A 68,164-nucleotide genomic window follows, 5' to 3' on the forward strand; every position below is an offset into this window, starting at 1 on the left:
ACGTACATTATATCTCTCGTAAACATTTTCACGGTTCTCTGACCACCAGGATTCTGCCTGATGCTCACCAAATCTTCTTCGACTGCAAAATATGTCCACTCTTCAGACAACAATACACAATAAAAATTCCAATAATTAAAGGTAAATAGACAATCATAACCATCTAACATAAATCTGTGCTGAGACACAAATTTCAAAATAACAGAAGCTTATAAAGGGCCATCAAAGAATATGTCATGGATAAGTTAATCATGATAAACCAGGGTTCAATTATAGTCAAGAAAATCAAGCATAATGTAGCACAAAATAATGGTGAACAAAGAGAAGTATAGGAACAATTACCTGAACCGCACTCTCTTCAAATCTCGAGTTCCATCACGATGGGCTACTAGAGTTATATAGACACCAGGTTCATACTGTTCGATCCATTCCGCATCTACTTGATTACTTGTTGAAATGGGACTTCGAGACTTATAAACCTTCTCACCATTTTGAGGACGTTCAGTTTCCTTGTCAATATCAGCTTTACTGCTGGATGATGACCTCTCTGCATTGCTGTCACGCTTTCCTGTACTGAAGTCCTCTTCCATTTCACTGGAATTCAGTGACTGACAGTCTTGTGAATTTGCGTTCATCTTGTGAGATTCATGGACATTCATTAGTGCATGATTCTGTCCTGAATTTCCATTCGTAAGAGTAGACTCAGAAGCCATAGGAGACACTGCTGTCATAGCATTGTTTATACTAAATCTATGCTGGTGATCCCCATTAAGAATTGAGTAAGGACCAGAATGTAAGTCCAATCCATTTGATAAGCCTGCTGATCTTAACGCACCATTTTTGTGAACCCCTTGAGGTAATAACTCAGCCATATCCTTAAGCTGCCCAATGCACATTACATGTTAGAAAAAATGGGGTGTTTGCAAGATTTTCGATCAACTTAACAGTCTGTATCCTCTGTATAAAATTTATAAGAATAACAGGTTATAGGGCTAATATGAAGCAATCACAAGGTTATACATCAGATAAGATGTCAAACAAAGTTATACACTTTTGGGGAAATATCTCGAAGCTATTGATCAACTATGCTCTTAAATGTGCATAACTAATAGCAATTTTATTTCACCAAAAAAACAACTAGCATGCTTTAAATGTAAAATGTTTTATATATACATCTATGAGCAAATGTGCAAAGAGAGAAAAAAAGAAGAGCTCTGGTCTCCTGCAAAGGATTAAGATTTATCCTTCCATATAAAAGATGAATATAGGAAATTAAATTGATAAGCATCTAACGAACACATGTTCAAAAGCTTTCTAAGTTATATATCGACTAGATGCAAATTACCAACTGCTATAGTAGCAACGAATATCTCTTGAACTGAACAGTAATTGGGAAGCATCAAAATACATTGGATATTGGTATGCATGATTCCCATAATGTTTAAATCGATATCAATTTTTTGAATCCTCACCTCAATTTCTATGTACATAGATGCATTTTTGCATAGTTTACGTTTGCTTGATGATTTATAAAAGGTCATCAAATCAAGTGATTTTTATTTTTCTAAACTCCTAATATTTCGTATCAGGTACAACAGATTTTATAGCTTTAAGTTCCATGCTTCATTTTTCAATCAGGAAGTCATAGCCTCCATCTTTTTGGGAAGATGTTAGTTCAACTATGTATGTCTGACAAACATTTTTGACAAGGACAGCAAAGATTCCAATTTGCTGGATCGTAATACCAAAGAATCATAGTTCTATTTTATCATTTTCATTATATCAATTACCATAAGTGCCTTCTAGAAGTGTTTGATGGCAAAGTCCGAGTGTCATGCAAGAGACAGTGACCGCTGAAAATAATTTGTGGTCATTGTAACATTGAATAATAATAAAACATTTCTCCAGTTTTATCTGAAAAAATGGTTGATCAACAGAGACAGTATAGAGAAAAAGATTCAGACTTAATCTTAAGTCATGACGAGTCTCACAAGTTCTCCTGCAGGCAGGCAGCTAAGTTTAAAATATATGTAATGGCAATATCAGAGAGCTCACATTACATTACTTCCAATCACCATTGAAGTCCTAGTATCTGAATTTAGAAGGGTTCGAAAAAAAATTCAAGAGTCAAACAAGAGATAGTGGCTGCTGAGTGTAGAATGATATAGTCATACTAGTAAACAATTATAGTTCTTCTGAAACCAACAGTACTTTCTGTTCTGTAAAGCCAACCTTCCAACTATAGTAGAAAGAATAGAAAAGCTACTATAAGACAGCACTTCAAGTATATAATATTTGGGAAGAAAGTCTGCAATTTGTGAAAACTCAACTCAGTTAAGCTCTGGCCCCAAGTCTAATGAAAAACAAAAAAAATAACCAAGTTAAAAGAACCAGAATTATCAAGACAATCATATAAATATAACAGCACTCCAACTATTCTCGTTTACAGGCAACCTAATATTGAATTTAAATCATAGTGTTATATTGAAAAGGCACATGATAGGAACAGGTAAAAGAATCAACCTGTGACGTTAGAGATTTAATAACTTCTTTTGCAGCTTTTGATTTAGCAGATTCCTCAGCAGCCAGCGCCGTGGCTTCTTGAGCTTTCTTTCCTAATTTTTGCAACTCAACTTCTTGAAGTTCACAGCGCTCTGTCAAATTATCAACCTAACACAAATCCAGGTCAATACAGAAAGTAGGCTGCCAATGACACATAAGGTATCCAGAAAAGGAAGGAAAAGTTTAGCATACTTGAGCACGTAACTTCTGAACTTCTTGATTCAAGAGTTCATTTGTTTTCTTCAGAGTGTCGGTAGGACTTTTGGAGAAAGAAAGTCCAGAAGTTGTGGGAATTGGTGTAGCAGAACGTGGAGGACTAGATTTTCTAGAAAAGGGTGAAACAGCTCTCGAAGGATTTACAGACTGAACCATGGACGTGCGAAGTGGTCTAGGAGCTGCTCCCTGCAGATCAATCCCGCCAGCCAAAGCAAGATCTTTCAGCTGTACAAGTGAACTGGCATGAGCAGCTCGAACAAAGGACAAGGAGTCAGTTTTCTTCCCATGCCTTGCTGCCTTAATGTCCAGATCTTTCATGAGATCCAAATTGCTAGGTAACACTAGCCTTGTTGATTTCATCTCTGCTTTCTCAAACTTGTCTCTGATTTCTCCTGTCAAGCGAGGTAAGCCATTTCTCTTATTAATTCCACCAAATTCCAACACATTGTTCAATTTCACATAGCAGGAGTCACAAACTCGATAAGGTTTTGAAGGATTGGGAGACAAGGCTGCTCTTAAGGCCTTCCTGGAACTGCATGAATGGCAATGAACAAGACCACAATGATAACAATTATGTCGCTTGCGGGTGAATCCAAATGCTTGCCTGCATGCTGAGCACTGTGATTGCTCTGCACCTGATACCCATTTGTGCTGGCATATGACAGCTGTAAAGTTTGCACCACAAGCAATATATTTAACAGCTCGGTCTTTCAAAGCTTCAACAAGGGTAGGCGTTTTCCTGTCTTCAATATCTCCATGACCTAATCTTCCATTAGCACCTTTTCCCCATGTGAAAACCTCACCTCTAATTGTTAAAACTGCAACGTGGTATGAACCACAAGCAACTTCACCAACAGATTCACCTACAAGCTTATCTTCCACTAAGCACGGAAGTTTCCCATCAGATTGTGGATTGCCAAGCTGACCACAAACTGTACTTCCCATTGTAAAGACTTGTCCAGAGGTTGTCAAGCCAACTGTGAGACTATGACCACAAGCTAGCTTGTGAAAATTGTAATCAATCAATGAAGCCACACAAGTAGGCTTGAGTCGTGGCTCCTTATCACCGTGGCCAAGTCGGTACTTGTCTCCATCACCCCAAGTGAACAACTTTCCCGATGATGCATTTGCACCAGGCTGAGCTACTATAACCTCTACTACAGCAGCAGTGTGCCATACACCACATGCAACTGCAATGGTTTTCAAGCCCATCAATGATTCTACCTCCCTTGGTTGCATAACACTTTCTCTGCTACCATGACCTAAAGCACCAAATGTTCCATCACCAAATGTTAACAACTTCCCAGTTGATGTTATTAAGGCTGTATGCCAGGTGCCACAATTAACATATGCAACTTGAAGACCTTCCAGTGGTCCTGAAACTCTTTTCGGTATCCAGTGGCTAACATCGTTACCATGTCCAAGAAGGCCTGCATTGTGAGTGCCATCACCCCAAGTATAAAGATCACCAGCTGTAGTGACAGCACAAGTATGGAATTCCCCACAAGCGACCAAATCTGCATGACAAATTGCTAAAGACTCGAGAAGGCGAGGTTGAACAACATCAGCTCCAACTCCATGGCCAAGGCGTCCTCCAGATTCTTCACCCCATGTAAAGACTTCTCCTTGCTTAGTAACAAGAACAGCATGCCTGACTCCGCAAGCCACATGGTGAACATCCAAAACTAAATTAGATTCTAAGGGCTTAGGTAAAAGTGCATCGGCTCCTCCACTAGAAAAACTTATACCTCTATCAGTGCTAGTTCTTGAAGAAATTTCACATATGACCTCACCCCACACGTAAACATCACCTAAAGCATCACAGTCATCTTGCACAGAACCATGACTTGATGTGCTGGGTGCACTAGAAACACTTACTCTGATAATATCTGAAGAGGCACCTTTTGCTAGCATATTTGATACATCTGATCTTTCCAAGCGTACAAAATTTTCAGAAGAGACCACTGATGAAGTTTTAATACTATAACTGATGTCAGGAGAACTACTATCCAGAATGGAGCCACTCGACCTCTCACTTGGACTCTTAGATATCAAATCCTTGGAATCCTGAAACAATTGTCCAAATTACCACACACATAAAGGAAGTTCACTGAAAAGAATATGCCACATAAACACAAGTTCTTTCAAATCAATTTCATCAAAATTAAAAAAATTAACTACCCACTCAAATACATTACTGTGAGGTGCAAAATACTAAGACACATAAGATAGGGAATTATTACCAAGATACTTTCCTTTTGTTCTCTTTCAAAAATTTTACTAACTTAGGCAAGCAGGAAAAATAACAGAGGCATATTATCAGCATTTCAGTAATCTTATGGTTCAGATAAGACCAACAGAAAATGACTATCGATTATAGTATCCATTAGTTACTATCTTTTTCATGCCTATTATGCATTAGAAGGAATATCAAAATATCAAACCATTCTTCTTAAAATGATGAGAAAGCCATGAACCATAGAAACTAGCAAACACTGCATCAATTCTGAATGCAGTAACTAAACTACAAGATCTAATAAAACAGGGGCACATACATAATGTCTTAAATCAACTCCCCGTGCAATGTGTTCCAAACAAGTCACTATAGGTTTATGAACATTGATAAAAACAATGTCCTCAGTGGAAAGAATGAAGTCTCCAACTAAGAATGGAACCCCTAGATTAAATGAATAGGAAGTAGTTAAATCAAGAACATTTTTCAAACCAATAAATATGATGCAATGTTGACTTCCTACAAGCTAGAACCATATCTCAGCTCAATATATAAAAAATATGAAGTGCACAAAGTAAACCCATCTGTTGTAGAATTAGATCAACTTAAAATGATTGCAAAATAATGCAAGTAGCACTCGATGAAGAACAATGTTATCCTCGTTATAAGCATATGCATCTTTAAAGGCTGAAGTTGGTCAAGAAACTCTATTTGGAAACACTCCATTAGTTAATATTAGTAGTTTATTAGTAGTGGTTATGGTGCATAAAATTTACATCAAAATATAGTCCACCATCACTCCATCCATCAATTTTTGGTCGTCCAACATGACCAGAAGAAACCAGCGCCTTGAGGCCTGCAAACCACACCTCCGTCTCGAATCTATCCTTGCAGATCTAAACAGCAAAGACAAATAGCATATAGAATCATGGAAATATCAACAAATATATAGTATTAAAAACTTAGATATACTAACCAAATCAAGAGACCTTGTCCCATTGTCATATATGAGCGAAAAGGATAAGTGGTCCTTCTCTGAGCACGGATACCGTTTAAAAACAGGCTGAAATGAATAGATTATTATATTGAAAATTAGCTAACAAAGAAATATGTAAAAAAAGAATCATTGTTTTCTAAAGTAGCAATATAGTGTCATACAGAAGCCCAATTAATTTAATTGTAATTATTTTTAATTATAAAATTTCCTCCAAATTTGTTGTATTATGAAGATTGACTTACAGTTCTTTGACCTGGGATAATTTTTGAAACAGAAACTAGTTTCAAACTTTTTTCTCCACCACTTGATAACCAAATCAATGACGATGCATCCTGCAAAACATTCGTAGAATCAACTTATTAAACTAGTTCTGCTCTTGTTCAAGCATACAACATATAATCTAGATATATGATGAGACAATCATATGATTTTATGTTGCAGATAACTTGTATATATTGTGGTGTAACTTCATTATAGAATAAGATGCATAGATGAAAGACAATTATCAGACAAAGGACAGTTAGATTATAGAAATCTATTAACTCTTAAGGTTTTCCTATGATAAGAGGCAAGAAAGCATACGTACATCAGACAGTCTAAATGGATAGAATTTTGGCTTCCCTTTTCGACCATACTTAAGCAAATGACTGCCTCTCTTCAATGCAAGGAGTGCCTTCAAAAACACATGGAGTGTTAAAGAAAAATACAGACTCTTTATGAAAATGCATAATAAATCAAGAAGAAGATTCATGCTCCTAATGTATATATTCTCAAGTACAAGCAGTACAATGATGGTTTGCATTATATAACTGAAAATGATGTGGGGAAACTGTAAACTAATAACATAGAGAAGCGAAGAGAATCTAACGGCACTACTAAAAAAAGAACCAGACGATGAGGATGAATCCGAATTCTACATTTTAAGATATGTTGCATGGTTTTGGTGTCAGACAAAAGTAGGCAGAAGCTAAGATAGTGCATGACCAAGACTATAGTCTGTCTTGCATCAAATTTAAGGATCCAGGAACCTGGCTAGGAAGGATCAAAAAGAAAAAGCACATAAGTGATGGAACTTCAACCACAATTTAACATTTATACCACATTCTGTATATTATAGAAGGAAATTTTTTTATGTACAATTAACGGTTGATCCCATCAGAAAACATAACATAAAAAGAGCTCGAAGAAGAGATATCAAGCAAAGAAGGGTTCCACCAGTTAGCCATGGTGGGACCTGCCATCATCTTAAACTTCCAATACATTCCAAATATCGCCGGTCTTTAAGATAAGGGAAACAAAAGCAGAATTCAACCTCTTCTCCATCCAATATGTTCAATATTTTTCTTGGTCCTCATGTGGTGGTTAAGAGACCAAATTATCTGCTTACTTCCAGGAACATATGTAGGAAGTGCAGACAGGGAACTAGATCTAGACATTTGACCAAAGGCATTTTAGGACCAACAGTAGTTACGCATAGTGACCATCACAGTCGAAGAAGCACTTGTGATTTGTATTCCCGCTGCAGCCATCCATCTGTGTGGATTATTCCTTGCCGCTATATTATGTTGGGAGTTAGTATTAACTTGAAATCTAAAGAGAAAAGGAAAGGGGATTTTTGATGTTAAAGAAGGTTCATGCAAATAATTTTGATCACTAATATGGAATGCAAAGACCAAAAACAATGCCTGACAGGTACCAAACTTGGACTTGATCCATTGTCAGTACATGGAATTCAATATTTCCTAGGAATATAACAAAATCAATAGCTCCCAAAGCACAATCATGAATCCAACATCAAAATTGGTCTTATATCAAGTTTTCTATACCCTAATTTTCCTTGAACTACGATATATGATGCAGTCTTTTCATTCTTGGTGTAACAGTGAGAAGCATCACAAGGACCACTGTTAAACCAACCAACAGCTTGACTTTATAGGGAGGAAAAACAAGCAAGGCAGAACAACACGCAAGACCTGCCACCAACCCACAAGTAGGGTCCTACCTCCTTTTCTATATAGATTAGAGACAAGGAGAAGCCCACTTAAAAAACTTGATCTACTACATCCATTTCTTCCTTATCACTGATGATGCTTGCTTCAAATAGGATGAATTGCTGCTGTCGTGATAATATACTTCGATAGATTCTTTCATATCTTCTCACTATGTCTCTGACAGAGCATCATTGTATTATTGGCAGAACTTTGTGAAAGATGTGTATCGGAGCAAGCTTGATTAAAAAAAACCCATGCAGCAGAAGGTGCTTCAGATTTTTGATGTTTCTCTGATATATAGCATGTTTTGATTTGAGTTTAATTGCTGCAATGCAGGTGTAATTGATTCCGTATAGAAGACCGTTTGATTTACTCCAGCCAAATTAATAACAAAATACTAAGCAATATGAATCTCCCTCAGGTGGACATCGGGCATCATTATTAATTGCCACCGTGATGTCATTCAATAAGCAAGAAGATAACTTTTATGCGGCTATTGGAAGTGGGACTCCTGGTGATGTGAGAAATTTCATGAAAGAGGAAGCAATGTCTAGCTTATGGGTCAGAAAATTTAGATTACAAGAATCTTGAGATAGATCATGATCATGGAGCACAGATAAGTGTTTATCACACAGTGTCAAGGTAAAAAAAAAACCAGTTAACAACAAAAAGGCACTAGCACATTCCGCAGACAATGGACCTTAATGTGAGAGAAGATTGAAGGAAAGTGTGCGCAGACATTTGTGCCAATCATTACCTGCCTTATATTTTTGCACACACCAGAAAGTTCTTCGTATGGTTAAGACGCATGGATCCTCGTCGTCACCTTCTTCCCAAGGGGTATCAGTTTGCGTTATATCTATATTTGGTTTATTTTTCACCAATGCTCATTGAGGGACCAAGTAATGACAGACCATATCCATATCTAATATATTGATATAATTGGGTACCGATAAAATTGGTGCATTTTTTGCCAATGCTCATCGAGGGTCTATTGGTGCATTTTTCGCCAATGCTCATCGAGGGTCCCAGTAAAAGATAGGCCTGATCCATATCTAATATACTCAAAAAACCCCAAGTCTCAAGAGCAAGCCGATAAACTATCTCCACCGTCCATTTGCACAAACCATGCAATCATGAAGAAATGTGGTTCATCCTCTATCTCAAACGATTCAGAAGTTCCATCCATTGTGTCGACACATACCAGATTTGTTTCCCGAGACCTCCAAAGAAACAAATTCTAATCATTTACAGCTACCAGCACTGATGCTTAAAATAACAAGAAATTTCCCTACCTCAGCATCCAAGCCCCAAATCAAAGAAAAAGAAAGGCTCTGTTTAGTAAGCATATCCCGAAGAAACAGGAAAAGAACAAAAGATGGAAGATTTTATGTGATCATCAACTACGCCTGCCATAAAACCCCAAAAAAAGCAACTTATAAGCATAGCAAGTAGAAAGAAATCGAATCCCCCTCACCTTCTCAACATCCCCGGAGCCGACGAGATCTGCCATTCCATCTGAGTACCACTCCGCTGCGCCGCCAGCACCGATCAGGCGTCGTCATAGATGCCAGATCTTCCCTCCGACTCTCATCAATCTCCACCAATCCGACGAGAAAACCCTAACAAATCCTCCCCCGCACTTGGGAAAAGGAGACGCCGACGGTAACTTCCAAGTGGGAAACTTCGACGAGGACCACCGACCTAAGGCGGGAGCAAGGGCGGTTTCCCGTCGGCGGTGCGTCTGTTCCTCGAGCGGCCCTCGGGTGGTCGGAGAACCGTGACGGGAGAGGGGGAGCGGCGGAGCAACACTGGAGGCGGAGCAGCGGACTCGAGCGAGCTCACAAGGTGGGGGGAAAAGGAGAAACGAGTCAAAAAGCCAAAGGAGGCAACAAAAGGACTAAAAATAGACCAAAAAGCGAAAAAGAAGGAATATTTATATACCCAAAGGAAGAGGTCGGGTGCGGTCACCGCTGGTGATGGTAAGCCGACCCACCCCGAGCCGTGCACCTCGGGAGCACGTTACTATCAGGTTGCTTCGCTTCCACCCCTGGGTCGTTTCTCGCGTGGGAAGGCGCGCCCACGTGGACGGAACAGTGTAAGGGTGTCGTTCCCGAGGACTGGCGGTGAAGGTTTATTACGCGGCCTCCGAAACGACGCGAACGCCACGGAGGGGATGGAATGCGCCCGACGTGGCCACTCTTTATTGGCATTTACTGCGTGGGGCCCACCTTTGCCTGTTTTGCAGGGCGTGGCAGTGGGCCCTCTTCCGCTCAACCAGTCATCCAGTGCCGCGTGGACTTCGATTCGTACGTAAGCGAGATCCATCTTATTTTACTTTTTCAACCATTTGTAAATATATATACATATATATATATATATATATATATAAAGACGACTTAAGACGATCAAATGAAATATATTAATCAACAATGTAAATTAAGTAACAAATTATTCTGCATGAAACAGTCAATTCATCATTGCATGGGTCAGCCAAAAGGATGTGATTCGCATGGACACATGGCGTCCATTAATTCATTTCATGACATGATCATCGACGGCATACACGATGGCGACCATGCACTGCTTCCCCGCACCCACGTATGGCCATGCACTCACTGCCATGCCTTTTCCTTTGTTGCACGATGCATGATGCAGGATGCATGATGTCGAGTCTCAAGTAGTAGAGTATGGATGCGATGGTGAAAGGTTTGAGGAATCGGCGCGTACGTGTTTGATGATTACATCAGCACGTGATGTGTTCCGTCGCATGAAGTCAAAGATGTCTTCGACCTGAGGAAGAAGATCGAATCAGGCGGTCAACATCTGAGTAAGAATCAACAATATAAGGATTGTCGTCCACATCAATAATACGAGACAATATAATTATATGATAATTTTATCTCCAAAAGGGGGACAAATCGGTGTTGATGTTAGAAAAATCAATTCGACGTGGATAATAAACGATGGGTCATAAATTCTCTAAAATTATACCAATTCGACCGATCTGATCCATCAAAATTTTCGACGTAGTAGATGAACTAAGATCGATCGATGAGGTTTCAAGACTACCGAAATGTTCTCATATGATGAGGGTAATAATGACGATAAGATTCGAGTTGACGTCAGCTGTCCTAGATGACGCCTCGCGCCTCTGTTAACCTGACAGCACCTGGTCAACACGGACCGGAACGTCGATCGAGGCACATTAACATCACACTCAGGCTTGATCTTTCATGCCACGCCAATGTTGATGTCAGATGTTACCAAGAGTACGATCCTGCTCCCTGCAAGCGGACACATTAGGCAACGGTAATCTTCACTATAAAAACCCTCGCACTCCGAGGAAACGAAAGGAATGGGAGAAGGGATGAGGATAACCAAAAAACCCCCTGCGACTATTCACTAATTTGATCGTCGGAGGGGTCGAGCCGAGCTCTCCCGACCCGACCTGTGTGCAGGTGCGAAGACGGAGGCCTCCCATTAAACGCCCAGACGAGGAGCCTCCTCTCGGAGGAAACGATGACCCCTTCGCGATCGGACCACCGCAGTCGATCTTCTGCAGTCTCAAGGGTCGTCCCAGGAAGATCCCCCATCATTCGGACCCGAACCAAGCCGCGTCAACCCCGAGGCCATGGCTTAAAGTTGTTTACACCAACACCATCAATCCATTTTGCTGACACCACATGAGAATCGTGGCAATCCACCAACTTTCGTTCTATCTCTCTAAACTTAGCCATTTTCGATATATATATATACTAAAACTTCAAAAACTTATTGCATTTAGTATTCGATATGATTCTCTCTTTATAAAAAAAATGATGCAATTATCGTCCGACCAAGATTGATTAGTCATCTTTTAATATTCAAATAAAACTAAGATAATGCTTTGCGAGGAAAAGGGAAAAGAAAATAAAAACTTTATTACAACAAAGGCTAAAAAGAAAGTAAAATATGAATTGTAACATAAGATTAAATCAGAATAAATTATGGATCGGTAGTGATCTATATTGGGTGATTTCTATAAAAAAAAAACACGTTTTAGATATTTTTCAAGCTTCTATATTATTTATCTCAAACAAGACCCTTAATTTATAAAATACCCTTAAAATTTTCTCATCAATTTTTTTATTATTTTCTACCAATTTTATTGTTATAATTGTCAGGGTTGTAATGGCACCAAAATGGGGGTTGAATTAATGCTATAATAAATCTTAACTGATTTTAAATTTTGATTGATAAATTTGTATCGAAAATAGGATTGCAAGTAAAGTAAACGAGTAAACAATAACAAATCAAAAGTAAGAGAATGAATACAAACCGACTTATGGTGGCTCAATCTTTCCGATTTATATTCACTCTTGATTCCTTTTCTGTCGAGCCCATCGGTTTTCACTGTCGATATTCTTTCCAACATACGAAGATCAATTATCCTTGTTATAATTTTTTTCCTTTTAACAAGCTTAGTAGAGAACTTCTACGCTCGCTCTTTTATAATATCTCTCACCTTTTACGATTTAAATTCACTTCTAAATAAACTCACTTCTAAATTCAAGGAGAAGGAAAACATCAAACTATGCTCAAAGAGATAGCTACAACCCTTCACCAACTCAGAATTTGATGCTCCATCAACCAAGCCTTAGTGGAGTATTTATAAACCTTAAAAGGCTTCAAAATTGAGCAAAAACATTTAAATTTCTAAAAGATTTAAGGTATGGGCAATACTAGTATTGACACATAGTGATACTATCGTCGTAACTTCTAACACCATAATTTCAGATTTTAGGATGGTACCATCATCGTAAATTTTGAATTCTGGATAGTATCACTATTGGCAATGTTGACGAGCACTATTTGTGCTTGTCGACTAACTCAGGCCACCACTTAGGCTCGGTGGTATCATCGCCCAAACCAGTAAAAGGCTATTATTTTGACATTCTAACAAGCCCAATTCGACCCAAGTCCAAGCCTATTAGCTTTCTCAACAAGTTATCATAGTTTTGATCTAATATCAACATAATTTGACACAGAAAGACCACAATCAAGACTTTACAATTCAACCACATATCCAGCATAATTACGAAGTTTTTTAACATGTTAAATGTCATTCCAGCATGTCATCCAATCTTTTGGCACTTCATCCTTTCCTTCATCATATCACCTGATCTATCGATATTTTGACTTTCACATGATATCTAATTTTTTGGTGCAATACCCGATCCTTCCGACACGATGCTTAAACTTATAGTACAAAGTTCAATATTCAATATATCAATCAATCCTTCAACTCGACATCCAATTTTCGACATGATACTTTTTTCAATATACCGTCTTATTCTCTTTCTTCAATGATTTACTCTTTGATAGTTCTATGTCCATGATCAAAGTATTTCCTATTTCACTTATCTTAAAAGTATATTAGTCTATAAACTTATCAATTGATTTAATTATTAAAATTCGGGATTCAACAATAATATCTTGGCTCATTTATAATGTTTTTCAATAGTGCTTATAGTGTTTTCATTAAAGTATTAAAAATATTATTAAAAAATATAAGTTATATCATATTATATTTTTTTGGTTCCTAGACTCTCATGATACTATATTTTTAGAATTATAGCTAGTCCAATTAAGGCTAGGAGTCCATTTTAATTATTTATAGTATTTTTTTAGTAAGTTTGATAATATTTTTATCGTGGTAGCAAAAATACTATAATAATTTATTTTTTTATATTTAGGTGATGTTATTCCTAACTATTATAAATACCTATTTGATCTATAATACGTCATATAAATTATTAGGAAAAAATATCGTTGACGCCTTGGCCAATCCAATGTGGTTTAGACCCATGTGTGCAAGAATCTTCGAGGTACCTTCGAGATGAAAATACCATACTTCTAAGGTTAAAATGTCATACTTTCGAGTTAAAAATGTTATACTTTTCGGATAAAAATAACATGCTTTCAAGGTAAAACCTGCATGAAAGTTAAATTAAGGAGAGGTTTCTCGATTTGGTCTCTCTAACGCTAACGCATAAGTTAGTAATCCGAGGTCCCTAATATTGGTTCGAATAGTTCAAAAGGAGTCCCTTAGTTTTAAGATATATTTTTATACTAGTTCGTCATAATGGATGAGAAGATGGTTTGTGATTGTCTTGCTTATTATAAAGGATAAGAAGAAAGCTTGTAATTATCTTCATTATTATAATGGATGAGAAGAGAGATTGTAATTATATTTCTTGTCATAATAGATGAGAAGAAAGCTTATGTTTTCTTATTTTGAATCTTTGTTAAAGTAGGCAGATGGGTAGAGGATGGCTTGGATCTTACATGGCAACCACATGTCATCTAATAGTAGATTCTCTATCATTTATCTCTCCCGAAGGCGTGCTTTGGGACTCTTGCGGGAGGGATTGGAAGTACATCATTTAGTTTATTTAACATTGGAGCATTTAAGATCTCATCTTGCGGGTTAGGTTTTTCCTATTCAGGTGTTTCAGACACATTGGGCCTGTGCTTCTACCTTAGTGGATTTCTCTTGATGCAAGTCGAGGTTTTTCTGACTCACATATCTCGGGTGCATTTTGCTAGTCATAGGTGCCCAGTAAGCCAATCACGTGAGTGATGACACGTGTGACTTATATAAATTTTTTTTGCTTATTATATTTTGTCATATATCACTTTATAACTATTGCATATATGCATATATATTGTGATGTCCTTGGATTTGTGCAATGGGAATCGGATCGTGATGAGATCACGATAATGAGATCGATTCACTTTTAAACACAGATCCTAAATAATCTTGGTCACAAGTTACTCGAGAGGGACATTGTGATAACCGGACAGACCGGTGTGCTGTATACCCATCTATATGATGGATGCAACTGGTCTCATAGCTGCTTGTATAGGGATACTAGGGATACAGTACAGGTGCTCATTGGAGAATGAGTTCACTGATTGATCCGCTTATGGAATGCTGGATGATTGATGATGCCTTATTGTTAGACAGCGATTCCGTAGTCCTAGTGGTGTATCTGGTCCTTAGACTTGAGACACTAAGGATGTCATATTTGAGTGCTCCACTCTTTGATACCAGACTTAAAGGTTTGGTTGTCCCATATCTAGTACAACTAGTCATTGAGAGTGGTAGTCGACCTTACGAGGGCTATTGAGTGTCGATAGAGGATCATCTACTCTCGGCGTCATGAGAGGAATATCCCATGTGTTCTTGCTCAGATAAATCCCTGGCCAGGGTCATTCGGGTTGAGAGAGAAAGGTTTCTCCGGGAAAATCCGATTAGAGTGAGACTCGAGTAGAAACCATATGGGTCTGACAACACCATGCTCGATATATAGTCTCTGGGATATTAGATGGATGAGGGACTATAGGTACACGGTAACTGAGGACAGACAGGTCCAATGGATTGGATTCTCCTATATCGTATGGGGACTACGGCGTAGTGGTCTAGTACGTCCGTAGTCGATAAGTCGAGTGAATTATCACTGAGTTAGAAGGAGTCCTGACAGGAATGACTCGCGGCCAGCTCGATATTGGGCCTAGAGGGTCACACACATATGGTAGGCATTGCGATGAGTAGAGGTTCGGATATGAGATATCCGACGGAGCCCTTGTCTTATTGGATATCCAATAAGCCCTTGAATTATTGGATCCCATGGACAAGATCCAATAAGAGCCCATGAGAGATTATTGGATAGAGATCCAATAATCTAAATGACTTGGGTTATTGGATGCAGATCCAATACCCACTAGGGGAGGATCCATTAGGGTTTGACAAGGGACCTCTATAAATAGGAGGGATTTAGAGCCTCATAGGCAAGAGCCTTTGCTTGCCTCTCATATTCTCCTCCTCCTCTTCACCTCAAAGTAGGCCTGGAGTTTTGAGAAGTGTCGTCGCTGCCCTACTGTGTGGATCACCGCTAGAGAGGAGGACCCTTGACCTCCTGCACCCTCTCTAAAGGATCTGTAAGGAAATAGGGATATACGATCTCCCTAGGTAACACAATCTACTCTATACGCAGTTTTAAGTTTCGCGGATTTTGCGCACCAATCTTCGCACGACGACGAACATCTCTTTGGGAATCGGGGATTTTGTTTTCTTGTTCTTCCGCTACGCATGTGATGTCGCCCCCAAGATTTCCCAACACATTTGGCTTTGTGCCTCAGCTATAGCGGATTTATCTTGGCACAAGTTAAGTTTTCCCGACTCATGAATCTCAAACGTATTTAGCCTTATGTCTTGGTCGTAGCAGATTGATCTTGGTACATATCGGGCTTTCTCAATTTATACGTCTCAGTCACATTTGGCCTTGCACCTCCATCTTGGCAAATTTATTTACGTGGGTTAAGTTTTCTTGACTAATGTGTCTTGGGCACGTTAGCCTTATGCCCCCCGTCATGGCAGATTATTTTTTATGTGAGTTGGGTTTTTTCAACTCATGCTTCTTAGGCACGTTGGCCTTATGTCTCCATCGTGGCAAGCTTTAAGTCCTCCCTTCATCATAGTAGATTTTAGATCATTCCTCTATCGTGGCAGATTTCGGGTTTTTCCGTCGTAGCGAGTTTCAAATTCTCCCACCATCATGGTGGATTTCAAGTCATCTTTTTATCATGACAGATTTTAGATCTTCCCACCATCGTGAGCCTCAAATTCTTCCTCTTTTGTGGTAAATTTCAAGTCCCTTCTCTATCATAGCAGATTTTAGATCTTTCCTATATCATGATGGATTTCACTTTATGCAAGTTGAGTTTTCCCAACTGCGATAGCCAGAACTCTACGGAGAACATCAATGTCTCTTCTACATTGAGCATGAGGTGTAGGAGGTTATCCTATATGACGTAAGCGGAGATCACCTTAAGGAGCCACCCCTCGAGCTTCTTGCCATTGAGGGTGATGAGACCTTGTAAGTTCTTCTGCATGATACAGTTTACGAGGGCATTGATTAGGGTGGCCTTGCCGGAGCTATTTGTCCCCAACACTGCGAAGATCTTCCCTTCCTCTGGCTCACTAAAAATGGAATTCAATAGCATCTCGGTCTTAGAGATCGCCTTCGGTGGCAAGGTCAATGGCAAGGTCATTCTTGTGTAAGAGTGACAACTTTCAATGCTTCTTAATGTTGTACGAGAGATCGATTGAGACGAGGATGAAGGGGACAGAGGCAGAAGGCCAAGTGGTCACTAGCATCACCTCCGGGGGTGAAGTCATCGAGCTTGAGGACATGGTGCTCCAGAGAGGCATAACCATTGTTTAGTAACATCATCATTTCAAGCATGGTTAGCACGCTTGAAGAGCTGGTCGAGGGTGATGGACTTTTCAATGTCATTGCCTTTGGAGTCCCGGTTAGCGTTAGCTCGAGGGATGTGGGATGAAGAGCTGGTCGAGGGTGATGGATTTGATGTTGCTGCCACCTTTGGAGTCCTAGGTAGCATTTGCTTTGGGGCTATAGGATAAAGTGAAGTACTAGCCGAGGGTGATGGACTTGCCATCATTGCTACTTTTGGAGTTCTAGTTTGCATTAGCTTGGGGTCTATGGTGACCGAGCAGGTCATAAAAAAAAAGGTCGATGTCCTCGGCCAGTCATCGAGGAGGATCATCGGTCAAATAAAGATAACTTATCTATGAAACGAGGCATGGTATTGCTTCTCTATCCTTTTATAACTTGCTGGGGAAATAATAAAATAATAGCTTGCATCATGCCCATTAGAGTATGCATCTGCTGGTTAAGATTTAGGAACATCTATATAGGGATGAGCAGGTGGCTCAAGTCGGTTTTATTTTCTTTGCTAAGGTCACCTCTAGATTGGAACCAATGATGGTTGCTTCTATCGTGGCCTATTACACGTCTCCTCATGCTTACATGAGACCATTGCCTCAACGGTTAAGTATTGGTTGGCCCTTTGGAGGACCTCAGGTATGGTTGATGGTAGCCAATCCACCAATGACAAAAAAAAGGCGAGAATGTTTGGTCCCCATCATGAAGGCTTGAATCCTGAGTGATATATGAGCTTCTTGCAAGTCTCGGATTTTATTGATAAACCCGATGACAAAGTTGGAGAGTGTCTCTTCCTCTACTTTCCTAAGTCTGAGTGTCATTACTGTTGATGGTCTCAGGCATATACTTTCTAGGAAGTAGAGTTTAAATTCTTTTGCAAGTTGAGCGAAGGAGTTGACCGAGAGTGACTTCAAACAAGTATACCACTCTCATGTCGGGCCTCTCAGCGTCATTGGGAATGTGCGATACATCAAAGTGATTGAGGTGCTATAGAGAGATATCTAGGCGTGAAAGACGATAGTGTGTTCAACTAAGTCAATACTACTATCAAAAACTCCCAACGATGGGAGACGAAAGTTGGCCGGTATTGGTTCTTTTTGGATATTTTGGGTGAATAAGGATCGATTAGATTCTCTCTCCTGGATTGCCAGAACTCTCACCACATTTCATCTAGGCATTGATCTATTTCCCATAGTTGGACTTTTAAGGAGTCATATATTCAATCCACCGATTAGGGCAAGGCAAAGCGGTGGTGTGGTGGTGTGCCAAACTCTACCATCAGGGAGCAAGGTGCTTCTCCAGCTAGCAGCTTTACGAACCTTGAGTGATCTTGAGATGCTGACATCACGTCGATCAAGGGGATTCTGACGGGTGCCGGTGTCAACAACGGTTGAGGTGTTGACCGTGGCTGAGATGGTGGCATCGCTTATTGGGCTAATTGAGGTAGGAGAGGATTGATAGCATCCATCATGCCTACGAGCATCTATACTCAATGGGTGAGATTTAAGAATATCTCGGTGGGAATAAACAGGTAGCTTGAGTTTACCCCGAGGGTATAAGAGGCCTGGGTCATTGAATAAACGCTAGTACCTCATCAACATTTGTACTGAAGCTGATACATCAACATGTGGGAAGGATGGTAGTTGCCCCCTTGAGTAAAAGTGTTATGGATTGGAGGCAGGGCCTCCTCGTTGAAGCGTTCATTTGGTGGATTGATGGATGAACGTTCTTATCACACATGAGGTCTTTCTTCTAACACTAGAATTTTAGGAAAAAAATATTGTTAATGTCTTAGCTAGCCAGATGTGGTCCAGACTTGGATGCATATAAATGTCTAAGGTATCTCCGAAAAGAAAATATCATGCTTCTGAAGTGAAAATGTTGTGATTTCGATGTAGAAATATCGTGCTTCTGAGGTAGAAATATCATGTTTTCAAGACGATAATGTTATACTTCTGAGATAAAAATATTGTGCTTCCAAGGTGGAACCTACATGAAGATCGATGTTAGGAGTTGTTTCCTAACCTAGTCTCTCCGATGCTATAATATTCCTAAATGTGAGTTCAAGTAATTCAAAAAGAATTTCTTGTATTGGGTTTAAGATATCTTTTTATATATTAGAGGATGAGAAATAAGTTTGTGATTACATTCATCGTTATAATAGATGAAAAAGAAAATTTATGATTGTTTTCCTTCTTATAAATGATTAAGAAGAAAACTCATGATTATTTTCTTGTCATAATAAATAAGAAGGGATTGGTATATAGAAGAATGATTTCCTATCACAAGTAATTTCCAATATGTTTTGATCTTATTTAGCTTATATATAATATTTTTATTATAATTATAACCCAAAAATATAATACATTATAATAGACAAATTTTTTTGAGAAATAATTTAAATATTTTTAAAATTAAGGATACTGAAAAATATAAAAAAAGGAAGATACTATTTGAGAAATGTCTAAAATATAGATATTTTCTAAAGAATCACAGGAGCAAATAAAGTCACTTTCATATGCCAATTAAACCACCTTTGAGTTTGCTGTGGTTCAATGAACGACTGCGCCGTGACTTTTGAGATGTTGATGGGGATCATGCCCCTGACGGCCGTCCGATCACGATCTGACGTTCGCCAGCGTGTATGCGTCGCCGCATCCTGATGCCTGTGATGGAAGGGAGGACGTTTGAATGCATCTGTTGCCTACCGAGGACGAGATCCGGTCCCTTCGTTTCTCCCTATCCGACGGTGCCAACGGAGACGCGCGTCAACATTTCCAACTTCCCAAGCTCCCGCCCTTTGTTGCCCGCTACAAATACACCCTTCCCCCATCTCATCGCTCCAATTCCCCAAACGACGAGAGGCAGCGAAATCCCTCTTCCAGGCAGTCGAATAGGAGATGGCGAGGACGAAGCAGACGGCTCGCAAGTCGACGGGCGGCAAGACGCCCCATAAGAAGCTGGCGACGAAGGCGTCCAGGAAGACGGCGCCGGCGACGGGAGGGGTGAAGAAGCCGCACCGGTTCCGCCCAGGGACGGTGGCTCTGCGGGAGATCCGCAAGTATCAGAAGAACACGGAGCTGCTCATCCGGAAGCTACCGTTCCAGCGGCTGGTGCGTGAGATCGCGCAGGCCTTCAAGACGGACCTTCGGTTCCAGATGTCGGCGGTGTCGGCGCTGCAGGAGGCGGCCGAGGCGTACCTGGTGGGCCTCTTCGAGGACACCAACCTCTGCGCCATCCACGCCAAGCGGGTCACCATCATGCCCAAGGACATCCAGCTCGCACGCCGCATCAGGGGCGAGAGGGCTTGACCTGCTGCCGCCTTCCCGTCGTCATGCCAATGTTCCCACCCCCTCATCTCGGACACGATCGATTCCTTAACCGATCAAATATGTGCAAATCATGATTTTGTAAGATAAATGATTGATAATACCTTTTTTTTTTCTTTAGCTTTATATATTAATGAGCGATTTCATTGAAAATGCTGCTCTTTTCCTTCTTTTTAATTTTTTTCTAGACATTATTTTTATTTTTTTATAATATTGTAATCTCTTTCTTAGTTGTTGTGTCTGGTCACTATGAGGCTCTACCCTTCCTCGCCGGTCACCCTGGGTGCTTTTGCTCTTGATGGCATCGGGCGGGGAACGACGTGGCGGACAGGCAATGGATCTCGTCTGAGGGCAGCGGTGACGGGCGAGGAAGGGCTGACGATAGTGACGGAGTCCGTGAAGGTGATAGGGGTGATGGCCAGAAGAGGAAAGGAAAGGATATTTATAAGATTATAAAAAAAAAAGGGTATTATTTAAAATAAAAAAATAAAAAAGCAGAGATATCTATGATTGTTGAATGGGTAACACTCTGGATCGTTGAATCGGTCCATGATGTCCTTTCGACTGGCGCGCGCTTGGCCTTCGAGTCCAAGTTCGAGCACTTCAAATGTGGCCTTTTCTAGGGAAGACAATGTCAACAGACTTACATGGGATTATCTCGTTCGGGTTCCGACCGAGACCAACGTGCTCAGAGTCACGTCGTCGTCAACTTATGGGGGTGCAGATGAGGTAGTGCCGCCGTGTCAGATCGTGGGACCCGCGTGAGTGAGGTGGGTCCTTTCCGTAACTTGCTCGTTCGACGGCGACGGATGCACCAGCTGCTTTTTTGATCCACACGGGTTGTTGGACTCAGTCCCTATTCCACGGGGCCGCGTTGGGCTGCGAAATGACGAGGGTGTCCTCCGTTCATGCGGACGGAGTCGGAGGAAGTCGGGGGCGCTCTCGTCCACTTAAGTAGCTTCTTCTAGAAGCGGTTTTCGACTCGGAAACGATGACTCGGACTTGGTCCGCTTGACAGGACCGTATGCCTGCGGCTCCCTCCATCGACGGCATCCTCATCCGACATGGACGACGATCGCCGCACGCGTTGCTTTCGGATTCGGGCAAAAGGACTCCGAAAGCAAGCACGCGGACGCCTGTGGTGATCCCCTCGAGCCAATACATCCCCCTCTCCGTGAATAAAAGGCGCCTCCGTTCATCGCATCGGGAGGGGGCTCCAAGCTAGGATGAATCGAACTGCTTGACTGAAGCAAGGATGCACGCGACGGGCTTATACTCCTCTTCCCTCAGCCGCGACCAGGTTCGCGTCATGGACGCCGGCGCTAGCAAGCAGCAGGAGATGTTGCTGCTCGACTTCCAGCGTTGCGTCGCCGACCTCTGCGTCGACCTCTCCGACGCGGCCGCGCCCGGCGCCCGCGACTTCCTCTCCCTCTCATGGGTCCGCAGGCTCCTCGACGCCTTCCTCATGTGCCACGCGGAGTTCCGGGCTCTTCTCCAGGAAAGCCGCACGCTCGTCGCAAGATCGCCACTCGACCGTCTCGTCGCGGACTTCTCCGACCGCGCCGTCAAGGCCCTCGACATATGCAACGCCGCCCGCGACGGTATTGATCAGATCCGCCGCTGGCGAACCCATCTCGAGATCGTGGTCGCAGCGCTAGGCCCAGACGCCGGCACCTCACGCCACGGGATCAGCGAGGGCCAGCTACGCCGCGCCCGGAAGGCCCTGGCCGACCTCGCCGACCTCATGCTCGACGACCAGGACGCCGGCGCCGCTCTCACCCGCCGCCACCGCTCCTTCGGCCGCAGCGGATCGTCTTTCTCTTTGCCGAAAAGCGGCCGCCACCTCTCCAGCCTCCGCTCCCTCTCCTGGAGCGCGTCCCGCCCGTGGTCAGCGTCGCGTTTGCTGCAGGCCATCGGGAGCAACGTTGCCGCGCCCCGCAGCCACGAGGTGGTCGCCACCGCGGGGTTCGCGGTGCCCGTGTACACTATGAGCGCGGTGCTCTTCCTAACGATGCGGGCCCTGGTGGCGGCGATCCCCTGCCAGGACCGCGGCCTCCAGGCCCACTTCTCGGTCCCGCGGACCTTCGCGTGGGGGGTGCCCATGACGTCGCTCCACGAGCGGATGATGGAGGAGTCGAGGAAGGACAGGAAGAGCCGGGCGGGCCTGCTGAAGGAGATCCAGCAGATAGAGAGGTGCACGAACCGATTGACGGAGCAGATAGAGAGCATTCGATTGCCGATGTCGGCGGAGGAGGAAAAGGGGCTGCGGCAGAGGGTGGAGGAGTTGGCGCAGGTCTGCGAGGCTCTTCAGGAAGGGCTCGATCCTTTGGAGCGCCAAGTAAGGGAGGTATTCCTTCGGATCGTGCGCAGCCGAACCGCAGGCCTCGATTGCTTGTCACGAGCCGCCCAATGAACGAGCAAATAAGCCTTTCTTTTCTTTCTTTCTTTCTTCTGTTACTGGTGATCCTACAAGGCCGGAGAGTGATGCCTGGGCCCTTTTTTACCAGTTCAGTCTGACTTAGTTCTTCAGCCCTCCAAACAAGAACACTTGGTTCTTGTATGGAGTGTCGAGTTATGTATTTACTTCATAGAAAGATCGTAGAGCTGTGTTTTTATGGTTGTCTCAGATTGGGGTATAATCTAACCTGAGACTGTATTTTACCGGTGATTGCAGTATAGATTTTTTTTTGTTTTTTCCAGGATGTTCTCCAGTCACTTGTGCATCATAAGTTGGTTGGGAATTTCTTACTTAAAGAGATGCTAAAAAGAGAGATTGTGCTATGATATTTGCCGCTAAATAGTAATTCGATCACAATGCAGCTCATTTCTTCAAACTGTATAGAAAGCATCAACACCAATGAATTCTCTTCGCTGATTAAAAAGATCTTCAACTATCTTTTAATGCTTACGGTGATACTCAAAAATCACAGGATCATCAAATTTAAGGCAAACAATACTTGGTCACTTGCAAGGAAGTGAGCAACAGGAATCCAAAGCTAAAAAAGAAAAAAAAGAAAAAGCTGGGCATTTAATAAACTGCAAAATGGTAAAACTTGGGCATCACTAACCTCAAATTTTGTAGGTGGTAGTCCATGTCCCAAAAGCGCGCCAACATAAACCGGAATATTGGCAACAAAAACCGAATTGAGAGAACAGGTACCTATAAGCCATGAGCCAATGTACATCTTGAAAAACAGTTGAACCTTATTCGATGAGTTTGAGTTTTAGACAAATGAAAAATGCAAAACTCCAGCAAACTGGCATGAAATCTAGAGTAGATTGGGGCTTGAATATAATGATGCAAGAATAATATACAACCATTTGGCACTACATATCTCATTCTAACATGCTAACCTGAAGTTGTCGAACCTTTCTGCTCCATTCAGATGGTGTTGTTCCTGGTCTAGTCTTCAAGGCTTAGTCTCAGTTGGAACGATGGATGATCATCAAATGCATCAGCGACCAAATAGTGTGGGAACAAATCGTCTGAAACAAAGGACTAGAGCTAATTAGCAATTTTAAGCTGTCAAAAGCTGCTTTGAAGAAAGAGAAGTGAATTGGGAGTCGGTACTTTCCTTTGACCAACATTACTTTCATTACAGAATTTCTCATCTGAGCACAGTTCTCCTTTGATCATCGATAAGAATTGACAAGCTACAAGTTTGGGCAGCTACTGTTGTTAAAGAAAACTTCAAGACTCTGGGCCCAGCATAGATGAAAGTGTGAAAAGTGTCACTAACATCCTAAAATAAAAGAGTGATGTAATTTTGCATTATTGATGCAAAAACATTACTAGTCAGGAAGCTGCATAACACAACACTATCTACAAATTCCTCCTCTGTTTGTTTCCATCCATTAATCTTCACAAATGAGTATTTTCAGGAAAAAATGTCAGCATGGATCTTCAAGGAAAAAGCCAGGTGCATCAGCTATGCCATATATTATGTTTTCCTTGCTGTGCGCTGTGAGCAGAATGGACTTCCTTCTTTGGACAATAATATTGTCATCAGCTTAGGAAATATCTACCACTGCATGGAATGAGTCCTTCGGAGAACAGGCAGTGGTTTCCTGCTCTCATTAACTGGGATAATATTCACCATAAGCTGAAAAAGATCAAAGTAGCAAGAACAATTAACTCTACTGTTCATAAAATTTAAAAGGGCTACACAGGTTACAACCATAGTACAAGTGGAAAAGTATGAAAAAATATTCATAAGCAGCCATAATAACTAATTGAGAAAGCTGTTCACTAAAATTAGAATGTCGAACCAAATTGAGAGCTGTACTTAGCTCTTTGTGAAACCAAATTGAATTCGTGTTGTTCATAGGAAGAATTAAAATTGAGATCTTACACACACACACACACACACACACACACACACACACATATATATATATATATATATATATATATATATATATATATATATATATAAAGTTCCTGACGTGATATCATCTCATGGATAGGGTCAAGCAAGTGTTTTGAGCAAAAATAATTGCATCCTTGGATTTTCATCTTGATGGCCCTCTAAACTTTCTTTCTCAAGATGCAACCATAATTTTTGCCAACTATCTTCTTAATCATAATTTAATAGAAAATATCCATCAAGTCCATCAATAAAAGCACATGTACTAAATACAAGGAAAATTTGGAAAAATAGGAAATGGCAAAGATACTAACTGTAGTACAAAAATCATGACATCACACTTTCTAGTCATTGTGCATAACTCCCTAGACAACCTTAATGACCTTTTGTAGAAAAGTGTTCCTATTTCAATGGAGTTTAAAATGTTAAAACAGGCATTGGGCAAAACTTGAGAATAGGTTGGATAAAACAGGGATTGGACATGAAACTTAAAAGTTGCGCCTGAGTTACTTGTAAAGTTATGCCTATCATGTCTCCTGATATTAGACTAATGAATTATCACAATCGCCCATGCAAAAATAAAATTCCATGTGGAAGGCAGCCCAAAATCAACCTCCTGGATTCTCATATTGGACCAACCCAAAATAATATTATTCTTGGAGTGAACAAGGTAATAATCATCTTCGCATGTGCCAACCCACAAGGACAGGCCCATGAAGTTACTCCTGTTTCAATCATCATGGCCTGATAAACTATTATCCCGGAAATTTGGATAGAATTGTTATTAATCACTAACAAAAAACAATAAGGTCCAAGTCAAACGGCAACTCTATTAAGTATTTACTTAACCAGACCAATTATCATGCTAGAAGGCAACTAGGAGAAATGCAATGTGTTCTTCTAGTGTACCTCATCATGATTAATGTGCCATAACTCGAGAATAGGCCTTAATCATGAAAGATATATTACTAAAGCTCAAGTCTAACAGTAACTCTATCATCTTTAAAAAACCAACCACTAACATGCCAGAATTAAGGCAGGAAAGATATAAAGCAATGTGTTCTACTGCACCTCAGCTGGACTGTCCTTGGCCTGTAGACTAGTCTCCCAATCTCCAACCTACTCAACTCCACAAACTTCCAATCCCCTCTACCAATCTCTGATGACAAATCAAATAATGTTTTTTGAAATTATCAGAGTTGAGATTCTCATGACCCTTTTTTGTCTCTTCAGAGAAGATTCTATCCACTGCAGAGCAATAAGATCTCCATGAGAGTAGCTAGTCAATTCCAATAACTCGTACAATCGATCACCAACAAAACTCATAGAAGGAACATCCACAACCTTAACCAACTGTCTTCTAAAGAATGTAAACAACAACTTGTTAAGTATTAGCAAGACATCTTGATAAATGGAATGTGAACATCACTACAAAGCAAACAACCAAAAAGCAAAGAACACATAATTGAGACCAAGGCAGCACAATTGAAACTATATTTGCTTAGAAAGATTTGATTTTACACAAAAAAAAATGATTTATGCACACCTATATGTAATGAATCTATTGGACTGATATTTCCAGATACCAAAGTACGAGAGGAGAATAACAGAGTGTATGTGTGAGACAGAGATAGAGAGAGGCACACATATCACAACATTTACAGAGAAATAACAAGAGAAGGGTGTAAGTAGAGCAAGATCATAAACACCAGATATAGTTCCAGCAAATTATATTGAAAAGAAGTGATATGCCAACTTTTGTAACTATTAAAATTTAACAACTAAAAAAACTATAAAATTTATCTTGTTCAAAGAGAGAGACATTGGCACTTAGAGAGGAATATTTAAATTAAGAGTGAGACAAGAATGCAAAGAGGCAAATAGATAATGAGAAACATACAACAGAAAAATGAGCCGAAGAGAGAGCACAAACAAAAAACATGAGAGTGAGTCAGCGACACTTCGAGTAGATCATATTAAAAGAAAGAAATATACCAACCTTATCAGGGAAACAATCTAAATATGTCTCAAGATGATGACGAGGTTTAACATAAAATGGAGTTCTTAACGCCTGGAAATAAAGCAATATAATAGCAGAACTACAATCATCCTAATCCATTCTATCAGCATAAGAAAGATACTTTTCACTAGAAATGACAGAAGTGTGCACCTGCTGAAATCTCATCTTGTGCTGCTCCTCCTGCAACCATATAAACTTATGATCATAAAAAATGATTATAAAAATTAGATGTCAAGAAAGCACAAAATATCATTTGATTCCACTGAGCAACAAGTAAGACTGTCCCTCGACAAGACAATTTACACCAGGCATATGTCTTTCAATCAAGAGATGTTGTGCATGATTTTGCTGTTCAAACTGTAAGATCACCCACTCATGCCAAATAAAGAATGTTCAAAATCATCACATTCTAATGTCATCCCTAAATGAAATTATTGAGAAGGTACAAGGTCTATTTGTGCCGTGGTTGAGAGTAAGTACTTGGTAATATAAGAAAAACAGAAATATTTCAATTGAAATGACCTCATGTTATATGTCTAAACTCATCCTGTCAATTTACCCATCAAATAAGTTTGAATTCTCTACAGAGACTCCAGATGATGTCCTTTAATAAGGAAGCCATAGAAAAGAAAAGGTAGGATCCTACTAAATAAATACCTGTTCTCTTACGAGCGTAACGTTTTCCTCCTCCAACCGTGTCACCAGAGACTCAAGCTCTACAGTGTAAGCCTGAAAGGAACCAAACACTGTAAGTATTAGCCTGCAACAACATCTGACCAGCACAAAGTTGGGGGAATAAGAAAGAATGAGATCGCAGACCTGTTTCCTCTCTCTCGACCTCGCAGCCGACTCCCTGTTCTTGATCATCCTCTTCTGCCTCCGCAGCACCACTTTATCCACTGGATCATCCAACACCACTCTCTTCCTCGCTCTCCGCCCTCCACTCTCCAAGGCACTCCCAAACCCGAGCATCGGATTCTCCAGCGGCAACTGCTGCTCCTGCTGACAAAACCGCCCACCGATCGCCGGATCCACCACGAACCCTGTCGAAACCCCGACGTCCTCCTCCCTCACTGCGCCAGTCCTCGCCAAGAACTCCTCGAGGGTCACCTCCCCGTCTGCCCCCGCCGCCGCGTCCTCGTACCCCGATCCAGCCCCGTCGGGGATCTCCCAAACCACATCCGCCGTCGTGCCAGCGGCGTTCCTAGGCAGGGGCAGGGGGAACGGCGGCTGGGCGCAGAAACCGCGGAGGAGGTGGTCCATGCTCACGGATCCGAGGGCCTCAGTCTGGTCGCACGATGCGGCGGAGGCATACGCGGAAGATTGGCGGGCAACGTCGGAGCTCGCGGACGACGAGGGCGACGCCATCACCCGTGGCGACGCCATGCGAGGTAGGAATGAGGGGCTAGGGTTCCTTCTGCTTCTAGTCTCGCGGCGTGGGTTTGTGCGGTTTTGTCCACCGATCTCGGTCGGAGAGAGAGAGAGAGAGAGGATGAGTTCGAAATGGGAATTCAAGAAGATTGAGGGGCTCGTGAGCGAAAATTTAAAGCAGGGGGGAACGTGGATAAAAAGTTCGGCGTCTCATCCGGGGGACTGGCATGCGTCAGTCGAACCACACCGCAATGTCGGATCTGGACGGTCCCATTACGTGGACCCTCAGCAGGCAGGACCGCGCCGTGGATCGGTCACCGTGGCGTGTGCGAGTCAACATTGACCCATGAATACGCCTTTGAGATTCGCGCATGGTTTCGAGAGTCTTCGGGATTCGTGCATCGACTTGACCAGAAGAGCGTCACGAGCTGTAGCCGTTGTGCGAACACGATTCGGATCACATGTTCGTAAGCTCACTCAACAGCCTGCGGCTCCCATTCTCCCTGTCATAAGCAGTTGGGCTCCCATCTCCAAATTACACCTTCCCTTCCTTCAAACGGCACGTGACTTCCTCTCAGATGCACTTGCACCATTAAAGGCATGCAGAATCCCTGCTACCACCTTTGCACCTAATAGCTGAAAGCCATGCAAACTCTCCCAAGAAAGCCAAGTGGCTGCTGCCTATGAACTATACTTTAATATACCAAACCAAAAAAGAAATGTAACGAAAACAAAGAAAAATGAGGACTTTTGTCACTATTAATCGACCATTTAATACATTTTTTAGGGCCTTGGTGTCCTAAGAATGTACCAGAGAGAATAACTCTGTTGACCAACCAAAGTAGCTCACATTGCAATGACATCAGGGAAAGAGTCCTCGATGCGTTGTTTGTATGGAACAATGACAGCACGTAACAAGCACTTGATGGAAATACAAACTGGCAATTCCGGAGCACATTGCAAGACTGAAGAATACCTTCAGATATCAGAAGAAAATGCATGATAAGAATCTGGTGCCCGATCGAGATTCTCCCTAAAGCCAACTGAGGCATAGAAGCAGAATGAAATACTGTTTCAAAGGTGAAACAAAAATTTTAGTGCTCCAGATGGAAAACATATTCTGTTAAACGCTGTAATTTGCTGGGATCTAATTTCTGCTCGGTGATGATCTTGGGCTTCTTCACAGTCAGCATCTTAGATGACGAATCCAATGTCCACCCATGCTGCAATGCATCTGCACGTAGCAAACACATTCACAATCACTTAAGCAATTTACCAAAGAAGTCACAAATGAAGTATAGAACAAGCCACCATATCACCAAAACTAAAACAAACCTACCAAATTCCTATGTAAGGCATTAAAGGTGTTCAAAGGGATGCAATGGTCATTAATGGTGCTTGGTTCCTGAGTTTGCGTGGCATAACCTAGTTAGCACTAACATACAAAATCTGACAGAAAAAGAATTAACCAGTGTAGTTCAATTTTTAGACTCTCACTTCACCCTCTTCTAGTCTTATTCAATTCTATCTCAGCTTGGCAGTCGATCAGCAACTTTTCAGTGGAGAGCAAACAGGTAACTGTATGCTTTCCTATTGGCCAGAGATGATAATATGGAGGTTGGTGGGTCATATCGAGACAGAAACCAGATTCCAAGTGGTTTCCAGCAGCTCTGTGAAAGGCTTCAGCAAGAGATTCAAGTGATTCGGATGAAAGCATAGGACACTAGATTTTGTTGTAATCAAAGCTCCTTCCAGTGCTCTGTTTAGGAGAACCCCTGTTCGTGCTTTGCAAATTTCTAATTGAGAAACATGAAGGAATATAGTACTGTTCTAAGACTTGCAACATCTTATCCAAGAAGATTTGACTCAAAGGCGCTTCCAAAAGATCTAGTCCTCGACATAAAAGATAAAAGACATTTGGTATCAGACTGGTGGTCCATTGCATGATTAAAATTTTTCCATATCCTATGTAAGCCAAAGATGACTAAAATAAAATATAGATCATAAAAGTGATGATAACACTCAATCTATATATCCATATTCTAGGAAAGGTGGCAGGTCAAGGAAGATGATTATCAACAGATTTGGCACTTGACATTCAAAATTATTTTAATTAAGAAAAGTCAACTAATACTTTAAGTTATTTAAAATTCACAAAAAAAGGAATTATTCGATGAAACAAAGAAAAGTATTTGAATAAGATACACTAAAACTGGAACCTTAAGGGCATAATAGACATGGCAATTAGGAATAAAAATATCAATAAGCATTCACATCACAATTTTTTTTATTACTATATTGTTTAAACACAAAAATTCATGATAAACATACTACATGCTCACAAACAAATTAGTATGCTGTAGAGATAAAATTATGTGATAATACTTTTTTACCAATAATTCAGGATGCACAAAATCAAAAAATTGTTTTAAATAAATTCATGCAGTCACTTTCAACGTACAATTTGTGGCTTCATCCTCGTTCATTCCCAAAAAATGAGCGACATCAGCAACCCCAATTGTGGAATATGCTGAACTTAATAGCTGAAACATCTTCTTGGTATAGTTCTCTGTGGCATCACATAACAAGGATTAGATACAAATTATTCAAATTGCTGGTAACTTGCTTCTAAGAACTTAAATCAACAGAAAAACCATCAAAGGATTATTGTCAAGAATAGTATTCAATCATGAAGTAGAAGTAAAGAATATCAACAAATTATGAAGTAAATCCAATTCAATTCTAGCTAGTGTTTCACACATGCATGAAGACTACATAATATTCAATTTCTTCATATATCTCATTTGAGTGCCCTTATGTCATACATAATTCCCTTATATATAGTAACAGTAGCATAAAGAAGAAAACATAATGAGAAAATTTTGCTCGATAACATGAAGTGCAAGTTGGGCCTTTTCTACAAAATTGCAATGTTAATTTTTAGACTAGTTCAGCAATCATCCCTCTGGCAATCTAAAGCATGACTGATTTGATAAATGGATTTCTTTGTAGTGAGAAACAATTTCTTTGTTTCCTGGCTTCTGAATAGGTCTTTAGAGAGAAGATGAGATTTCCAATCTGCAAAGTCCATACTTCAACACAGTGCTACAGATCCATCAATGAAAAATAATAACCTTCGCTGGCTCTCCCTCAACAAAAGCTGTGGTAGAAAGCAGATCAAAAATGCACATGCGGCACACGTAGATCGACAAAATCAAGATGATGATGGCAGCCACGAGAAAGATAATTAGGATGGAATATGCAGGAATGCCAGGAAAAGTTGTGTAAATGACTACGATTGAAGCAACTGATTCCAATTTCTCACATGCTTCTTCAGTTGTATTTAGGTATTTGGGCTTTTTATGCAGTTTTGAGTGACAAACGTAAACTATTCAATCATTTGGTTATCATGCCATTCTAAGACAATGAATCAATTAGCTTAGGAAATTAATAAACCAAAACCTTAACTTTAAGTTGAGTGTGACTCTATGTGATGCATAATCAGTCAGTTTCTTTAACAAAAACAGGCACAGTTATTGAGAGCAAGGAGTTTGATCCAAATCAAGAACTTTAGCAAAATACCATTAATTAATATAAATAACCATATACAATGGTATGAGCATCCACCATTGTTCACAACAATAATGTGACAACCACAAATGTTATCATCTAGCTATATAATAAAGATCACGCAGACAAGTGACTAATATCATTATCTTCATCTAACTTATTCACGTGAAGCAGTAATTCCATTTAAGCATTTTCAAAGAAGATTCTTCTGGAAAAGATAATCAGTGTGACATCTACAAGGATAAGTATAACTTCAATCGATTTGGTGATATAATGCAATGCCAAAAAATTTGTTAATCAATGGATGGTGAAGTTAATATAATATTTGGACTGGGGATACAATGAGGAAGTTTTTATTCATTTCCAGGCTTTAAAACAGCAAAATTTCCAATAATTCAGTTTCCTTTCAGTCACATGCATTCCTCAAAGTGAATACGATGAATACACTTAACAAATGAAAAGCAACCAGGAGATTGAACATGTAAGCCAGAGGCTTCCGATCAACCTACAAGTTGAAAAATATGGATTATCATCCAAGAAAGCAGAAATGGAATACAGAATTGTCTCATGAGCTTCCTTGATGCAACCTCCCCTGACTAATCTCAGGAAGGATATATCAGCAAACATACTGCATCAATTTACCTGATGTTCTTGCAATAGCTTACCTTCCTAAGCAATAGGCAAATATAGCCTTAAATTTCACAATGAAACCAAGCATCAAACAGAAAGCATCCATGTTATCACTCTTGAAACCTAAAGGATGCCTTCAACTTCAAGAGCCCTAATACTGTTCATCTATAAACAAGCCATCTTCTACAGAACCCATCATCAGATAGAGTTTCTTACGCTATGTTCACTGTTCTTTCTAATTCCTACAAACAAGGTTTAGAATAAAATGTAAATAAACGGTTTTGGTTTGGGAATATTGTGAGGCAGTTTTGACATAATGTTCTGTTCAATTAAGAATATAACTAGAACATGCATTTTTGGACCATGATAGGATATGTGCAGTTAACAACGAAAAGCAACTAGGAGGCTGAATACTTGTGTATAGGAGAATGTGTCTCGTGTAAACTACCATTTTATGTGAACTGATATGAGATAGGCGTGTGAGCCAGACACTATGTCCTATATGCTAGTATCCAAGAAACAATAATTTCCACTATAATTGCATTATAATTAATAGAAAACAGATTATAGAAACATAAACATCAAAAAGATGAGTAAGGATATTGGAATTCCATAATTGTATTACAGTATACCAAACGTCCCTTATAGATTAAAAAGGAGTTGGAGCGATGCAGTTTGGTGTAATAAGTTTACTACCCTTTATTGCGAATTCACTAAAATTTTACTTGCGAATCTAGAAATGTTCACAGTGGCAAAAAAACGAAAGACGAACCTGAGAAGGCAGTAACCAAGCCGGCGACTTCAGGGCTCCACTCGAACCCACGAATTGCATCATAAACCCCAGCGTAATCACGAGTCCAAAGGCACTGCCCGATCCTCCAAGCAGCCACGAGCTCTGGTTTGCTCTCCTTGAACCCCTGGGGTATCGATTTCCACAAAAACCTCGCGCTGTTCCTGAAACAAACACAACCATTGATCACTTCAGCCGATGAATCAACAGGTTTAGATAAACCAAAGACGCGACTCACAGATCGTTCGCAAATATGTGGCCCAGAAGATGGACCGTGAAGGGCCAGTCCTCTTGGTAGGCGATCCCCCGCGAGGCAACCTAATAATCCAAGGATCAATAACTCGACGGTCTCGACAAGCATCAAATATCGGGAAAATGGAAGAGAAGATCGAGCTTCAAAACCCTAGGAAACCCTAATGGAGGGGAAGGGAGATGTTACCTGTAGCATCAGCTCGTCGCAGGCATCAGCGATCGTGGCGTAGGATCCAGAGGCCACGGCGTTTTGGATTGGCGACAGATCCATCGCGAGGCAGGCGGCAGCGTCCCTCCCGTTCCCCTCCTCTGCAGGCTTGGTGTCGAGGTCGGCGTCTGTTTTTATTGTCGCAACGTGGTTTTGCTTTCGAAAACAAAAAAATTGAAACAGAAGCAAGATTTATTTTGTTTTTTCGTCTCTAGTGTCATGATGACAGCCACGGCGGGCTAATTATAGTTTAACCTTATTAGTTATATTTAGTATATCGATTTTTATATTTTAAAAAATATATTAACACGAAAATAAACGTGAAAAATAATTTTAACGTTTTAGTTAATAGTGACGGACGATATTAGTGTGGTAGATGACAATGCCGATGGGGGGCGCGGATGATTATTGTGAATTAGAAGAATGGTGCTAATACGTGAGGGTCGCTTTGCATATGTGTCGGCGTTGACGTAATTGTCGAGTAGCCTTTTTGCTACTTAACATCTGCATCAGCGACCCTTTTGTCACTCGATATCAGCATCACTGTGATATACATACAGGGCGACACTTCTCAGCATCTGCATCAATGGCCCTTTCATCGCTCGATAATTACATCGGTGTCGATACAGATGTAAATTGGTCCTCACCTCTCGTTGTCGCTCTCATCATCCACAAACAACATCCTACCATCTGTCACCACTAACATCATTTACTATTAATTAGAATATTAACATTATCTTCTTTGCTTTTTATTTTCATGTATTTATTAATAAAACTAACGACATTAGGGTAAATGAATCTAAATGTTTCACTTTCGTAAGTATAGGAATGTTAATATAACTTTTTAAATTATAAGGATTGAGATACTAAAGATAACTAGCTATAAGAGATAATATGTAATTAGCCTCGACAATATTTAGTTTGGTATCAAACAATATTTTTGATGTGAAAAATCTAAATGTAAAATATTTAAGATATGATTTTGTAAGCGCATATCCAACCCCTCCCCCCGGAAACCCAAGTTTCCACTTTTTCCAAGAGAACACTCCTTTTTTACTTTATTATCTTAAAATATTTTTTATTTTCTAAAAAATAAGATTATTCTTGGCCTTCGTCCCGTTAGTCCACGTTTGCCTCAACACACTGTCGTTGCAGTTGCCAATAGAAATCCTGGCTTTGTACCCAATGCAGCAGCAAAAAAGCTCTTCCTGTTCTTTTCTTTCTTTTAATTTGATCATGTCCCTGGAAAACTAAGATCAGGAGATACAGTGTTATATTGCGTAATGACAGCAATATTAGGAGACCTCAGTGAACTCATATGAGATTGAAGCTGTAGATATATCTTCCTGCAATCCAAATACAGCAATGACGGTGTTCGCAAAACCTCAGCAGTTGTACCGAACACAAACGAGATACAAGCTTTTGGGTGATCAGAAGTGATAGCCAATTTCCCTAATGCTACATCTGGCCGCATACATCTACTTAGAAGGCATTACTTCCACCCTCAACATCCGCCATTGATGACCGGAGCTTGTTGCCTGAGTTGATCGCGGAGCAGTTACTTCGGATCTCGCCTTGGTTGCCAGTCAGCACGCTCAGCTGGCCCATCTTAGTGATTGAGAAGACGAACTTCTTGAAGAACAAGGACTGCTTGGCAGCGAATCTCTTGACGGTGGGCTGCGTCCTGGAGTCGGTGTACAGGTCTTGGTCGGACGTGAACAGCCCCTGCCTGTTCAACAGATCCACGTAGTACTTGTTGTCGAAGGTGTCTGGCGATCGAACGTCGAGCACGGTGGTGTTGGTGGTGTTGGCGACGGGGCAGGTGAGGTATAGGTTGTCGGCGAAGGTCTGGTCCAGGGTCGAGTCCTGGGAGGGGAAGAGCCGGTTCTCGAAGGAGGTGCAGTGGCCGATGCCGATGGTGTGGCCGCCGGAGAGGGAGACGAGGTCGTCCGCGTCGAGGTCCAGCTTGCCGAAGGCGTCGAGGAGGTCGGTGACGTTGAATGTGGGGCCAGGAAGGGAGCTGAGGACGTCGTCCCGGGTCGCGAAGCTCAGCCCGTCGCGCCGGCCGACAGGAACCTTGTATTTTGGGCCACCGGACTGAAACTTGCATGAACTCGGTTCAATCTTCATGCATTCTAGCCATGGAGTAGTTCTTGTGAGATGATGGAGGAGGAAGGAGATCGATACCAAGTGAACGGAGTAGCGGGCGGCGAGAGCGGCGATGTCGGCGCACGAGACGACCTGCCCGCAGGCCTTGGTGATGAGAGCCTGGAGGTCATTGATGGCTTCAAAGGCCGCCGGCCGGAGAGTCAAGTTGGGCGGCGCGTCCTTCTCGCTCGGTCCACCAGCCGACCCGTCGAGCAGTATCGATCCATCGCAGCCCTGCACCGAACGACATCCATCGTTCGAACTCGCTCCAAGAAGCTGCTTGTGAGGTATGAGTATATGAAGTTGGGTACCTGAACGAAGCAGTCATGGAAGTGGAGTCGGAGAAGGCCGGCAGCGAGGCCGACGTCGTTCTTGAAGGCTTGCTTCAGGTGCTTCCTGACGATGGACTTGAGGCTGGGGCAACTCGACTTGTAGAAGTCGAAGGAGAGGCCATTCACCAGAGGAGGGTAATCATAGGCTTCCGAGGAAGAAGAGAGGAAGGCAATGCAAGAGACCAGCAAGAGAAGTAGAGAAGCAGCCATCGGCAAGAGAGCTTGTTATGGTCACAGGCTTTAGCTACCCTTACTTATATATACTGACTGGTAAAGATCTTAAGACATCAAGAGATGATGAACTTGGTTTCATCAATCAAGACCATGGTTTGATTCTCTTCATGCATGCATACAAACAGATTAGGTATATGATCTCCATGTTGTGTTATTTGTTTGATTATAAATCCATTTGGAGTTGAGACAATGTCTTGGGGTTAAACATGAGAAATCCACTGAAGACATCAGCTTATTGGGCAAATGATGACAGTCCAAATCAAAGGTAAGCACCTTGTTAAAGTTCTTCCCCATGCTGTCTCCAATCTTTCATAAAGCTTAAAGAAGGTTCTCACTTTGCTTTTGTAAGGTAGATGCTCATAGATGAGTTCAGTGGCTTTTGTAAGATAGGCATCTTGCTTGTCTTGCTCATTGTGAGTTAGAAATGAGCTAACAGGGGATTAATTGTTGTTCTAAGGAATTGTTCACACCGGACAATGTGAGGATGATTAAGAATAAGAATGAAACGAAAAAAGACATCTGTGTTTGACATGATACTCTCTATTTATACACACAAGGAGAGAGAATTTTTCTCATTAAAACAACGATATTTTCTCTCGGAGAAATCTAGGCAGCTATCATAGGAAATCTTAGCTGTTATCATGGACTAATATATAGCTGACTATACAACGAGGTTCAACAATAAGACCCAGCAAGTAGTTGATTCTTAAATGTGATAACATTCATCGTGATTCTTTTAGTGCTATCCAGGAAGCCTCTAATGATGTTTTCTAAACTACTCCATAGGCTACAATAACATATAACAGTTGAAGTTCTCGTATCAAAGAAAACAAAATGTAAACATTAAGAAGCAATATAGAGATAAGCAAATACAAAAAAGTATCTAAAGTATGTGATGCACCCCAAAACATCTCATTTATACATGATGTATTTGCCTATGATAGAGAAATATTTGAAGCATTCGAAACACCCCAAGGTATCCCCCTTTATAAATGATGCATCTGCCTAAGATCAAAAACATCCAAAGTGATTGACATACCTTAAGCATCCCCTTTGAACGTGATGCATCCGCCCAGGACAAGAGAGCATTGGAGGCACCCAACATGCTATAAGGCATCTATTTTATATTTGCACTATCCACCTGATGAGGATAGTAATTATGATAAGACTCGACTGACGTCAGCCGACGTCTCGTGCCTCGATCGGCGTGACTGTACTCGGTCAACCGAACCGGAACACCGGTCGAGGCGCATTAACGCCTACTCAGACGTGGTTCTTCACACCACGCCAACACCCATGTCAGACGCTATCAGCCTGCCTCCTGCAGGTGAGCACATCAAACAACAGTAAGCTTCCCTATAAATACCCTCTCGTTCATCAAAGAGAGGGGGGAGGGCGAGACACACACACAAACACTTCTTCTTCTGAAACCCCCTCCACATCTGCTAACTTGATCGTCTGAGGGGTCGGGTCGAGCTTTCCGACCCGACCTTTGTGCAGGTGCGAAGCCGAGGGTCCCCGCCGGACGCGCGGACGAGGAGTTCATGCCTGGAGGACACAGCGACCCCGTCCCGATCGGACCATCGCACCGGACCGACCCCGCGGGCTCGAGGGACGCCCCGGGAGATCCCCGTCGTCCGGACACGAACCGAGCCACGTCGACCCCGAGGCCACGGCTCAAAGTTGTTTCCGACGACACCACCAATAAAAATGATGCATCTGAAGCACTTGACACATTCCGAACGATCTCTTTGCACATGACATGTCCACTCAATATAAAGTATTTGGATTCCTAATGTATCCACCTAAGACAAGAAAACAACCAAAGTGTAACTTAACCATTTGAATGTAGATTGCATTAGTCGAAATATCAAAACAAACATTATGCTATGAGATAAATAAGTCCTTACCTCAAAGTGGACATATGAAATCTAGTCAATAATTATCAGATATATCATGTCAGCCATTAGTCAATAGTTACCGGACATATCCTGTATCAAATACAGATCTTATATGGATATCTATCTGTGGCTTCACTATGCGATACCACCGGGGATCATCATATTATACGGAATACATTTACTATCGAACGAGACACTCCTCGAGCACATCTATATCTATATATATATGTCTTACTGTATCTATCTATCTCTCGCCCACATGCCGAGCAACACTTACAACAGCTTGCTCTCCCCGCCGTCGCCATCCACCACAGACCACAAGAAGTCGTCCACTGCGTTGATGGCAGAGCAGTTCTTCCGGATCTCACCTTGGTCGCCTGTCAACACACTCAGCTGGCCCATCTTCGTCATGGAGTACACGAACTTCTCAAAGAACAATGACTGGTCGACAGCAAACCCTGTGACGGTGGGCTGCGTCCTGGCGTCAGTGTACAGGCCCTGGTCGGAGGTGAACAGTCCCTGCCTGTTAAACAGATCCATGTAGTACTCGTTGTCGAAGGCGTCGGGCGATCGGACGTCGAGCACGGTGGTGTTGGACGTGTTGGCGACGGGGCAGGTCAGGTACAGGTTCTCGGCGAAGGTTTGGTCCAGGGTCGGGTCCTGGGCGGGGAAGAGGCGGTTCTCGAAGGAGGCGCAGTGGGCGATGCCGATGGTGTGGGCACCGGACAGGGAGACGAGGTCGTAGGCGTCGAGGTCGAGCTTGCCGAATAAGTCGATGAGGTCGGTGACGTTGGATGTGGGGGGAGGGATGAAGCTGAGGACTGCTTCCATCGTCGCGTAGCTCAGCCCATCTCGCCGGCCCAGAGGAACCTCGTAGTCCGGTCCACCCGACTGCAACGACGACAACCACACGTGGATTCGAGGTTGTGATCTTTGTGCGAAGGCATCGGAGAGATAAGTTAGACATACAGGAAGCATACCAAATAGACAGAGTCGCGAGCGGCGAGGGCGGCGATATCAGCACAGGACACGACGTTACTGCAAGCGGCGGTGATTAGAGCTTGTAGCTCGTTGATAGCCTTGAAGGCAGCCGGCCGGAGGGTGAGGTTGGGCGGTGCGTCCTTCTCGCTCGGCCCGCCTGCTGATCCGTCCAGCAAAATCGACCCGTCGCAGCCCTGCACAGGAAGCACGTCCCGCCATCAGAGCTCGATCCAACACTCTGTTGGCTGAGGATGGATGCTCGTTCATGGTACCTGAACGAAGCAGTCATGGAAGTGAACTCGGAGCAGGCCGGCGGCGAGGCCGGTGTCGTTTCCGAAGGCTTGCTCGAGGTAGAACCTCACCAGGTGCTCCACCAAGGGGCAGGTGGCGTCGTAGAAGTCGAAGGAGAGGCCATCCGCTAGTGGTGGGTAGTCATAGGCTTCTGAAGAGGAACAGAGGAAGGCAATGCAAGAGAGTAGAAGCAGCAGTAGTGCAGTCGGTGAAGAAGCAGACGCAGCAGCCATCGAAGTAGCACAAGCTGCCTTCGTGAGTTCGATCTACCTTCATTTATAGGCATTTCAGGGTATACATTGGTAGAGTGATAAGGACCAGCCAAGGATAGCAAATCCATTAAGGGTTGATCCTTAGAAAAGTCAACAATCTAGCTGATCTATTTTGACTTGGAAGTTTGGGAAGGGATGTGTCTAACCTTAACTCCTTTGATTGAGTTGTTGTTCTAATCTAGAATTTTCTATATAAACCAAAGTGGACCCCATGCAAGTCTTCTACAATGAGGAGTAGTTCACTTACAAGCATTTGATTGTGTCTAAATGAGCCACTTTGCAATGTTATTTTATACAACAATGATGATGATGATGATAATAATAAAAACTTTTTATATATTGGCAATCATATGTATAGACATTAAAAAAAAAACACTTGTAATTGCTTCTTAAAACATTTGTTTTTATAATTTAAGTTGCCAATTAAAATTAGAATTAAATGCACTTTTCCTTTTTTTTTTTAATGGGTTGCCTCCTCCTATATTCTTCAGTTTAATTACAATTATAAATACAAACAATAAAGTCACCAATCAAACATATTATATGCATGCTTCCTTCCTTCTTGGCAATCAAACACATGAAAATTAATGCCCTTCAAGCTAAGCATATATTTTTGCCTCATTGAGAGGACATGGGAGGAAGAAAGAAGAGGAACTCACTTTGGAGCACACAAGCAAACATGAAGCTCACCTTCTTCTTTTGACCACTTGACCAACATTAGCAACAAAGGAAATGATTAGCCAAAAACAGCAGCTTTATGGGCAAAGTAGACCATCAGGATTCAATGCATGGCTCCAACTTCAATAAAGCTTGAAGAAGATTTTGGCTTTGCTTATTGAAGTTAGTGCTCCATGGTGGGTTCAATGATGTTGTTGGTTTGGTAAGTACATGTCCCATAAATATGCATAATATTTTGAAAGGAAAAAAAAAGAAGCTTAATTATATTAAAATATTTTATATTATACAATAAATAGATATTGGTACAAGACATCTTTTATAATGAGTGCTCCAAAAGCTATTGCTGTGTTAAGTAAGAATGCATTGCTATTGACAATGGTTACTTAATATTGGAAGTCTAACCTAAAATATTTTTCTTCTTTTTCTTATTTCTATATTTGATCTGCTGCTTGTGATTTGGTGGATGCAAGATCTTATCATCTCGATCTCTTCAGCTCTGACCTTAGCATTGATCTCGTCACATCAAGTCCGTGTGAGCTTATGGAGACATGATTGGAGCCCCCATACCACTTCAGTTGGACAGAAAGAATACAAACACACTACGTTTCCCTATCCAAAGTGCGTCAAACCACAAAGCAGATGAGCCACAAACTGGATGCCCATGAAAGCACCGCCACAAGCGTCCTTATTGCCCTTCCCCTCTCTCCGCCATTTAAGCAAACACCTTATATGCAAACACACACACACACACACGTATTATCCTAGAACACCCTTGCCGTCGTGGCCGTCGCCATCGACCGCATACCACGAGAGGTTCGAGTTCAGCGCCGAGCAGTTCCGGCGGATCTCGCCTTGGCTGCCGGTGAGCACGCTGAGCTGGCCCATCTTGGTCATGGAGTACACGAAGTTCTCGAAGAACATGTGCTGGCAGAGGGCGAAGATGATGACGAAGGGCTTCGTCCGGAAGTCTTCGTAGAGGCCCTGGTCCGAGGTGAACAGGCCCTCCCGGTGGAGGAGGTCGACGTAGTACTTGTTGTCGAAGGTGTTGGGCGTGCGGATGTCGATGACGGTGGTGCTGCTGATGTTGATGACGGGGCAGGTGAGGTAGAGGTTTTCGGCGAAGATCGGGTCCAGGGTGGAGTCCTGGGTGGGGAAGAGACGGTTCTCGAAGGAGGAGCAGTGGGCGATGCCGATGGTGTGGGCGCCGGAGAGGGTGACGAGGTCTTTGGTGGTCAGGTCGAGCTCGGTGAAGACGTCGATGAGAGCGGTTACGTTGGAGGTAGGAGAAGGGAGAAAACTAAGGACAGCCTCCTCCGTCGCGTAGCTCAGGCCATCGCGCCGGCCGAGAGCAACCTTGTAGTTCGGGCCGCCGGACTACACGAAGAACAGATCGGAATAAGTTGAAGACAACACAAGAATTATATATATATATATACAAACATACTTAGAAGAATAATTTGAATATTTTATTTTTTAAATAATATGATTCTAATAATAGTCTTAATTAAAGTTTATAAATATATTTATCAATTTATGATTTAATTGATTTAGTTAATTGTATTCGTTGAGAGCTTACATTTGTCACAAGAAAACTTATGAAGATTAGGAATTATATACTCGGACTAAGGCATTATAATTTAGTAATAATTATTCTGATATCATTGGTTAAAAATTAACTATATTTTGTCATCTTATTAAAAAATATAACGAAAATATTTTCAAAATTAGACTGATGAATAAAAGAAAATTTTATTGATTAGAAACATGAAAATCTTATAGTCCCTTTATCAGTATTATTTAATCACATGTATGATTTATAAATTTATCTGAATATAACTCTTGAGGATATAATTAGATTTATAAATCCATTTATGAATATCTTTTAGATTGACATTCAACTTGTGATCAGAGCCTTGCATTTCTAATAAGAACTTAATATCAATTTTTAAGAATTAATTATTCTCAAGAAATATAATTAAAAAAATAAATTAGGGTAGTGAAAATATTATCAATTAGATAACATAAAAAATCCTATAATCCCTCTATAGGTTATGTCTTTATTTATATATAGACTCTTAAATAATTTAGAATTTAATCTCATAATGTCCTATTTAATTTAGGTGAAGACTCCAAATCTGTTGGTCGATACCAAACGAACGGAGTCGCGGGCGGCGAGCGCAGTGATATCGGCGCAGGAGACGACCGGGCCGCAAGCTTGGGTGATAAGCGTCTGGAGCTCGTTGATGGCTTTGAAGGCCGCCGGGCGGAGCGTCAAGTTGGGCGTAGCGTCCTTCTCGTCCGGCCCACTGAACGACCCATCGAGCAGTATCGACCCATCACAGCCCTGCACACAGTTCACTCGCCTCTTAAGAATTCTATCAAACAGTACTCATGCGAGACGCGGGACCTCTCCCTCCTGCTCCTCCTCGACCTGAACGAAGCAGTCGTGGAAGTGGAGGCGCAGCAAGCCGGAGGCGACGCTGATGTCGCTCTGGAACAGCTGCTCGAGGTAGCTCCTGACGATGAACTCCAGGTCGGGGCAGGTGGACTTGTAGAAGGTGAAGGAGAGGCCCTCCACGAGAGGAGGGTAGACGTAGGCGTGCGATGACGAGGAGACGAAGGCGATGCAGGAGAGGAGGAAGAGGAGGTTGTAAGCCATCAATGCCGGGGCAGCGAGAGAGATTGTTCCGGGCACAGGTCTCAGGATCGAACCTGCCTTGTTCATTTATAGCCATCGACGGTGAACAACAGTTAGAGACCCGCGTCTTTCTCCGCCATGGAAAGACGCTGTAAGCTCCCATTATCATATTATATTATATATATATATATATATATATATATTTATTTATTTATTCTTTTAATATGCATTAAAAAAGCAAAGAAAACAGTCTGATAAATTAAAAACAGATTTATGGCAAAAGTTTTATATAGAATTCATTACATGCAAGTAATGGAAATTAATGAACTTTACAGTGCATGCCATGGCATGTTCAGTTCATACTGTGTGAGACACAAAGGAAGTATTTGGTGATCATTGCATGCTGAGCCAAATCATAATGCCATCAACGTCAACTGACACAAACTTTTTGATCGTAAAAGGTGGCTTTGAGATCACTTCAAAAAAAAGTGGCTTTGGGTCTTAAGTCGATTGATTGGATGGGATAAAATGATGAAGAAAATAAATTAGGAACGGTTTGATGATCATCCAATATAAATGTTTGGTGAAGAGCTCGTGTTGGATCGAAGGCGAGAGGAGGAACATTGGGAACCAACAAAGAGCAAGTCAACGAGGGAAGTTAGGTGGATGGGTGTCGAACACAATTATTGATCGCCCACTGGCTCTTCTCGCCTGCTCGGCAATGCCCTATTATTATTCGATAATAAATAATTGATGGAAGGGCATTGGAGGATCATTTGGCCCCATCAAGACAAAAAAAGTTAGATGACATGATGATATATGATTGTATCATGAGGGTGGCCTCTTGTTTTCTTTTCCACAAACACACATAAATTTATAAAGCACTAAGTAAACCAGCATTGCTTACCAAAAACATATATATATATATATATAATTTTCATCATTAATTGTTTTATATCAAGTCATATGACGTACATGATGTTTGTTGATAAATATTTTTGAATTCCCAAAATTGGTGTCCTTGGAGAAAAATATATTCGAGTATATAATGGTCTTCACCATCAAGGAAAAAAATAATCAAATTATAATTTGATTATTTTATAAACACTATATATATCTAATCATTCATGAGTGTTTTCCTATTAGACATAGAGACGATGAAAAATAATAATTTTTTTAAAAAAATTATACAAGAGGAAATATAAAGAAATTTATGATCGAGTATATAATTTTAGTTTTTATCATTGATGATCCCCTTGACACTTTTGGAAAAGAAGAGTGTCGTTCATATGACTGTGAGGATCAATGATCCTCTCGACACTTTTGAAAAAGAAAAGTATCATTCATATGACTTAGGATCGTCGTGTCACCGTAATACCACATGCACAAATTAATGTGAACAACGAGGGTCAACAACAACAACAACGTGATTCACACACAATGCTCTCTTTTAGTATTCGATTTTTACGTCTAATTTAAACATAAATGAGATCGGTTTCAAGTCGGACTAGTGTGATGATTGGGAAATAATTAAGAAAGATTCGAGCTCACGTGTTTGATGTGATGGAACCATCATTTCAATCATTTTGGAAATATAATTAAGAAGAGCTTTTTAATTATTTGAATACATATTGATTCTAATAATCGATTGTAGAGTTGATTGCTAATAAAGTTATGATTTGACATGCTTGATGAAATACAATTTTGATAAGGCTACAATGGTGGTGGGATTGATCATGGACCCATACTTTCCCTTAGAATATCATGATCATTTGTTATTAGGGAGAATGCAATATTATCGACCGTTGGATATCAACTCAGATGCCTTGTTAGCCCAACACGATACTCAAACGACTTATCAAAGTGCATGACAACATTAACCTAATATATTCACTGTTTTAGATACTTTTATCGCTACAAATTAATTCCCACTTTTTTTTTCCATTACCAAAGACCATTATAAAATGTCTCATATATCCCTTTACAAGGACAACACCAATATTGCTTTCAATTTCTGGAACCCTCCAAATCCTCTTACCGCCCGTGACACTTATGCATTAGGGGGACTTTTCTCGAGCATGCCCGACACAGTTTCGTATAATTGCCAGCCAAATCTAATAGTTTGCTATCACTAAGGCTTGCAACAAGTTGTGATTCTAACCAAGATTGACTTCACATTTTAGTCAGAATGTGTCTTTACGATTCAGCAAGAACGAATCTGATTTCTTCAAACCAATGAATTTAACATCTATCAATTCTGACGATCCATACCAGAGTAAATCGGCTTGCTCCGCTCGATGAAGTAAATCTAAGATACAAAATTGATGATCTCATAATGCTACGATGGTCAAGACAAAAGGTCGCGATCCGTACTATCCTCGGTTGGATTGTACGAATCATCAGATAAACACTGCTCATTCGATCAGATTCGATTTATAGAAACAGAGTCTCTACTTGCATGAGTTAAACAAACTATAATGACTCTTGGCAAACTTACAGAACTCAAAATTCTGGCGTCATCTGAGTTGGTGTCATGGCAACTTCAAAAATTGTGATGCCTCCCAGATGAGTTTTGTGTAACCAGAGGAGAACGCATAGGTTGTTTCCTCAGGACTCCTGTCAAATATGTAGCATACGTTAAGAATTTAAACTAAATCTCATATGTTAAAGCCAGCCACAAGAACAAATGAAAGGTTAGAACTCTTACCTGTATGTATGGTTATGAGCAACTCAATCTCTCTGTTCATTGTACCAGCTTCCTGGGCCACAAGAGGCATTTCCAATCTCTACTTGAGATCACATCTGCGATTTGGTTTGGCCAGGAATGATTAATAGCCAGTTATCATACTAAAAATGGAAATTCTCAGACGGATCTGGTATGCTACCAAAGATGAATACATGTGAGAACCGTGATCCTTGTGTTTTTGTTTTTGCTTACAGATCTGCTAGCAAAGTACCAGAGCAAGCATATAAACAAAGAGACCATCCAGTACATCATGCTTCACTCATCCAGTTTTGCACTCCATGCAGCAACCAAGGTATGCAGCTTCAGACAGATAAGGGAGACTTACTGCTAGAAGCGTACGACTGATCTCCACAATGGTTCCTTAGAAACTACTGTAATACACCACTAAACACAGTTTCCAAATAGTTAATGAACATTTCAAGTTCTTGCAGCCAATTAATGAATAAAATCTGTCTTTTTCATATCTTACATAACTGCTTTGTAACTGGAATATCATATAGACTTACTGTAATGATAACAATCGTTCAGACTGCCTGTCACTGGTCCAACTAGGATGAGGATGTTTGCCTAAATGTCTAGTGTTGCAAAGCATAAACAGGAACCTAATTTTGTTAAACTTCAGGAACCCTCTAGATTTACAAGTAAACTTTTTCACACCTGGCGGAAATTACATGTATGATGCACCCTAACAATGTAAAATTAAGCAAATTTGGGCATCAGTTCACACAACATGACTAATGATGAATACAAGTTAAACACTGCAAGCTACAGAAGAAACTCAGTCCTTTCATTGAATTCCACTAGCATATGCAACAAAGTCCCCGAAGCATCATGTTATTTTTTCCAAGATTGAGAAAGAAATATTAAAGTTACGGTAGTTGCCTACTATCCACACCATGCAATTGGATTAAACAATTTTCAAATAAATATTCTCCATCTTTACTTCGAAATCCTTTTTTTTCTAATTAAAGGACAACTCTTTCTTCAATATTTTGAGTCATTATATTGAATTTAAACTTGAGCTATGGAGGCAATCCCTGGAAACTAAATATTTTAGATTAAGTAAGACTAAGACTGAATATATGAGATATAATTTTAATAATTCTAGGAATAAACAGGAGAATATAGTTAAGTTGGATGGACAAGAAGTTCTTTTAAGTAAAAGTATTAGGTATCTTGGATCAACTATTCAATAAGATGGAAAGATTGATAAAGATATTATTCAAAGTAAAAACAAGGTAATTAAGATGATGACATTCGTTAGAAGTCTAGTGTGATTATTAGATACCTTTTAAATTAAAATTAAAATTTTATAAGACAATTGTGAGACTAACAATACTTTATGGATCTGAGTGTTGGGCAATTAAGAAACATCATATACAAAAAGTTTGTGCTATCGAGATGAGAATGTTGAAATAGATGTGTAGAGTTACTAAGTAAGATATGAAAAAAAATACTTTTATACGTGAACAACTAGGCATCGCTTCGATAGAAGATAAGATGAGAAAAATCATTTAAGATAGTATGAGTATGAGCTTAGAGACCCCCATATATGATAGTCAAAAGAGATGAAATAATTAATGTAGTGTAGAGGAAGACCTAAAAAGACCTTAATAGAAACTATAAATAAAAATTTAAATACTCTGAACTTAATTAAACATATAATTTTTTACATATCTTAATTACGACAAAAGATCCATGTAGCCAACCCCAAATAGTTGAGACTTACAATTTTGTTGTTGTTGTAGTCATTACTTTGATTTTAAGTAACTATTAAAGAATACTTTACATAGAAGTGCCAACTTATATTACAAAAAGACAAAGATGTATCAAGAAATTATATATCAAAAATGGGATTAGAAGATTCTAGAGGCTTCACCAAATTAGGCAGAAGTTATATAACAGAAAAAAGGAATAGAAAATTCATTAGGCTTCACCAAATCAAACAGATGATTCAACCTAATAATTGGGCATTATCACCAAGGTTCGTCGTACCGTACCGTACCGGCGTTTCGACCTGGGCTCGGTATCGGTACGGTACGGTATACCGCTCGGTACACCCAGGTGTACCGAGCGGTACACTCACGTGTACCGAGCACTGTACACTGCTACAGTGTTACTGTACATTGCTACAGTGCTCGGTACGGTACGAGGCGGTCCGCGTACCGCTGGCCTGTCGGACCGGTACGTACCGCCCGTACCGGGCGGTACAGTCCGGTACGGCAAACCTTGATTATCACACAGAAGATATTTTGTAATTTTGTTGCCTTTTGTAACGATCATGCTCATAGTTATGATAACATGTAATTAAGCATTTAAATTTCTAGGTAAACCTTAGATGTCATGAATTACTGTAAACCTAAAGGATATAATTCATGATAGAACTTTAAGCACTTGAAAACCTCTCAGATAATTTTGCAGACATTGAGTTTACCTATTAATTTATTGGAATACTAATCAGAAATCTTTTTCATCTAACGACCAGATGTTGAGCATCTTCTTCGTTATAGGGTCAGAGAATAGACACAAAAATACAAAATTTGCTAAGAAAGGAAAAAGAAAGTTCTCTGGCTGCAATTTATCCTTAACTAATTGTGTGACTCCTAATCTCGTGATGAAAGCTAGATTTCAGCCAAGAGAAGGACCAAGACATCATGCTAGGTCTTACACTTAACTAACCATGTGACACCTAACCTGATGAAAAAAACTAGATTTAGATCAAGAGCAACAACAAGATATAATTGCTAGTCACAAGCAAACTTTCGAAGGATGAGATATCAAATATCACATAAAACTTCTCAAAGATCAAATGGGCCTCAGTATTCATATCAAATTGAATATGTTCATTTTCTTATACAAATATGGTGCACATGTATCTCACATAAAAACCCGATCCAATTACCAAATTGCAAATAAATTGACATAATAGTTAAATTCTGCACGATCTTTAAATTAGTATACTAATCCAAAAGAGAGAGAGAGAGAGAGAGAGAGAGAGAGAGAGAGTTAAATAATTATAGCAACACAACAGCTTAGTTGATGATGATTCACAACCCAAAAGCCATAAAAAAATCCTGATCTGAAAAAAAATTCCATACTGGTCATAATAGGCAGGAGCATCACATTAAATAACCATTTAAGCATTCAGGCAGCTCAACCTATGTCCAATTAAATAATGTCCATTCTAGGGGTCATAGGAGTTAGGTTCTGCCATTAGCTTCTCAATATTGGCCTTAATTGGCACCATTTTCGACACCTACAAATCTTCAACTGTGTGTGTTAAGTTGCACCTGACCTGACCACAGGTTGAGCTAATAATCGCATATCATCGTCCAGAGACGATTTATCCAATGCTAACATCAATCATCATTTGCAATATTAGCATTGCCTAATCATCAAATAGTTATCAATCCTTCCGCCCAAACACATAACAGTTCTACCGCCATTGTTGCCTCTGCCCCAAAACAAACCTCTCAGGTTTTTGGACAAGAAAGCAAAGGCGGGACGCCATCTAATGGCATCGATAGTTCGATGACTAGCAACCCATTTGATCCTTGTGCAACCATGAGATACCCACCAAGATGATGCTACCGACGCTGCATCGAGTTGGTCTCAACTTCCCAAGCATCAAATTGTCGAGTGCAACCTAAATTTCTCAGGGCATCCACCCATTTCGTTCCATTAATCCCGAAACGAAAAACTACACCAAAGAAATCGATCGTTAATGAAAGGAAGCCACAAGAAAGGGGCGAAAAGAAGTGCTCGGAAACCCTAATCAGATCAGCTACCAAATCAACCAAACCATTCAAGCTATAAACAGTTGAAAGAAGAGAGCAGGGCAATATTCGTCATTGATCACAACAGAGAACCAACCATTCGAACAGGGGATGGAAGGTAGCAAGCATGGGAGGACACGCACACCACCACCCTCCCGTTGCGCGGGCTCTGCCACCACCGCCGCAGACACCGAGGAACTGGTCGCGAGAGTCGAAGCTCCGGATCGCTTCGAGGCGGAACAGGAACCGTCCGCGTGTGCTTGGAAGGCAGGGCAGGGTGGTCCTGGGGCAACTCCTAAAACCCATGGCTGGTCCCACTAGCGCACTTGTGGGTCCCACATCCAACGAGGAATGAGAAGTTTAGGGTAACACATTTCGAGTCCCGTAACATTATCCTCGCAAGTTATGTCCTCATCCTTTTTAATGGAAAATAAATAAAAGTAATTTTAAAATAATATGAATTCTAAAATGTATATATATATATAATAAAAATATAAATATAATTGAATAACTGAACTACATATTAATAATATATTATTGATTAAGAATACATCGTCAAGTCACACGATACGTAATCATGATATGATATCTATGATAGAAGAAAAAAACAAAGGTCACCACCTACCTGTTCACCGATGTAAGCAAAGGTTCAAGATAGACAATTATGGATTGTCCTTCCTTTGTTTTGTCACCCATGTGAATAAGAGGTTAAGGAGAAATTATTGAAAATGATTACAACTATCTCATCGTAGAATATTCTATATAATATTATACTTATTTATGATTAAATATAAAAATTTATCTTCAATACTTATTTTTGACAACTCATATTGATACTAATGTCTTTTATCTTGAAGGTATCTCAAAAAATTTTGTGCATACAGGGCCAAACTACATTGGATTGATCAAGACATTAACGATTTCTTTCCTCACCAATTATCAAACAATAAAAAAGAGAGTATATTATTATCATTTGTGCATACTGGGCCAAACTTAGATGTTCATATGTTGTGCATACAGGGCCAAACTTAGATGTTCATATGTTCATACAGGGCCAAACTTAGATGTTCATATGTTCATACAACACAACACATAGAAAACAATTGAATTAGTTCATAGGAATAGAGTGGATATACCATCATTAAATTGACTTGAAATCTTTTTATGATGTGATTAAGGTCTAACAAAGTAATGAATCAATTATGTTATTGGACATAGTTGTGACACTCATTATGCGATTTACATTGCAGAAGAGAAGTTACTTACTTCTGTTGAGGAGCTCCAACTCAGTGAGATGCAATCCTTCAAACAGCTCATGGCAACCTTGGAATTCACAGCCTCTGAGCTCTTGTGGGGTTCTGCTGGCTCAGCTTTATCTGCCATTTCTAAATGTGTGGGTTGATTGGAGGTGTCAGATGTGGGGGGTAAGCATGCATGGATGCTACACCTAACTGGGTGTATGACACTCTTCAATGCACTGTTCTGTGAGCTACTAATGGAAGTTGACACTGCTTGAAGAACTTCATCTATTCCAATCATCATCTCTAATTAATGTTCAAATAATTATGAGAATCCCAAGAAAAGCAATTAAGGGTTGATGTTGAACTAATAATTTTAATTCTTAGAGAAGTGCAATTTAGTGAAATGGGATCACCACAAGGAAGAAATGCCATGATATCATCTATCATCTCAATTTACATCTGAAGTTTCCTATCTTGTTATAATTTTTATTAAATATAGAAAAAATATAATCTTATATCCTATCATTAATATATGCAAATACCAATGTAGTTAGAGAAAAGATCCTACAATGTCATCTCCATGGCTTGACCCACTCACAGAAAGATTTTTGCTTAAATCTTCCCCTGTACTTGGAGGAGTCAAAGGCTTTGAATCCTCTCTCTCTCTCTCTCTCTCTCTCTGTCTCTCTCTTTATTCGGAGGTGAAGAAGGAGATCCCAAACAAACTCATCCAAAGCCAGGCTTTGTAGTTTGAAGTTGAACAACCTCATCCCATCATTATCTCTCTTCAAAGCTCACCATCTTCTCTCTTCTTCTTCTTCTTCTTCTTCTTCTTCTTCTTCTTTCTCTCAACACCAAGAACCTCATCCCATCCTCGATACCTTTCTCTCTCCTCTTTGCTTAGAAGTGGAGAGGGAGAGCCCAGACAAAAGCTTTGTACTTTGAACAACCTCATTTTGTCCTCTTCATCTCTTTTAAAAGCTCACCAGAGTCTCTCTCATCGCTTTCTTGGAGTGATCTTCTCCTCCTCCTGTCTCTCAACCACCACCTCCTCTTAACTCTTCATACAATGGCCTGAACCCAGCTCCGGAGCCATGAAGGCCAAGACCCACGTCCAAGACCTTCCCACCAGGCCGCCGCAGGGGCATTGCCGCCGTGAGTCGCGAGGCAGGCCCTGGTACGACCTCCCCGAGAACCCCAAGGCTGCCGAGGCCCTTCGCCGGCTCCGCTCCCCCTTCCTCCTCTTCTCCGTGCTCCTCTCCTACGGTCTTGGGTTACTGTACTGCACCTCCATCTTCTCGGCCGTGGCGCCGCCGCCCGCGCCTCTCCCCGGGTCGGTGTACCGGAGCAAGGAGCTCTTCGAGAAGCTCTTGCCGGACCTGCTGTCGGTCAATTCCTCCACTGTGCAGGTGAGCATCGTCTCCTCTCTTTGATCAGTACTAGGGTCACCGTGTCATCTTTAATGCAATCCTGTTCATGTATTGCTACCCCCTGTAATTTCTTTGGCTTCTCTCCTTCCATGTTGCAGAGCAGCAGAGGAAATTAGTTCCTATTACAGCTGTTCTTAGTTTACCACACCCTTTCCTCATGATTGCATGTAGGAGATAGTGGCATCCATGTTTCAGATATCATCATTATGCATCATGAAAAGGTAGTTTAGCTTCCATTGCTTGATGTGGACGTGTCTGAAGTCCAAAAGCCAACTTAGCTTTGTTTTTGTTGAGACCATTTCCTGCAGCTTATACCCATCACATTAACAGGAGGGATTAATTGAACCACCACCATTTTATATTTTGTGTCTCTGTTGACTAACATAATTTAAAGAACATGTCCTGCACGCCAATTCCTTTATTTTTGCATGTTCAGCACTTAATGGTTTGATTCTATGCTGTTGCTTTGTGATGGTCCATTGACTTGCCAAAATAAGTTTGTTCTTTTATGAATGTATTTTCCTTAAATATATCATCATGGTTGACTAAGAACATGTGGTTATTCATTTGTAGCTGAACACAATCTGGACAAGTAGAAGGAAACTGAAACAGTCGAAGGATTGCGCAAATCATAAAACGGAACACCCCGGTACGTGCTATATGTTTGACTAAACCACGAAAAGATTGGTAGATAATTGATGATAAGTGTTTGGTATATAAATCAAATCCGAGTTGTTGGTTTTGCTTGTTTATGGACTCTGTTTGACTTCCTTGCTGAAATGATTATTGATATGACTTTAATTGGTCCTGTTGCCACAGCAGGGCTTACAAATCTTGAATTTGAGGGTTCCTCCCCATCCTTGATCTTGACTATGTTCCAGATGTGTTGATAAACAGCATACCTTCATGGTTTTTTTCCTCGAAAAAAAAGGATACACTCCATTCTTTGAATAGTCTTCTTCGTATTCTTCATTACTTCCAACGTATGTTCTTATATAGATTACCATACAAAATCATTGGTTTTATTCATACTGATGGTGGGTTGAAGTTCTATAAGTGCCTAATTTTTGTTGATTAACTCAACAGGCTTAGAAATTCCTTTCTTGAGCAAAATGTGCCATTGGAATTTGATAAAATTTTTAAGGTCATGCATCCCATTATTCCACCTTACAAAATTATGTGATAATCATGACATAATCAAAGTAAAAATAATTCCAATTCACAGTGCATACGATTTCTTACCTTTTTCTAAACCATTCAAAATTCATATCACTACGTCAAGAAATTGAAAAAAGTGATGGACATTGTGATCTTCATAGGGTTTATGTGCTCTACAATTTTTCAGTTTTTTCTTAATGAAACCTGCAGATATCCTAAAGTATTATCTTTTTCTGCAACATTTAGGATAAACAATCATCTGACATAGTATGTTAAATGTGTTCTTTTATTGTTATGTGGATGATTTCCTAAACAAATGTTTAGCTTATCTTTTGATTTCTTTGAGTGATGGAGTTACGATTGAAAGGACAAATATGACCAGAGTGACGAAAATGCATGTTGAAGCATTTGACCTAGGACGGATATATGTCAACAAATAGGTCTTACTTTTTTAGGAAGAACCTACTCTGTAACCAAGACCTTGTGGTCCATAAGGTATTTCCAACTTGTCATGTTGCATGCATTTCAATTTCCATGAGAAGCACCATTCCATATATTAATAATAGCATGAAATGCAATTGCTTTATACAAAATTACCTGAACACAGAATACACATAAACTCAAGAATCAAGATTATATTTGTTCACTGGTGTAGAAGCTTTGATGAGAAAATTTTCTTTTATGATGCACTAATTTTTACTTTTAATCTACAGGATCAACTGAACCATTTGGTTACCTGATAGTTGATGCAAATGGTGGTCTTAATCAGCAACGTTCCTCGGTATTTAGTTCATCTTAATGCCGTTAGCTATACAAAGTAGAGGAATGTTGCGGTTTCATCTGCCTTGCTCTGCAAATACATCTCATCTTCTGGTTAATACTTAATATATGACTTCTGGATGTCAGATATGTAATGCGGTCGCACTGGCTGGGCTTCTTAATGCTGTCCTCGTGATCCCAAACTTCCATCTTCACAACATCTGGATGGATCCAAGGCAAGTAAACAGATAGTCTTTGCTTAAGCCTTCAATTTGAGACAAGAAGCATTCTCTGCTGTCATTGGTTTACTTGATCTAAATAAGTTGACAATTTTCTACTTATTTTCTTTCAGAAGTAATCTTCTGTTGGCCTTTATGTATGCAGTACTGTCTTTGTTCTCTGTCGCCATACTGTAGTTTGTTAGAGATGTTAATTTCGATTCACTTTGTGTGTACTGTTATGAGTTAGTTTATGGTCATATAGAAGAAAGTACTTGTGACCAATCTCTTGAATATCTACTTGGATAGGTCTATTTTTCTGCATCTAATAGGTTTGGGTGGCTGGAACCATATTTTCAGAAATGTAAAACAGACAAGTGATTTTGAGATATTGTCGTTGGAAATTGTCATTTGAAGATTATTAAATATCTGCTAAAAAAATTGATTTTACTTGTCTAGATTAGATGATAATGAGTTGTATGTATATGTAATTCAGTGTCTACTGCTTTCTGGAAAGACTCTTCTGGAGTTTAATTCGTTCCATATTAGGATGTGATTTTGATTCTGGAACTTGTATAATTGAAGATGCTTGTTCATGATGTTCAACCTCTGAAATAAATTTGAAGATTTTCTTATCCTCTTTACAGTGAATTCAAAGATATCTACGATGAAGATCATTTTATAAACACGCTTGAAGGCCATGTGATAGTAGTGAGGGATATACCTGAGATGGTTATGGGAAGATTTGGTTACGATATCAGCAACGTACCAAACTTGAAAGTAAAAGCTTGGGCATCAAGCAGTTATTATTCTGATGTTGCAGTACCGTTGTTACGGGAGCATGGGTATGTTTCACTGCTTCTGCCTTATCTAGAGTATAATTTTCTTTTTTGCTATGAACTTTGCCTCCATTGGGTGTTCTCCTTTTAATGTGCGTAGTCAAGTAGTAACTCCATCAATGCTTTATATTGATAAAATTATCTTATATATAAAACAAGGAAAATGATAATTTCTTGTTCATTAAGGAGGCATCAGCAGAAAAAATCCATATTTCAGGAAAAACCAAACCATGTTTTCAACTTATGATTGATTTCGTGCTGTATATTAGACTACATGCAGGTAGAAGGCTTGTTGACATTCCACAAGGAAACTGCGAGTTTCTGGTTTCTGTCAGTGCCATCTTCAGTGTAATTCTTGTGCTTGTTACTGTGGCAAGATTCTATAAGTCTATCCTGTTAGTGCCGCATTCAACCTGTCTGGTTTATTTTGGTATTGTATAAAGGAGACCTTCAGGATCTTATGGCACAGAGATTATGTATATTTTTTTCATAGTACACATAATATAAACTGATGTCTCAAGGATTTTGCAGGGTTATTCGCATAAGTCCATTTGCAAATAGACTGTCAAATGAAGTTCCATCAGATATGCAGAGACTTCGGTGTTTAGCTAATTACAAGGCACTAAGGTTTTCTCTCCCAATAGCAGCAATGGCAAAGAAGTTGGCCGGCCGTATGGTTGAGAAGAGCTCATTGTCTGGTGGGAAGTATGTCTCAATCCACCTTCGCTTCGAGGAGGTATCGAATTCTGAACCAGTGAGGTCATTCTATGTGTTAAGCTAGTCCGTGATTTTATTCCATGTTCCTTCAATTGCAGGACATGGTGGCCTTTTCATGCTGCATTTATGATGGAGGGATGTCCGAAAAAGTAGAAATGGATTCTGCTCGCCAAAGAGGTTGGAAGGAGAAGTTTAAACTCCGAGGTCATTGTTTGAGACCAGACCTAAACCGAATGCAAGGAAAATGCCCCTTGACACCTTTGGAGGTACCTCACAAAGCTATATATCTCGACTGTTTCGATTTGGTGACATAATCATCTTCGGTTCAAGTTTTTTTTGGAGGTAAAATTTTAAAAAGTTTTTAAAACATAATCATTCTAGATCATGATACTCCATGACAAATATGCAACTCCTTTTGATTGTTGTATATAACTTACAAAGCTACGCATACATAATCATTTTTACTTATGTATGCTCGATGACACATAAATGAGTACTTTACTGTTTTGCTTTAATTTTTTGGTAGGGCTGAAGCCGATATAGTAGGTTTCAAGAGGTCATAAAATCTTATCTCGATGTTTCATTTGGCACACGAATAAGATTTCTTCCTTAATATGCATTTCCAGGATATTTTTCATGTAATTGTTATTGTTAGATCTACCCCGATCTGTCCCAAAACATTATAATTTACCCTGAAAACTCTGTTCAATCTGTTGCCTGCTGAAACTTACATGCTACTAAGATCTATAACTAGTTGTCTTCTCCCCTGTCAGGATAGGCGGGGATGATGTTAAGGGGTATGGGTTTCAGCAATGACACTCCTATTTATTTGGCATCTGGGAAACTCTACAAGGAGGAAACACATTTAGCTCCTCTGCTCCAACTATTTCCTCTCCTTCAAACAAAAGAATCTCTTGCTACCTCTGAGGAGCTTGCTCCATTTCAGGTACATTAAAGGCTTCTAATGCCTTCCTTATACGGTGCCATTCCCAATTGAACTGCGATAATCATAGCACAAAATTCCGATGCAGAACTACTCGTCAAGAATGGCTGCTCTCGACTACTCCGTTTGCCTTCACAGTGAAGTTTTCGTGACCACTCAAGGTGGCAATTTCCCACACTTCATGATGGGCCACCGGCGCTTTCTCTATGGCGGCCATGCCAAGACCATCAAGCCAAACAAGCCAAAGCTAGCCGTGTTGTTTCAGGACACCAACATCAGGTGCTCCTGCATCGTGTATTCCTGTTCTTCTTGCTAGTTATTGCTGAAGTCCATGAATGTGAACCATTGATGTTCGATTCACTGCAGTTGGAAGGCTTTCAGAGGACATTTGGAGGCGATGCTTGATGAGAGTGAAAGGAAGGGGATGGTGCTCAGGAAGAGCAGTCAGTCAGTCTACTCCTTCCCTTCACCAGATTGTGCATGTCTCCATGATCATCAAGCCAACTCAACATTGTTCAAGAGATCTCAGCACCACCATGGAGTTGGCTGACTGCAGTGTTCATCTCTCCACCTTGGAACCTGAAGGAGAACCCTTTTTTTTGTGTTGAACACCTTCATCTGAGACAGCACCTGCTTGGTTTTTGCAGCAGGATGTGGTTGCATGACTTTGCCTCTCATGTAGATATGATATATTGGAGGATAATGAGTGATTTTTCTATGCATTTGCAATTTGTTTTATCTTTTTTTTCTGTTTTTGTTTGATTGATGGACATGGGAACCAACAAAATGAATATTTTGGTGACCTATTTTTCCTGTGAATAAAGTGCATTTTGGAATCAATGTTTGATGTAATTGAAATTTCTTCCTCTTTTTCGGGGAAAGAATTATAGATAGAGAAATAAGATTATATGGTACGAATTCATTGCAGCAATGTAACATAATGAAGCACATAGTTTAAGTAGTTACTGACACAGAATTGGCCTCCTCCTGTTGTTTATGTCACCTGCAGGAGAACAGCCGACATAGCAGCAGATTACAGCACACCGAACACAGAGGAAGAAGACGATGAACGACAAGCGCGCAGCTATACGTATACAAGCATGCACGCATGCATGCAGCTGGTTCAGGGGTCTCATGCCAGCGTCTGCTTCATGGGGTATATGAGAAGCTCCCCGGCGGAGCCGCCGTCGACGAGGGCGGCGATAGACTCCGGCGTCTTTTTTGTGAAGTCGGATCCCCAGGTTCGTAGCCACACGTCTTGAAGGCTACCCTCCTCGGGGAAGAGCAGCCTGTAGGCGGTCAGTTCCCCGTCGGACGACAGTTGCGCCTTGCAGGTGGGAGCAGTGGCCTGCAGACCCCGTCGCTCCTCCCTGGAGGATGCGGCTTCCACCTCGCTGGCCCCGCGGATGTGCATGGTGCACGTAGTCTCCAGCACCAAGGTGTAGTTGCCGTTCTTAAGCAGCGCCCCGCCGGTGGGCCTGTAGATGAAGTCGTCCGACGAGTACATGATGTAGCCCGAGCTGTCAAAGGACGATGACGCGAGCCGGTGGTTGGAGACCGTGCCGTCGCTGCCGCTGCTGTTGGCTATGGATTTGAAGCTCCACAGCGAGGGGCCGTAGATGCGGAGCGTGCCGTCGGGGCGGAGGAGGAGGGCGTAGCTCCCCCGACGCGCCGGGCTGCCGGTTGTCCACAAGGGAATGCCTTCGGTGTCGCTGACGACGGCCACGCCGTACCTGTTGATCCAAAATATGCAGTCGATGGCTCGGGCGACGCTGCCGGAGTTCCATATGATCATGTTGTTGGTGTCCCTCAGGACAAGGTCACAGTCGACCTGCAAGGTCAAGGTGGAGCCATTGTTGGCCAGGCTGTCACCCTGCTTGAGGATGCTGGACTCGAGGTGAGAGAAGAGAGCAACGTCGTCGTCAGCGAGAACTGTCAGGGTCTCGAGGGAGAAGAAGAAGAAGAAGAAGAAGAGGTAGAGGAGCAGAAAGGAGTTCATCGTACGCCCGGGAGCAGCTGCCATAAAAGCTCGCTTGCTCGCTCCCTCGATGCCTTACTCTCTATATATAGCCTCGTTTGGGTAACGTGACCACACAGGGTCCATCGAGGCCCGTTGATTTCATCCTCTCTTCATCATCGAATCAAACGGACGGTTGAGACGACAAGATGGAACGCAATATAGAGCTTACCCTACGCAGAGTTTGCATGATCGGAAGCCTTGTCAGCATGTGGCATCAAGTTTTCTGCGTCTGACGTGTACATTTGTACGAGACTCCTCAATTATTGCCACATGCATCAATCTAATTTTGACCGGTCCGTTTGTCAGACAGGTTGTTGTTTGCATGGGTAAGCAAATAGCACGTACGACTTCTCAACCTCAAGTGTTCATAACGTTGTGTGATCATTAAACTTGGACAAAAAGGTGGCGACATATAGCATTAAATTGCTCACGTACTGACCATAGTGTTGTGCGAACACTTTGATGCAACCCAGTAGTACTCACGTATGTGTGACATTTCATGACAGATGCTTAAACCATGTAAAATACGTAGATGAGGGACAAACTGATACGATCTATTGCTAATTAGGAATCTCCCTATCCTATCTTTCCTTCCACACGCATGCAGACAATGTCGATACCATATCCTCGTAGTTCTTGGATTCTAACTTCATGTACGACCTCCCTAGCTTCCATGGCTTTTACTTCGAAACATCATGAACAAGAGCACTATTCGATGATGATATGTGTACAGTATATATGCAGCCGGGCAATCTGAGACAATACGATGATTAGCTTTTGTGTTTGCTATAGTATGTGCTCGTTAAACCGGACAAAGATGTGGCGACATGGCATTAGATGACAGTGTTGTACGTTCGATATGATGCAAGATAATAGTTATCGTATGTGTGATTCATAATAGTTATTATTGATCGAAGGTCGCTTGTTCTCAGATGCTTAATCCATAAAAAGCTACGCCTACATGGGACATGAATAATATTACCGTGCAGCATGGATGCAGACATGGTTTACAGGAGTAATTGAACTCTGTCATCACTACATCACAGTTCTTAGGTCTCTCCTTTTCATCTTTGTTTACCCTCTTCGATCATTTTTGCGAGTCATTCATGTATAAAGCTGTCATGAGTGACCAGCACGGTTGCAACCAAGAACACCAAAGAACCACTGCCAGTACACTGCATGTCAATGGCATCTATCTTCTTCCTTCCCCTCCTCTACTGTTTCGCCTTCTGCCTTCTCCTTCGCCCGGTGGTTTCCGTGGACGCGTTGTTCAACGAGCCAGGACAGTACCTCTTGGCTCCGCGTAGTCTCGGCGACTTCGGCTTCTACTTGGGAACCAACTGCAGCATCCAATATTGGCCGAAGCGTGCAAAGAAGTACTACTACCTTCATTCGGGTTTCCCCGGCGCGAGGGGTTGCCAGCTCTGGATGAACTACAACGGCACATCCCAGCTCCTCCCTGCCGGCGAGGTCGAGCCGAGGAAGTTCAAGCCCGAGGCCACCCGTTCCGGCTACTACGTTCTGGCCGGCGTCCAGGGCGACACCTACGTTTACGGCCCGGCGATTTTCTGCACGCCCAAGGAGCTGTGCCTCCCGGCGCTCCCGCACGCGGTGGCGCCGCGCTCAGACGGACAGCGGCTCCTCGACGACCGCGACGTGGGGCTGGGCGGCGCGGTCATGTCCGGCCCCAAGGTGGTCTTGCCCGGCGACGTGCTCAGCTACGCGAACTACACGCTGCGCCTCGACAGCACCTGCAACCTCAGCATCGTGGACGTGGGGAGTGGCGAAGCGACATGGACGACCAACACGGCCCTCCCCAATCTTCCTGTGATCGAGTGCCAGATGTTCTTGAGCCCCATGGGCGAGCTGGTGCTCAGGGCTCAGCACCCCGACGGTAGGATCCAGCGGCTCTATGGCACAGGCGCGATCGCCGGGCACTACGACGATCCCGGCCACCTCTACGCCCTACGCTACGACGGCAGGCTCATGATCTACCCACCCAAGCCATGGGGGGCTTGGTTCGACCTAGATCCCAAGCCAGTGGCAGTAGCATGAGTGTCTACGTTAAGAAGCTCTTCTCTGCGTGCATGTTGTCTTCATCGATGAGTTCGTCCTCACGACGTGTCAATGTATGCATGCATGTATTCATGTAGGATTATACACATGCCGCCTGTGTATGCAGCTGGGTGTTTGTAGTGTAACTTTGCTACCATGAAGTATAAGGTTATTTGTGTAAAATATGCGTGGTCGATCGTCTAAGGTGTGATCTTGTACAATGAAATAAGAAGAGAAGGGTTTTACAAAAATTATTATTACTATTATTTGCTTGTATCTATCGATTGGCTTACATTTAAGTGACATCATGATAAAAATGTCTTACGAAACATCTTCGGTGTTATATGTGAGTTGATTCGTAAGTAAATATTAGAATTAATCCCTTGTTGACACTAGATAAGTTCAACTTTAATAATATTACTTGAAAGTCTTTTTATAATGGGTTTATGGTGTCATAACCTCTACGCGTTCGGTATAAAGGTGGTGATATATTGAATTCGAGGTAAGATAACAATTTAGTAGCTCGGGGGCACTTGATATTGATTGGGTGGTGGTGAGATGTCTATTTTGTTCCGAGCTTAGTTGATCTTGTCTATTTGGGTGGTGGTGAGATATTCTTATATGTCCATCCATATAGAGTCAGCTTTTCCAAAATCTCTTATAGTCTCTTAAAGACGTGTAAGAAGAAATGGATTAAAGAAAGTATTTAGTTTGGGATCCCACAAGCAAATACCTGATAGGCAATATAAATTACAAATATAGACTTTGTAAGCTTTGAACAGTCATACGACAAATGGTTCAAAGTGATCCACAATGATCAAAAGTCCTTATAAGTAACCATATAACACTACTATAGAAATAATACAACAAACTAGCCTTAGACACTATCCCATTGACCCATCCAGACATGTGCCATTTGGGTAACTTTAAGATGTTGCGCTGACTAATACTCTACACAACTCTATAAAACTAGAAAAAATCTTAAAATGACTATCTAAGTGACATATTTTATGATAATTTTATCTATGTACGATGACTGCATACAACCTTCATTTATAGGTTTAAAATACCACAAAAGCTAATTAACATGGGGTTGTTAATCCTACTGCAAGCCCGTTGTGCAAAACATGAATAAAATCGAAAGACACGAACATATATAAATATTACATCAAACATAATTTGTATAAATTTATCCATAATATTCTCCCTCACTTATTCCTTCGATGTCCTTGTCGATGACTTTGCGAACGATGCATCTCCTCACTTTCGCTAAATCTTCAATCGTTTACTATAGTTGTAACATGCCTCTTAGCTCATAGCTTTTCTCTATTGTTGTTTTTGAGTAGTCAAATTTTGATCCACTAACACTACTTCAACTCACCAATAACTCTGACCCTGGTGTAGGATCGATCAAGTTGTGTTGACATTTGCTTATTCTTACGAATCCCTTAGATGAAGGAAAAGATCTTATTGTGTCAATTTCTCAAATGTCAGGTGCCACTTGAACTAGGGGATGCTTGTTGGAGCTTTAACAAGCATCGTCTCATAGACTTTAAATTTTTTATATATTTTCTCTATAAAATTTGTCGATTGATTCATATCATACTTAGTAATCATCTTCAAGTAGGTTCGCATTACTTTTACTTTTGATTAACACTATGTTGAGAAATGAATTAGACAATATACTTTCGATAGAATCGATCACCATTAATGGGAATTTGACAATTGTTGTCTTCCATTAAGTTTCTTCGAATAGTCTTTGAACATGTATAGAGCTTCTTTATTGGACAAATAAAAGAATTAAGGTACTTAGTTTTACTATTCTCTTAAGAGTTGAAAAAACAAAGGTTACTTGATCTCACCTGCCTCTTCAATGGTTGTACTTTATGCATCAAGCTTGTTACTATTACCCTTCATCTACTCTTTACACACTTCTAAAGTACTTGAAGTATTTACACTCCCTGCATTAAGTTAGCTACTACAATTCACCTCCTCATTACCATCGAACTTCTAGAATATATGAAGTTTTCCCTGAAAAGAGCAAAATTTTATCCTGACTTAGGAGCAAGTCTCCGATAACTTTGGTTGCCTATGGGGTTATACCATCTTCTCTATCATTTTTATCACCTACTTATTTGAGTAGAAAGGGTATAACATCATATATTATTTACTTCATTCCTTAGTCAAACATGTATCGATCTAAAATCTCTCACTTTTAACTATCTTGATGAGAAGCTTATCGATACCGATCTTACATAATTCTCTACCCTTTGTCATTCTATCTTGTCTCGGTACCTCGAGTTTGCATTTGTATTCTCCACCGCATCAGCCTCCTTTCATAACCGTGCACTCTCCTTTTATAACAGTAAGAGATCGATAACTCCATGGAAGTCCCGCACTTGTTGAGGGAAATCCTTTATTCTGTTAAAGAAAATCCTCTTTCCTAATCTGTATAAATAGGAGAGGGACATGTTAATGTATTCAAGCTAAAGCTTCTTCAATAAAGCTTATTCACTTCTTCAATAAAGCTTCTTTAATAATTCTTTTTATCTTTTATTCTTTTCAACATGGTATCAGAGCAGATGAGACTAGCGAGGCTCCACGGCCATCGAAGATTGCCTCTCTAACCCCTGCCCGCTTCTTCCCTCTTCTCCTCCATGCAGCCTTCTTTTCACTGGCCTTGCTTGCACCGACCAGGTTTCTCCACCAAATCGCTATACTCTTCTGCTGCACCTCTACTACAGCTTTCTCTTTTACTATAACCGTCGTCGTCGTCGTCGCAGCGGTCGCCGCCGTAACAACAGCAGCAATGATATGCTCTTGCCCTACTCACGAAGCCTTTGACTTGTAAACTGTTTGCATCGATTCAAGATTGGTATCCTTGACAGGAGCACCATCTTGTGGGGGCCCTCTATTCTGTTAAAGAAAATCCTCTCTCCTAATCTGTATAAATAGGAGAGGGACATGTTAATGTATTCAAGCTAAAGCTTCTTCAACAAAGCTTATTCACTTCTTCAATAAAGCTTCTTCAATAATTCTTTTTATCTTTTATTCTTTTCAACAATTTGCACCCTTTTTTTAGCGATCGGTAGATCCGCCTTGGTAGCACTATGACACTCCTCCAAGTCCACTTCTATCATAATCAACGCTTAGTATTAAGTAGCTAAGTCCTTTTGAACTCATTATTACTTTCTCGCACCTTTTGACCACCTGCTTTAACTCCTTTGTATTTTTTTGAGGAGTTTCCCTTGATTAATAGAAAGATAGACTACAACTCTCATGTAAGGCCTCCATTATCATGTTGCAAGGCTTGTGTCATTATATTCTCCTTTGCATCATTGATAGCAACATTTGCTCAATCTATCTTATCCTCTGACTTATCGAGCTTCCTTAAGTAATTATAAGCTATGAAGTAGTTTAATTCTCTAATCGTTCTGATTATACCTCTATATGATCAACAAACCCCTATGAGACTCACTATTAATTATACTTAAAATCCCTCTTAGTAGTACACAGCCTCAATATGCTGATGACCAAGACTTTCTTTCGATATAACATTTAATACATGCATAAAATACTCATCTTTATGATATCATGACATTTACACATTGAATCCATAACCCATCTTTCCATAATGCAATATACTTGTATCAGTATACCTATATCAAAATATTAATAATATTTTACAGAATTTATATAATTTATATATTTTAAATTAATTACTAAATAACTACAAATAATAACTATACCCATGAGAATTTTCAGATTTATGTTAAAATATATAAGGATCAATATGTTATTCTCGAACTACATTATGCAATATATAGCCAATACTCCCGTTTATATTCGTGACATAATATAAAATATTATCTACTGTATAAACGGGTTAAATGATCGCGTTTCGATCCGATCCGATCCGATCCGATTACTACGCTTGGGTGCATCGCGTTAAATGATCGCGTTTCGATCCGATCCGATTACCCCCGTTTCGATCCCCGTGGAGTTCGTCACTGTTACGTGGTCTCCGCGCCATCTCCTCTAGCGACGACGATGGCAGCGGCTACTTGCGGAATCAGGCAAAAGTGGACGAGAGGATTGACGGGGAGGAGAAGTAGGAGGAGGAGGAGGCGTTTTAGCTGGAAACCCTAGGTCTGTTTGATCTGGACCTTCTGCCTGGCTACTCGTCAGAGGAGATCAAATGGTTTCACCAAGGCGTCGCTTCGATAGGTAAATGGATGCCTCATGCTTTTACGATAAGCAATGGCATTTAGGTTTCATGAATTGACTTGCTGCCCTCCGTAATGGTGCATTCAGTTTGGTTTGGGGCAATTCCATGCTAGTGGAGTTGTCCATCCTGACATGATGGTTTGGGGTAATTCCTTTCTGTCAATGTCGTTGGTCTGGCCAATCAACTTGCAATCTTGCTATTGATACCTTTGAATCTTAACTAGGAAGTTCAAATGATATCAAGCTAACTGCAATTGCTTGTTTGTGTTTTCCATTTCATTTCCACTAATATTATGTTGTTTCAGTCTTTCAGATGTTAAGATAGGTTTGGGATGCAAGTCTTTCCATTGCATGTTATCAATGTTCTTTATCTGCATTTATTTTTCTGTTACCTGTCATATCATTGATTTTTTAAAGAGAAAAGGGAAAACCATTCATTAGCCTCCCATTACAGAGGTTCAAAATTAGCAAGAGACAAAATTGGGAGCTTCAGCTCCCCATATGGAGATATTCTGAGATCGCCTGCCATGGTTAGCAAGTGTATCTGCTAAGAAATTTTCCTCTCTGGGAAAATAGTGAAAACAAATTACATTTGCTTTCAAAGAAAGATTCAGAATATCCTGAATTGGCAACTTCAGGTGCCAAGGAGGGTCGGATTTTTGTTTGACAAGCTCAATGATCTCTTTAGCATCAGAGTGGACTTGAGCATCCTTTATGTGCTCAGCCAATGCCCTTTTTAAGTCTCCAATTATGGCGTAACACTCTATCTGTTGATGTCCATAACTCTACATGGGGTTGTCATATCATTAATTTGTTGTTGCATTTGAACATTTTGGGTGAATGCATTAGTTTCTGCATGTTATTTGACATTTTGAAGGCTGGTGTCATGCATATTGAGCCAACAACTTCCATCAATTAAGATAATTTTTGTTTAAGATTAAAATAGAGGGATGTTCTAAGAATTTCTAAGTGGATTTTCTTGAAATTCATTGCCATACATCTGAAGGTGAACAAGGAAAGTAACAGTTCCTAATGAATGTGAAAACATTACCAAACAAAATGGCATTAGTGAAATTTACTTACTGATATATTTGAATGAAGTCTGTAAAATACAATATTTCCCTCTATTGCTAGATACATTTGCAAAGGTAGCATTGCATATGCCAAGTATAAGACCTTCTATAAGGTAGTCCTTCGAGTTGATTCTTCTGGCAATTGAGGTTAATTCTGCTTCGATTAAATATCCTATATATGCTAGTACTTGCACAGCTTCAACTTTCTTTTGGAAGCAAAAAAAAATTGATCTGCTATGCTTGTTCTTTCTTGAGGAGATCATAAAACACCTTTGGCCTTTTGTAGCTTTTAATGCATAGCGTCTGCCACCAAAGAAACCAGTGAGTGAACTCCTTCTTGTAAATTTCAGGAAACTCCCAAAATGTGAAAAAAGAGCTCGGAATAGCTTGCTAACAGGCAATTAGTTGAGAAAATGAAGACGCAACTAGCATAATTAAAATTTAGAAGTAGGTATCACTGAGACAAGAAATTTGTACCTTGAAAAGTAATAATAATAATTTCAGTGGCAATTAGCATTCAGAATACATGCAATTACTTTCTCGGCTAATGGTAGTAAAAATTATTTCTAGAAAGTAAACTAGAAGTTATCTATGCTACATTGAATGAGAACATTTCTCTGCAGAGGAACTCACACTGGAAAGGACAATGCAAAAATACAATATCACCTATTTTAAGAAAGAAAATACAATAATGCTTCATAAAATATTATGTTTTAGCCTATGCAAATCACCTGAATTATTAAACTATTTTGTAATGAAAGGGTAACTTTTCAAGCATGCTAAAAATTTCATGATTGTGATAATTTCTGGTTACTCGACTAATTTTATGATTGTGAAAAAAGAAGCACTATTGTATTTTTGCTACATAGGTTTCATGATTGTGATAATTTCTGGATATACAGATCAGGATAAATCCATGACCATATAAATAGTATAAAATGGTTTAACTACATAGGTTTCATTAGTCTGTGTACATGACTAATTTTATCAAAGAATAGGAAAAAGATTATGAAGAACCTTATATTTTTATAAATATTTAGCACACCCAGTTTCTTTTTGCTGTATCCATGAATTCAGATAAATTTTTTTTTCGGACATTTTAATATTCTTGGCTACCTGCATTGCGAATGCCAGATGGAGTAATGTTGCTTCTGACCATGGTCTCCCAATAAACTGAAGGCCGATTGGTAAGCCTCCCTTGTCGTAACCAACCTTAGAAATAACGAAGATAAATTCTATAGCAAAGAAAAAGAAAAAGAAAACAATTAATGTATAAAAGAGTTGAAACTTATTGTACCAGTAGGGTAACCGCAGGCAATCCAAGGAAGTTTCCTGCTATCGAGAACCTGACAAGTGCAGCTAGAACAAATATACAAAGACATCATTAGCATCTGCAACTACTAAAGATCTCTTTTTTTCTTGGGAAACAGAGCTTAGTTTTGCATAATACATTTCGTAGCTTCTTGTGAATATGCAGCAAAGAGAAAAAGGAAAATTATTCAAATGAAGGTATTGCTAACCTCCATTTATGTAATCTAGTTCTCCAGTGTCCGCAGCATCACTTAGTAATGGGTATGCAGTTACACTGTAGGAATGAGAAAAAAAAAAAGCACTTGGTGTGAAGACAAAACACACTGAGGAACAGTCAAGGAAAGAGC

At 40.7% G+C, this 68,164-nt stretch overlaps 11 protein-coding genes and 1 long non-coding RNA gene across 15 annotated transcripts in view; 3 read left to right on the forward strand and 9 right to left on the reverse strand.

Moving 5' to 3' along the window:
• Positions 1 to 9,913, reverse strand: part of LOC135630679 (PH, RCC1 and FYVE domains-containing protein 1-like) — a 10,785-nt gene extending 872 nt beyond the window's left edge. For 2 of the 3 annotated variants that reach the window (XR_010494121.1, XM_065137807.1), the window contains exons 1-9: positions 9,477 to 9,912; positions 6,595 to 6,681; positions 6,251 to 6,340; positions 5,988 to 6,074; positions 5,788 to 5,907; positions 2,755 to 4,845; positions 2,524 to 2,670; positions 343 to 881; positions 1 to 82 (exon numbers count right to left, since the gene is read on the reverse strand). The exon at positions 1 to 82 is cut by the window's left edge. Coding sequence is in view for 1 of the 3 variants with exons in the window: in XM_065137807.1 (XP_064993879.1) it covers positions 1 to 82; positions 343 to 881; positions 2,524 to 2,670; positions 2,755 to 4,845; positions 5,788 to 5,907; positions 5,988 to 6,074; positions 6,251 to 6,340; positions 6,595 to 6,681; positions 9,477 to 9,512 (3,279 nt within the window). In the remaining 2 variants the exon portion in view is untranslated. Of the gene's footprint in view, positions 83 to 342; positions 882 to 2,523; positions 2,671 to 2,754; positions 4,846 to 5,787; positions 5,908 to 5,987; positions 6,075 to 6,250; positions 6,341 to 6,594; positions 6,682 to 9,476 lie in introns of all 3 variants that reach the window. The other variant, XR_010494122.1, reaches the window with a different exon arrangement.
• Positions 9,914 to 20,163: 10,250 nt separating this feature from the next.
• On the forward strand, positions 20,164 to 20,875 carry LOC103976538 (histone H3.2-like). Its single transcript, XM_009391778.3, has one exon. The coding sequence runs from the start codon at positions 20,193 to 20,195 to the stop codon at positions 20,601 to 20,603; it is 411 nt and encodes a 136-aa protein (XP_009390053.1). The 5' UTR covers positions 20,164 to 20,192; the 3' UTR covers positions 20,604 to 20,875.
• Positions 20,876 to 21,683: 808 nt separating this feature from the next.
• On the forward strand, positions 21,684 to 23,320 carry LOC135630826 (protein ROH1D-like). The gene has a single exon (XM_065138050.1). The coding sequence runs from the start codon at positions 21,877 to 21,879 to the stop codon at positions 23,032 to 23,034; it is 1,158 nt and encodes a 385-aa protein (XP_064994122.1). The 5' UTR covers positions 21,684 to 21,876; the 3' UTR covers positions 23,035 to 23,320.
• A 1,045-nt stretch (positions 23,321 to 24,365) lies between these two features.
• On the reverse strand, positions 24,366 to 28,526 carry LOC135630827 (bZIP transcription factor 12-like). Of its 2 annotated transcripts, XR_010494151.1 has the most exons (5): positions 27,828 to 28,526; positions 27,666 to 27,737; positions 27,159 to 27,188; positions 26,060 to 26,348; positions 24,366 to 24,724 (listed from the first exon to the last, which is right to left on the reverse strand). XR_010494151.1 is itself a non-coding variant. In XM_065138051.1 (4 exons), the coding sequence occupies exons 1-4, from the start codon at positions 28,392 to 28,394 to the stop codon at positions 24,644 to 24,646; spliced, it is 750 nt and encodes a 249-aa protein (XP_064994123.1). In that variant the 5' UTR covers positions 28,395 to 28,525; the 3' UTR covers positions 24,366 to 24,643. The 2 variants fall into 2 exon arrangements, 1 of the variants encoding a protein (XP_064994123.1); XM_065138051.1 differs by lacking the exon at positions 26,060 to 26,348 and having other exon boundaries at positions 27,828 to 28,525.
• Positions 28,527 to 29,106: 580 nt separating this feature from the next.
• On the reverse strand, positions 29,107 to 33,966 carry LOC135631261 (COP9 signalosome complex subunit 8-like). The gene is made up of 5 exons (XM_065138785.1): positions 33,809 to 33,966; positions 33,608 to 33,687; positions 33,352 to 33,533; positions 30,841 to 30,948; positions 29,107 to 29,613 (listed from the first exon to the last, which is right to left on the reverse strand). Exons 1-5 carry the CDS (start codon positions 33,890 to 33,892, stop codon positions 29,474 to 29,476), a joined length of 594 nt encoding a protein of 197 aa, XP_064994857.1. The 5' UTR covers positions 33,893 to 33,966; the 3' UTR covers positions 29,107 to 29,473.
• Positions 33,967 to 35,138: 1,172 nt separating this feature from the next.
• LOC135630843 (cationic peroxidase SPC4-like) lies at positions 35,139 to 36,630 on the reverse strand. Its single transcript, XM_065138080.1, has 3 exons — positions 36,289 to 36,630; positions 36,017 to 36,211; positions 35,139 to 35,926 (listed from the first exon to the last, which is right to left on the reverse strand). The coding sequence occupies exons 1-3, from the start codon at positions 36,517 to 36,519 to the stop codon at positions 35,312 to 35,314; spliced, it is 1,041 nt and encodes a 346-aa protein (XP_064994152.1). The 5' UTR covers positions 36,520 to 36,630; the 3' UTR covers positions 35,139 to 35,311.
• Positions 36,631 to 38,507: 1,877 nt separating this feature from the next.
• On the reverse strand, positions 38,508 to 40,002 carry LOC135630908 (cationic peroxidase SPC4-like). Its single transcript, XM_065138207.1, has 3 exons — positions 39,698 to 40,002; positions 39,425 to 39,619; positions 38,508 to 39,335 (listed from the first exon to the last, which is right to left on the reverse strand). Exons 1-3 carry the CDS (start codon positions 39,947 to 39,949, stop codon positions 38,718 to 38,720), a joined length of 1,065 nt encoding a protein of 354 aa, XP_064994279.1. The 5' UTR covers positions 39,950 to 40,002; the 3' UTR covers positions 38,508 to 38,717.
• Positions 40,003 to 41,248: 1,246 nt separating this feature from the next.
• Positions 41,249 to 43,385, reverse strand: LOC135631285 (cationic peroxidase SPC4-like). Its single transcript, XM_065138828.1, has 3 exons — positions 43,098 to 43,385; positions 42,816 to 43,010; positions 41,249 to 42,040 (listed from the first exon to the last, which is right to left on the reverse strand). The coding sequence occupies exons 1-3, from the start codon at positions 43,323 to 43,325 to the stop codon at positions 41,423 to 41,425; spliced, it is 1,041 nt and encodes a 346-aa protein (XP_064994900.1). The 5' UTR covers positions 43,326 to 43,385; the 3' UTR covers positions 41,249 to 41,422.
• A 2,217-nt stretch (positions 43,386 to 45,602) lies between these two features.
• Positions 45,603 to 50,082, reverse strand: LOC135631427 (uncharacterized). The gene is made up of 3 exons (XR_010494388.1): positions 49,924 to 50,082; positions 46,012 to 46,106; positions 45,603 to 45,920 (listed from the first exon to the last, which is right to left on the reverse strand). It is a non-coding gene; the product is annotated as an uncharacterized LOC135631427 (long non-coding RNA).
• Positions 50,083 to 51,912: 1,830 nt separating this feature from the next.
• Positions 51,913 to 57,823, forward strand: LOC135630924 (O-fucosyltransferase 10-like). Its single transcript, XM_065138236.1, has 10 exons — positions 51,913 to 52,476; positions 53,071 to 53,146; positions 54,369 to 54,436; positions 54,562 to 54,650; positions 55,280 to 55,477; positions 56,003 to 56,207; positions 56,287 to 56,454; positions 56,967 to 57,134; positions 57,220 to 57,410; positions 57,498 to 57,823. The coding sequence occupies exons 1-10, from the start codon at positions 52,162 to 52,164 to the stop codon at positions 57,679 to 57,681; spliced, it is 1,662 nt and encodes a 553-aa protein (XP_064994308.1). The 5' UTR covers positions 51,913 to 52,161; the 3' UTR covers positions 57,682 to 57,823.
• A 241-nt stretch (positions 57,824 to 58,064) lies between these two features.
• LOC135630925 (mannose-specific lectin 2-like) lies at positions 58,065 to 59,166 on the reverse strand. Its single transcript, XM_065138238.1, has one exon. The coding sequence runs from the start codon at positions 59,152 to 59,154 to the stop codon at positions 58,264 to 58,266; it is 891 nt and encodes a 296-aa protein (XP_064994310.1). The 5' UTR covers positions 59,155 to 59,166; the 3' UTR covers positions 58,065 to 58,263.
• A 7,332-nt stretch (positions 59,167 to 66,498) lies between these two features.
• The window catches only part of LOC135630930 (fatty acid amide hydrolase-like), an 8,961-nt gene continuing 7,295 nt past the window's right edge, over positions 66,499 to 68,164 (reverse strand). Inside the window, exons 17-20 of the mRNA XM_065138252.1 lie at positions 68,027 to 68,091; positions 67,804 to 67,865; positions 67,623 to 67,718; positions 66,499 to 66,809 (exon numbers count right to left, since the gene is read on the reverse strand). Of these exons, the coding sequence (XP_064994324.1) occupies positions 66,741 to 66,809; positions 67,623 to 67,718; positions 67,804 to 67,865; positions 68,027 to 68,091 (292 nt within the window). The 3' untranslated portion in view covers positions 66,499 to 66,740. The remainder of the gene's footprint in view (positions 66,810 to 67,622; positions 67,719 to 67,803; positions 67,866 to 68,026; positions 68,092 to 68,164) is intronic.

The sequence above is a fragment of the Musa acuminata genome, chromosome BXJ3-2, assembly GCF_036884655.1.
Source record: "Musa acuminata AAA Group cultivar baxijiao chromosome BXJ3-2, Cavendish_Baxijiao_AAA, whole genome shotgun sequence".
Taxonomy (NCBI): domain Eukaryota; kingdom Viridiplantae; phylum Streptophyta; class Magnoliopsida; order Zingiberales; family Musaceae; genus Musa; species Musa acuminata.

What these genes read in the sequence shown, in the direction of transcription:
- LOC135631285 (XM_065138828.1), bottom strand. Translation starts at nt 43,325, where the DNA reads ATGGCTTACAACCTCCTCTTCCTCCTCTCCTGCATCGCCTTCGTCTCC. An exon ending in TCCACGACTGCTTCGTTCAG is followed by an intron (nt 43,011 to 43,097) that starts GTCGAGGAGGAG and finishes AACTGTGTGCAG; the next exon opens with GGCTGTGATGGGTCGATACT. An exon ending in CCCGCGACTCCGTTCGTTTG is followed by an intron (nt 42,041 to 42,815) that starts GTATCGACCAAC and finishes TTCTTCGTGTAG; the next exon opens with TCCGGCGGCCCGAACTACAA.
- LOC135630925 (XM_065138238.1), bottom strand. Translation starts at nt 59,154, where the DNA reads ATGGCAGCTGCTCCCGGGCGTACGATGAACTCCTTTCTGCTCCTCTAC.
- LOC103976538 (XM_009391778.3), top strand. Translation starts at nt 20,193, where the DNA reads ATGGCGAGGACGAAGCAGACGGCTCGCAAGTCGACGGGCGGCAAGACG.
- LOC135630908 (XM_065138207.1), bottom strand. Translation starts at nt 39,949, where the DNA reads ATGGCTGCTGCGTCTGCTTCTTCACCGACTGCACTACTGCTGCTTCTA. An exon ending in TCCATGACTGCTTCGTTCAG is followed by an intron (nt 39,620 to 39,697) that starts GTACCATGAACG and finishes CTTCCTGTGCAG; the next exon opens with GGCTGCGACGGGTCGATTTT. An exon ending in CTCGCGACTCTGTCTATTTG is followed by an intron (nt 39,336 to 39,424) that starts GTATGCTTCCTG and finishes TCGTCGTTGCAG; the next exon opens with TCGGGTGGACCGGACTACGA.
- LOC135630924 (XM_065138236.1), top strand. Translation starts at nt 52,162, where the DNA reads ATGAAGGCCAAGACCCACGTCCAAGACCTTCCCACCAGGCCGCCGCAG. An exon ending in AACATCTGGATGGATCCAAG is followed by an intron (nt 54,651 to 55,279) that starts GCAAGTAAACAG and finishes TCCTCTTTACAG; the next exon opens with TGAATTCAAAGATATCTACG. An exon ending in AGGAGCTTGCTCCATTTCAG is followed by an intron (nt 57,135 to 57,219) that starts GTACATTAAAGG and finishes ATTCCGATGCAG; the next exon opens with AACTACTCGTCAAGAATGGC.
- LOC135631261 (XM_065138785.1), bottom strand. Translation starts at nt 33,892, where the DNA reads ATGGATCTGTCGCCAATCCAAAACGCCGTGGCCTCTGGATCCTACGCC. An exon ending in GCGACGAGCTGATGCTACAG is followed by an intron (nt 33,688 to 33,808) that starts GTAACATCTCCC and finishes TTGGATTATTAG; the next exon opens with GTTGCCTCGCGGGGGATCGC. An exon ending in CTTGGTTACTGCCTTCTCAG is followed by an intron (nt 30,949 to 33,351) that starts GTTCGTCTTTCG and finishes GTGATGCCACAG; the next exon opens with AGAACTATACCAAGAAGATG.
- LOC135630826 (XM_065138050.1), top strand. Translation starts at nt 21,877, where the DNA reads ATGCACGCGACGGGCTTATACTCCTCTTCCCTCAGCCGCGACCAGGTT.
- LOC135630827 (XM_065138051.1), bottom strand. Translation starts at nt 28,394, where the DNA reads ATGGCGTCGCCACGGGTGATGGCGTCGCCCTCGTCGTCCGCGAGCTCC. An exon ending in GGTCGAGAGAGAGGAAACAG is followed by an intron (nt 27,738 to 27,827) that starts GTCTGCGATCTC and finishes GGTTCCTTTCAG; the next exon opens with GCTTACACTGTAGAGCTTGA. An exon ending in ACAAGATGAGATTTCAGCAG is followed by an intron (nt 24,725 to 27,158) that starts GTGCACACTTCT and finishes GATCTTTTTCAG; the next exon opens with CTTATGGTGAATATTATCCC.
- LOC135630843 (XM_065138080.1), bottom strand. Translation starts at nt 36,519, where the DNA reads ATGGCTGCTTCTCTACTTCTCTTGCTGGTCTCTTGCATTGCCTTCCTC. An exon ending in TCCATGACTGCTTCGTTCAG is followed by an intron (nt 36,212 to 36,288) that starts GTACCCAACTTC and finishes CGTTCGGTGCAG; the next exon opens with GGCTGCGATGGATCGATACT. An exon ending in CCCGCTACTCCGTTCACTTG is followed by an intron (nt 35,927 to 36,016) that starts GTATCGATCTCC and finishes TGCAAGTTTCAG; the next exon opens with TCCGGTGGCCCAAAATACAA.